Genomic DNA, 66,540 nt, shown 5'->3' with positions numbered 1-66,540 from the left:
GTGAAAGCCCAGAGTCCTAACCACTATGCCACCGGGGAACTCCTTAGACTGCATCTTATTTCATAATTTAAATATTGATGTGTTGATTTGATTATTGATGTGATGAGTTGATTCACTGGAATCGTGATTCCCAACTGGGGGTAATGTTGCCCCACCAAGAGACGGTCAGCAATGTTGGTGACACTTCTGCTTGTCATGACTGGTGGGGGGGTGATTCTGCCCCCAGGGGACACCGGGAGATGTCAGGGGACTTCTGTGGTTGTCACACTGTGGGGGGCTTTCGGCGTCAACTGGATAGGGGCTGCTCAACACCCCACAGTGCCCAGGCCGGCCCCGCACAGAGGATGACCTGCACCAGTGTCCAAGCGCAGAGGGGGTTAACTGGACTAGACTGCCTGGTGTGCAGCTCCGTATGCAGCCCAGAGCCTGGCCCACGGTGGGCGCTCCCCAAGGATGTGCGGAGCGGAGGGGATGAGGGCTCCTTGCTCAGCCTCCCTCCCGGGGCGCAGGTCCTGGGACACGCTGCCCCCATGTGGACGGTCGTGGAACCGCGGCCTTCGCTCCCCTGTGCAGGGGGTGGAGCCAGCGCTGCCAGCCTGGCTTGACCCCGGGGAGAGTCTCGATGGGGCGCTGCCCACCTGCACTTTCCTCCAGGATGGCAGTATTCTAACTCGGTGCTGCCCAACATCCTCGCCCGCCTGTGTCCACTGAGCCCCTGAGAGGTTGCCAGGGCAACTGCGGACATGCGTCTTTCATTTCATCTCATTTCCATCAATTTCAGTGTAGTAATATAACAGCGCAGGGTAAGTGGCTCCCATAGCTCTAGTCCAGGGTACCCTCCTCTGCCCCCCACCGCCGCACTGTGGACATTTGGGCCGAGCTGTGCATTGTGAAATGTGAGCAGCAGTCCTGGCTGGGGCAGGGCCAGAGATTTTGCATTCCTCCAAGCTCCCAGAGGAAGCCGGTCTGGGGACAGATTTGAGATCCATTGCCCTACCCCAGGGTCGCCCCAGCACTGCTGACATGGGGCCGGCTTATCCTCTGGGGGGCCATCGTGGGCTCTGTGGGGTGTGGAGCAGCCTCCCTGGCCCCCACCCACTTGATGCCAGGAGCCCCCCCAGTATGAGAACCACAAATATCCTGACATCTCCCAGTGTCCCCTGGGGGCACGGTCACCCAAGTTGAGACCCCCGGGGTTAGGGATTCCACGGACCCCCAGGAGACTGGGTTCCATGACCACGTGACCTCTGAGGTCCTGGGATGCTGCACACATTTAAATACACAACTGAGAGGGAGGGGAGGTGACTCAGACACTGAGGACCCCCGTGGTTTACACTGCCTGACCATCGGGGATTTATCCCGGCATGTTATGTGAGCAGGGATCAGACTCAAATTTTCCCAAAATAATTAATACGGGGTCTCCCCCCTCTATTACATTTGGGGCCAGATCATTCTCTGGGGGTCCATCTTGGGCTCTGTGGGTGTGGAGCAGCCTCCCTGGCCCCCACCCACTCAATGCCAGGATCCCCCCATTCGTGACAACCACAGATGCCCCCAGACATCACCTGGTATCCCCTGGTGGCAGAATCACCCCTGGCTGAAAACCACTGCTCTAGAACGTTCGAGACCATGCTCTCCATAGAATACCCTGCTGTGGTGAGCGATAATGGGCACCTTCATTGTCCAGTGTGATGGTCACCAGCCCCAGTGACTAATGAGCCCCTGAGATGTGGCCTGTGCAGCCACATCTGTGCAGAACTCACTTTTTAAATTTCCTTTCATTCAGTTAATTTACGTTTAATGCACATAGGCAGGGGAGCTCTGCAGTAACCAGGGTGGATAACGCAACTGGTAGAGAAGGCAGCCACTCATCCACTCATCCCTGGGCAGGAGGGGTCCCAGTGTGTGTGTGTGTGTGTCCGTGGGCATTGTGTGTCTCCACGTTGGTGGATGTATTTGAATTTATGAACTTTTAAAAAAATTATTGTATATCAAGCATTCATTGGCACCAGACCCTGTTCTGAGCACTTCACTGTCATTGACTCAAGCACTTTACAAAGGTAAGTACTGACATTATGCTCATTGTATAGAAGAGGAAACTGAGGTTCAGAGAAGACAGTTGCCCACGTGCTCTTTTTAAATTTTTAAAAAATTTTTAATTAAAAAAAAATTTTTTTAGGGAACTCCCTGGCAGTCTAGTGGTTAGGACTCCACGCTTCCACTGCAGGGGGCATGGCTTCAATCCCTGGTCAGGGAACTAGGATCCCGCATGCTGCATGGTGTGGCAAGGAAGGAAGGAAGGAAGGAGGGGAGGGAGGGAAGGAGAGAGAGAGAGAGGGGGAGAGAGAGAGAGAGAGAAAGAAAGAAAGAAAAAAGAAAGAAAGAAAGAGAGAGAGAGAAAGAAAGAAAGAAAGAGAGAGAGAGAAAGAAAGAAAGAGAAAGAAAGAGAGAGGGAGAAAGAAAGAAAGAAAGAAAGAGAGAGAGAGAAAGAAAAAGAAAGAAAGAAAGAGAGAGAGAGAAAGAAAGAGAGAGAGAAAGAAAGAAAGAAAGAAAGAAAAAGAAAGAAAAAGAAAAAGAATAAATTTTTTTTACCACGTGCTCTAACTTTGTGCTAATGCCCAGCTAAGGGACACTCACATCTCATTTCATTCCATCCTCACAACTTTCTGGAACTGTTAGGACTCCTGTCTGCGATGAGGAGACGGAGGTGCAGACAGAGGACATGCCTTGGTCCCAGTCACTCAGCAAGTAGAAGGCCAGAGTGAGGATTTGAACTCACCTCTGTCTATTAACCAGGAGGCTACACTGCCTCCCAGGACTGGCTTGGGGTGGGGGTGGGGATGGGGAAGTTTAGGGACATACAGGCACAGGCGGGACTCAGAACTAGCCAGACTGGAGTTGGAATCTCATCTCTGTCATTCCCGTCTGTGTGACCTTAGGGGTGTGTCTTGCCCTCTCTGAGCCTCTGGGTCTCCTCAGCTATAGCTACTTCCTCCTGGGATTATTCTGGGGATTAAATCACATAACTCATTGCCTTAGTCTACTTGGGCTGCCATAACATAACACCATAGATTGATTGACTTAAACAACTGAAATTTATTTTCTCACCGTTCTGGAGACTGGAAGTCTAAGACCAAGGCGCCAGCAGAGTCAGTGTCTGGTGAGAGCTCTCTCCTTAGGTGGCAGAGAGCCACCTCTTGCTGTGTCCTCACATAGCAGAGAGAGAGTTCTGGCCTATTCCTCTTCTTATAAGGACACTAATCCCACCATGAGGGCCCCACTCATGACCTCATCTAACCCTAACCTCCTCCCGAAGGCCCCACCTCCAAATACCAGCCCACAGAGGATCAGGGCTTCAGCACAAGTTTGTTGTAGGGAAGACACCGTTTATTCCACAGCACTCACGCAAAACACTAAAAGTGTTGCCCACATTCAGTAGCATGTAGGGAAATATTTGCTGGTGGTCTTAGGATGGCGATTGAGATTTAAATCCTGGCTCTTCCTTTCATAGGCTGTGTGTTCCTGAGTCCATTTCTCAAATTCCCTGGGCCTCAGTTTCCGCAGCTGTAAAATGGGAGTGATCATCGTGCCCACCTCAAGGGCTTGGAGCAGTGCTGGGGATATGAAAGAACTTTGTAGACTCTGGCCTCTTACAACGAAGAGGGTATTTATTTTGTTGGGGTGGGGGGTAGGTGGAGGGATCCAGGCACCAGAGAGCGAGGGCAGCGGTGCAGGTCCTGTGGGGTCTGCACTATGCCCTCCCCTACTACATAGATGGGAAAGCAGAGGCCCAGAGAGGGACAGAGAGTTGTCCAGAGCCACTCAGCCCACCGGCTGCAAAGCTGCAGCTAGCACTTGGCCTTTAGGTATCTCAGAGGAGGCAGTGGGGGCCTCTGAAGGGCAGGCCAGGTGGGCAACCATGCCTCCCTGCTCCCCACAGTCCCCAGATGTCCCCAGAGACACGCCTGCTGGGGGTGGCCTCCTAATCACGCCCCCTAATTACAGCACCTAATTACCACGCAGCCCCAGGGAAAGGCTGGGAACACTTTTTTTAAAAATAAATTTATTTATTTATTTATGGCTGCGTTGGGTCTTCATTGCTGCGGGCTTTCTCTAGTTGCGGCGAGTGGGGGCTACTCGTCTCATTGGGTGGCTTCTCTTGTTGCGGAGCACAGGCTCTAGGCACGCAGGTCAGTAGTTGTGGCTTGTGGGCTCTAGAGCACAGGCTCGGTTTTTGTGGCTCATAGGCTCAGTTGCTCCATGGCATGTGGGATCTTCCCGGACCAGGGCTCGAACCCATCCGTGTCCCCTGCATTGGCAGACGGATTCTTAACCACTGCGCCACCAGGGAAGTCCCCTGGGAACACCTTTTAAAGGCCTTTAAACACCCCAACAGTGGCTCCCGGCCCTGCCAACGCCAGGCTCCCAAGGGTGCAGGCAGAAGCTCCGGGGAGAAGGATAAGCACAAAAACAAAACACACTTATTGTCAAGCTCAGCCCTGGGGGGCAGTGACAAGTCACCTGCCAGACTGGTGACCTCCAGATGGGCCACACTCTCTCTGAGCCTCTCTTGTCCCCATCTGCAAAATGGGTTACTAGTAAATAAATGCGTAAAGAAGACTTAGACTGGTTCCCAGCATGCGGGAAGTCTGTGCCATCCGCAGTATCATTACCATTGTTTGTTGCTGTGGCCAGGTTCAATCCGTGGTTGGGGGAACTAAGATCCCGCGCACGTGCAGGGCCAAAAAAAAAAAAAAAGTTACGGGCAATAATAAGTCCTGGCAAAGATGTAGGGAGATCTGAACCCTCTTCCAGAGCTGTTGGGAATGGAAAATGGGGCAGCCACGGTGGAAATCCGTTTGGTGGTTTCTCTAAAAGTTAAACCTGGAGTTTCCATCTGACGCAGCAATTCCACTCCTTGGTACCTACCTAAGAGAAATGAACATACGTGTCCACATGAAAATCTGTACATAATATTCACAGCAGCACTACTCACGATAGCCCAAAAGTAGAAACACCCCAAACGTCCATCAACAGATGAATAGATGGACAAAAGGTGGTCCCTCCACACACAGGAACATCACTCGGCCATGAAAAGGGATGAAGCCCTGGCACTCACTACAACATTGATGAACCTTGAGAACACGATGCTCAGTGAGAGAAGCCAGATACAGAAGGACACCCAGGGTGTGATTCCATTGATGGGAAACGTCCAGAACAGGCAAGTCCACAGAGACAGAATGGATTCCTGGTTGTCAGGGGCTGGGGGAGGGGGATGGGGTGATTGCTCATGGGGACGGGGCTTCTTTAAGGGATGTTGAATGAAATAAGACAGATACGGAAGGACAAATACTGTCTGATCCCACTCACAGAAGGTCCTAGAGGAGTCAAAACCATAGAGACAGAAAATAGTTGGTGGGGGCCAGGGGCTGGGGGAGGGGATGGGGAGTGTTTCATGGGGACAGAGTTTCAGTTTGTGAAGATGAGAACGTTCTGGAGAGGGATGGTGGCGATGGCTGCATGACAGCGTGAATGTGCGCCTATCGCCACTGAGCTGTGCGCTTGAAAACAGGTAAGATGGTTAATTTTGTTTATCCATTCCTCTGTTGATGGAGATTTGTTTCCACTCTTGGCTATTGTGAATAATGGTGCTATGGACATTGGTGTACAAATATCTATTTGAATACTTGCTTTTTATTTTTATTTTATTTTATTTTTGGCTGCATTGAGTCTTTGCTGCTGCGCGTGGGCTTTCGCTAGTTGCGGCGAGCGGGGGCTACTCTTCGTTGCAGTGCACCAGCTTCTCATTGCGGTGGCTTCTCTTGTTGTGGAGCACGGGCTCTAGGTGCGCGGGCTTCAGTAGTTGTGGCACGCAGGCTCAGTAGTTGCTCCGCGGCATGTGGGATCTTCCCGGACCAGGGCTCGAACGCGTGTCCCCTGCACGGGCAGGCGGATTCTTAACCACTGTGCCACCAGGGAAGTTCCCAAATCCTTGCTTTTTAAATTCTTTTGGGTATATACCTAGGAGTGGGATTGCGGGGTCACTCTCCTGCCATGGTCCCCATTTTTTAGAGAGGGTTTCCACGTTATGGAGAAGGAAAATCAAGGCTTGGAGGTTGCACAGAAGTTGCACAGCAAAGGATCTGAACCCCAGTCTGTATCTTCCCCTCTGGTTCATCCCCCTCCTCCCCCATTCACTTCCCTGGCAGTCCAGTGGTTAGGACTCGGCGCTTCCACTGCAGGGTGTGTGGGTTCAATCCCTGGTCAGGGACCTAAAATCCCTCATTGACCTCATTACTGGCATAGGAAGGGTGGGGGATGAGGAACAGCTGCCACAGGGCTGGGAGGAGGGAGTCAAGTAAAGCTGGTGATGCAAGTGAAGGGCTGGATCCTGTTTTTATTTAAAATTTTGTTCATCATGGAAATTTTTTCATTACTTTTGATTTGTTCAAATATTGCCTTATGCAAATCAAAACCACATTGAGATGCAACTTCACACCCACTAGAATGGGTATTTTTTATATATATATATATATATATATATATATTTTTTTTTTTAAGGACAATTTCAATTATTGGCAAGGATGTGGAGAAATTGGAACCCTTGTGCACTGCGACTGGGAATGTAAAATGGTACAGCTGCTGTGGGATACATTTTGGTGATTCCTCGAAAATTAAACATAGGATTACCCTATGACCCAGCAATTCCATTTCTGGGTCTACACCCAAGGGAAATAAAATAACACATTCACATAAAAACTTATATATGAATGGTCACAGCAGCATTATTCACAATGGTCAAAAAGTGGAAACAACCCAAGTGTCCATCAACAGACGAATGAATGAATACACAAAACGTGGTCCATCCTTACAATGGAACATTAGCCACAAAAAGGAATGAAGCACTGACATACAATACAATGTGCATGGGCCTTGAAAACATGATACTCAGTGAGACAAGTCAGACACGAAAGGTCACATAGTATACGATTCATTTGTATGAAACGTCTAGAACAGGCAAATCCACAGAAACAGAAAGTGTACTAGTCGTTTCCAGAGGCGGGGTGGGGGGATGCTAATGGGGATGGGGCTTCTTATGGGGGTGATGGAATGGTTTCTTTTCCTTATAAATTTTATTTATTTATTTATTGGCTGCACCGCACAGTTTGTGGGATTTTAGTTCCCCAACCAGGGATCGAACCCGGGCCCCCAGCAGTGGAATCTCGGAGTCCTAAACCACTGGACCGCCAGGGAATTCCCGATGGAACGTTTTGGAACTGGATAGACATGATGGTTGCACGCCATTGTGAATGTATTAAATGTCTCTCATAGTAAATTGTATGTGTATTTTACCACAATTCAAAAATCGATTGCACTAAAATAGTATTTATCTTGTTGACTGAGATTTTGGTCTTAAATTTTACACCTGAAGAAAGTGCCTTACTAGAAAGTACACTCATCCTAGTCCCAGCCCTGCCAGAATTAAATAGGAAAGTCACAATACAGCTTCATTGAGAAGGTGACATTTAAGTCAAGACTGGAAGGAGACAAAGGAATTAGCCAAACTGGGTTGTGGGGATGAGCTTTCCAGGCAGAGGGAACAGTCAGTGCAAAGGCCCTGGGGCAGGACCGGGCCTGGTGTATTGGAGGAACAGCCAGGAGGCCCGTGTGTCTGGAGCAGAGTGAGCGAGGGGGAGAGAGGGAGGAGGGGAGGGCAGGGAGGGGACGGGGCAGATCTTGCAGGGCCTTGGGGAGGACTTGGGCTTTTACCCCGAGGGAGGTGGGACCCTGGCAGGCTGTGGGCAGAGGAGGGGCAGGACCTGAGTCAAGTATTTAAAGCCTGTCTGCTCTGCAAGGGGAAGGATTTTTGTCCTCCTTAATCACTGCTATAAACCTCCACCTAGAGGCATGCTTGGCACACAGTAGGTGCAATAAATGTTTACTGAGGGAATGAATGAATAACAGCTCCCTTTGGGGAGGGGGGCACTAGGGTACAGACCAGTAAACTCATACCGCCCTGGGGTCACTTAGCCAGGGGCTCAAACCCAGGCCCGGACAGCTGAGGCCCCAGCTCCACCAGGCCTATCACAGGGAGGTCCCTGTGCGCACGGCAGCCACCTGTTTCCTCCCCCGCCTCTGATTAATGACCCTGCAGCCCCATCAATCATGCGCCAGCCAGCGCCTGGCTCTGCCCTGGAGGCGCGGGGCCCAGTGCTCATTTGTAAGCAGGCTGCGAGGCTGGTCTCAGGCTGTTGGATACATGAGACAGATCTCCGCCCCAACTTGGCCCCAGATGTGGCCCTAAGAACCCCAGGAAGAGGAAAGATCAGGATATGGACCCAAGGAGTAGGTGATGGGTAGGAGCTGTGGGGGGTGGGATGGCAGCTTCCCAGACAGGAAGGTCTTCAAAAGCCCCAGTTTCCCCCAAATTAATTATACGATGAAGACTATTCCCTCCTGGGCTGCAGCCTTCTGCCCTGCCTTTCCCCGACTTGCTGGCATTCTGCTCTTTCTACCCGCAAAAGCTCCTCCACACAGCAGGCCCGGCTCAGCCTGCACCTCTCCTGAGCCTTAGTTTGGGGATCCCCCCTGGTCTCCTGACCTCCCGCCTCATCTGCATCCATTCCCACTACCAGTAAGCATTTTCTACCACTCGCCCTGGTGGTCTCTCTCTGCTGCTCTAAGCCAGGGCTTCTCAGCTCTGGGCAATTCTGTCCTGAGGGACACTTGGGACTGGGGGTACTCCTGGGATCTAGTGAGTGGGGGCCAGGGATGCTTCTCAATACCCCACAGTGCCCAGGACGCCCCCCCTGCCCAACCAGAGAATGATTCGGGCCAGAATGTCGAGAGTACAGACTGACAAACCCTGCTCTAAACTCTTCCATGGCTCCCTAGTGCTCTCCAGGTACAAGTCCAACTCCTCAGTGCAGAATGCAGGGTCCTGCATCATCTGGGGTCCTGGCCCTCTCCAGCCAGTGTTCCCACCATGACTTGCCTTCACGCCCCACCTGGAGGGGCAGGACTGCACAGCGATCAAAGGCCCAAGGACCTGGGTTGACATCATGGTGCTGTCACCCACCAGCTATGTGATTTTGGCCAAGTCTCTTAACCTCTCGGTGCCTTAATTTCCCCATATTTCAAATGGGCATAATGGTAGTACCCAAGGTTAAAACGCTAAAGCAGTGACTGGTTCATGGTAAAAACTCAAACAGGTAGGAGGGTGTAGAGAAAATGGAACCCTCTTACACTGGTGGTGGGAATGTAAACTGGTAGGAACAGTATGAAGGTTCCTTAAAAAACTAAAAATAGAGCTACCATATGCCCCAGCAATACCACTCCTAGGCATATACCCGGAGAAAACCATAATTTGAAAAGATACATGCACCCCAATGTTCACAGCAGCACTATTTACAATAGCCAAGACATGGAAACAACTTAAATGTCCATCGACAGAGGAATGGATAAAGAAGATGTGGTACACATATACAATAGAATACTACTCAGCCATAAAAAAGAACAAAATAATGCCATTTGCAGCAACATGGATGGACCTAGAGATTGTTATACTGAGTGAGGTAAATCAGACAGAAAAAGACAAATATCGTAAGATATCGCTTACATGTAGAATCTAAAAAAAGGGTACAAATGAACTGATTTACAAAACAGAAGTAGAGTCACAGATGTAAAAAACAAACTTATGGTTACCAGGGGGTAAGGGGGGGGAGGGATAAATTGGGAGATTGGATTGACATATACACACTACTATATACAAAATTGATAACTAATAAGGACCTACTATATAGCACAGTGAACTCTATACTCTGTAATGGCCTATATGGGAAAAGAATCTAAAAAAAGAGTGGATATATGTATATGTATAACTGATTCACTTTGCTGTGCACCTAAAAACTTAAACAGGGACTTCCCTGGTGGCACAGTGGTTAAGAATACGCCCGCCAATGCAGGGGACACGGGTTCGAGCCCTGGTCCAGGACGATCGCACATGCCGCAGAGCAACTAAACCCGCGCACCACAACTACTGAAGGGCACGTGCCTATAGACTCGCGCTCCGCAACAAGAGAAGCCACCACAGTGAGAAGCCCGCACGACGCAACGAACAGTAGCCCCTGCTCACCACAACTAGAGAAAGCTGGCGCGCAGCAACGAAGACCCAACGCAACCAAAAATAAATGAATAAATTAATTAAACAGGTGGGTTGCTTTATTCATAGGCTGGGTCACACTTCCTGGCTTCTCTACCGCATGGTGAAAGGCCTGCCCTGACCCCACTGTACTGGAGATGTCTGTGTCCATCTCTGCCCACCCAAGGCTAGGGTCTGCTAAAATGGTCACCAAGACCCCTAATACTTGGAGCTGCCTGCCTAGATGCAGAGGGCCTCCCAGGAGAAACGGTGTCTGGTCTCTGTGTGGGAGTGGGGAGATTCGGGAGCAGGGCTGGTTTGTTGGGCCTGTGACTCGTGCAGTCTTACAGGACCCTGTACTTGAAGGAAGGGCCCTGCTCTTAGTTTAATGCTCTGTTGTCACCATCCTGAAGTTCCTGATCCTTTTTGAACCTGAGGCCCTGCGTTTTCATTTGGCCCTGGGCCCTAAAAATTCTGTAGCCTGTTCCACTTAGGGACCCCAATACGATTTGTGAGGTCTGCATATTCCGGAACCATTCAGAATAGTAAACATTCTATAACTTTTTTTTTTTTTGGCCACACCACACAGCTTGTGGGATCTTAGTTCCCCGACCAGGGATCCAACCTATGTCCCCAGCAGTGGAAGCAATGAGTCCTAACCACTGGACCACCAGGGAATTCCCCAGGAATAGTAAACTTTCTAAAAGTTTGCACTTTTTCTCTTAGGGCATCGGGACTAGGGAGACCCTGCAACCTCCTAACTCGTCTCTGGCCCCACTGGATGCTGTTTTATTTATTTATTTGCTTGTTTGTTTATTTAGGCCATGCCCTGTGGCATGTGGGACCTTAGTTCCCTGACCAGGGATTGAACCCGGCCCCCTACAATGGAAGACTGGCATCTTAACCCCTGGACCGCCAGGGAAGTCCAACATGCTGTCTTATTTAATGTGTTACCTTGCTCGTGATGAATTTCTGGCATTAATTTTTATTTTAAAAAATATCGTGTTCCGGGCTTTCACTACCACGGCCTGGGTTCAATCCCTGGTCAGGGAACTGAGATCCCGCAAGCCGCACTGGGTGGCCACAGGAAAAAAAAAAAAAATACGGTGTTAAAGTACTGTTTTATCTTGAAGGGCTTTTTGGGTGGAAGGGGCTTCAATTTTGCTTACTCATGTCAACCTAGTCCTAACCCTTCCTCTGCCCAGGAAAGGTGACCAGAGTCCTAACTCCAGATGGGAAAACCCAAGGCCCATCCAGGAGGCAAGGCGCGTAGTTGATGGTGATAGTGATAATTAAGAGCTTGTCTATTTAGCACTTGCTAGGGGTTCACGTGTATTATTTCAACAGCTTCTTCGAGGCCTGAGTCAGTCCTGTCCCTCCTCTGCCCACAGCCCTCCAGGGCTCCGATCTCACTGAGTAAAAGCCTAAGTCCTTCCCACAGACCCCGAGGCCCTGCACCATCTGTCCCGTCCCATCACCAGCTACTGAATTTGCAGAGCCCTTGTTCAAAAATTGCAAAACAAGGGTTTCCCTGATGGCGCAGTGGTTGAGAGTCCGCCTGCTGATGCAGGGGACACGGGCTCGTGCCCTGGTCCGGGAAGATCCCACATGCTGCGGAGCAGCTAGGCCCGTGAGCCATGGCCACTGAGCCTGTGTGTCCAGAGCCTGTGCTCCGCAACGGGAGTGGCCACAACAGTGAGAGGCCCGCGTACCGCAAAAATAAATAAATAAATAATTGCAAAGCAAAACCGTAAGGCCCCTTGTTCAAAAATTATTAGGAATTTCCAGACCAAAACGGCAGATCATTAACCCAAGCGCAGGCCCTTCTGGGAGCAGCACCCATGTGTGAATGCAGGAAGCTGCTGCCTCCCTGCCTCCATCTCCTCCCAAGCAACCCACTCCGTGCCAGCCACAGTGCTGCCTCAGGGCCTTTGCACTGGCGTTTCTCACTACCTGAATAAGCCACCACCCCCACAGCCTACTGGCTCGCTCTCTCACCTTCGGGCCCTCCTAGAGGCCAAGCAGGCCCCCTCTGACCTCCCCCTGCGAAAAATCGCACCTTCCCAGCCCTCCCTCCTGCTTTGTTTTCTCCATAGCTGTTACCACCTTCTGACCTGCCAGGGACTTGGTTCATATGTTTGCTGTCTCATGTCATCTCCACCAGGGTCGGGACTTTGTACCCCTTCCCACCCCCACGTCCTGGAGCGGGGCCTGGAACACAGTAGGCGCTCCATAAATGTGTGTTGAAGGCATGGCTCCCAGGAATTCGGTATCACCACCTCCTTTCTACAGAAGAGGAAACCGAGGCTCAGAGAACAGCCCGTGAGCCAAGATTACAGAGCATGTCCTTGGCACGCGTCCGGGTCGCGCCATGACTGCGCCGGCGGTTTCGATGGGGGCAGCCAGGCCCCCCGGCTCTGACACACGGGGAAACCGAGGCCCTGGCGGCTGCCTGGGCCACCCGACCGGGAGGGGCCGCAGAGAGGCGGGGGCGCGCCGGGCCCAAGGTCACTGCGCCGGCCGGCCCGGGGGAGGCGGATGGGTGGGGATCCGCGGGCCTCCCCGGGCGCGCGCCCCCCCCCTCGGCGGCGCGCACGGGGCCCGGGAAGCAGCAGCAGCGGCGGCGGCGGCAGCAGCAGGTGGAGCCGGAGCCTCCGCTTAGCCGAGGCCGCAGCCACTGCCGGCGTCGCCGCCATTAGACAATAGGAGCGGCGGCCGGGCGTGCGGGGAGGCGGGCGGCGGGGAGGGGCGGGGAGGGGCGCCGGGCGCGCAGGAAGCGGGGCCCGGGGCGCGCCGGGGCCGGGCGCGCGGGGAGGGGGCGCAGGAAGCGGGCGAGGCCGGGCGCGGGAGGCGGCGGCGGCGGCCCCGGGAGCTGCCGATCGGCGCCGGGACAAAGGCGCGGCCGCCCGGCGCCCCGAGCAGCCCGAGCCGGGGCGCACAGCCGGGGCGCAGCCCGCGCCCCCCGCCGCGACTGACATGATGTTTCCACAAAGCAGGCATTCGGTAAGCGGGGCCCGCCGGCCCGGCGCCCCCCCCCATCCGGGCCCGGCACCCCTCAGTTCCCGGCCGGGCCATCCCCCCAGCTCTGGGCCCTGCGTCCGCCCAGGTCCTGACCCGGTCCCCCCAGTTCCCAGCCGGACCCTTCCCTCCCCCAGGTTCGGGCCCTGCGTACCCCTCAAGGACCAAGCCCTGCGACCCCCGCTCCAGATCCCAGCCAGACCTCCCCACCCCCAGCTCGGCGTCTCTCCCCCACCTCCTAGGCCCAGTCCCCTACAGCTCTGGGCCCAGCGCTACTCCCCACCCCCAGCTCCGGGGCTCCCTCCCATTCCCGGTAGCTCCCTGTCCCCCTCCCAGCTTCCGGGCCCAGAGCACCCCCCACTAGCTCCCAAGCCAGGTCTCCTCCAGATCCCACCTCAGATCCCCCCAGCCCCGGCCCCAGCTCCTGGGCCCTACGCACCCCCCCCAATCAAGCTAGCCAGGGCCTCGGCGGCCTTTGCCTCGGGCCTGGGGCGCCCCGGGAGCCCCACCAGGCACTTCTAGCGCCGGGGCTGCTTTCGGGGCTTGGGAGTGGGGGGAGACCGGAGGCGCACCCCTCCCGGAAGAGCGCGGCCCGGAGGAAGGGTGCTAGGAATCTGGGGTGGGCCCCCCGGGAAGATTTCGGGTGCTTAGAGAGGCCCCTCCCCCAAGGGGAGTTTGCGAGGAAGCTTCATCCCCCCCCACCGCCAGCTTGGGGAGGGGGACCCTCTAGGACGCGTTCTCCCCCCTCCCAGAGGCAGTTGGGGCGCTCAGATGTGCACCCCCTCTCGGCGCTTTGGAGGCGCGGTAGAGGGCGCACCCTGCCCCCCACCAAGGGCGGGCCTTCAAACGCACCTCCACAGCCTTGGGGGGGGCGGGGGACGAGAGCCTCCGGGCGCGCCCACCCCACTCGGCTTCGGGAGGAGAGGCGGGGGCAGGAAGTGCGGGCGGGGGCCGCTCCGGGGGCTGTAAACACGGGCCCGGGAAGTAGGGCGGGTGGTGGGGGGGGACACTGCAGCTGCGCCGGCCGCTGCCTCGGGGCAGCGGGGGAGAGAGGTGGGTGGCGGCCCCACCGGATCCTGACCCGGGCCGCCCCTCCCCACAGGGCTCGTCGCACCTCCCCCAGCAACTGAAATTCACCACCTCGGACTCCTGCGACCGCATCAAAGATGAGTTTCAGCTGCTGCAGGCTCAGTACCACAGGTGAGCTGGGGCTGGTGGTACCCGCCCCGGGAGAAGCTGGAGCCCCCTGCTCAGATGGCAAGACTGAAGCCTGCAGCGGAGGTTGTGGCCCCTGCTATATATCTAGGCTCCGAAAAAGTAGAGGCGTTGAATGTCTTAGGTGGCAGGCACTGTGTTTAGCACTTTGCCGATATGAAATTCATTTAGTCTTTAAGACAGTCCCATTTTGTAGATGAGAAAACTGAGGCACAAAAATTTCAATAATTTGCCCAAAGCCTCAGCTGTCTGGTGTCAGAGCCCCCTCCCCACCCCCACCTCAATCTGCATTGGATAAAAGACCTCCCAACAGCTGGAGTTGGGGATGGACCCTCCACCTCCCCACCCCCCCACCAAAATCTGTAGCATGTTATCTCTCTCTGCCTAGTTTTGGAGAAAGGGTTCCTGCCAGCCCGCAGAAAGGCGATTCTCTTTCCAGAACTGAATCTAACGTTTCTAAAGGGCTTGCCAATGTGCCAAATCTAAAGAGAAAGGAACTATTATTGTCTTCATTTTACACTTAGAGAAACTTAAGCCCAGAGAGGATAGGAATTTCCTGGGGTTGCACAGCAAAGAAGTGGCAGAACTGAGATTTGTACCCAGTCTCTGGGTTGAAGAATGCAGATTCTCAAGGTTTTGCTTCGGAGGGGGGCTTTGAACTAGGAATCAAAAGGGGGTCCATGGCCAAGAATACCTGTGGGGTCTTAGGCCCTCTCTGGACCTTAGTTTACCCACACAAAAGTATTCTTTGAAGGATCCCGAGTTGTCTCCAAGAAGAAATTGGGAGCAGTGATATATTTGTTCTTTGGAGGTACTTCCCATTCTCCGCATTTGCTCAAGATGGAACATACGTCCTTTTGTTTAATCTTTACTGCTGCCCTATCGTGCTCGTTTCAAAGATGAGGAAACTGAGGCACAGATGGTTGAAGGGCAGGCCTAGGAACTTTGTTCTGGTCCTGTGATGTGGAGGGTTTAGGGGCTTTGCCTGGCAGGCCTGGCCTTTCTGAGCCTCTCTGGGGGGTTCCCCCACCCCCACCCCAGCCTGGCCCATGCCCATGTCACAGTGAGCACGGGGGCTGATCCAATTCCAGAGACTGAGCAATCTGACGATTTCTGCCACAGTGCTATGTGACCTCGGGTAGGCCACACCCCCTCTCTGAGCTTTGGAGTCTCCATCCGTTGAGCCTGGGCTTCCTGCTTTTACACTGAGGGGTCCTACCATGTTGGGGGCTCACACGGGATCCACCAGTCCTTCAGGAAGGGCCAGAAATGCAGAGTTTGGAATGAAATTGCATGATTTTGTTTTTAACGGTGGCAACAAATGCATATTTTTAAAGAAAGTTGGAGAAACCAACTGTGGCTGTCCTCCCAACTGGGGTATACAAGTCGTGGTCAGTCTGGCGAAGTGACACTCCAGTCTCCTGGGGTGACTACAAGAGCAACTAAGTTTTTATTGGGTACTTGCTGAATACCAGCATTAAGAGTGTTTCTGGTCTTAATTCATTTCATCCTCACCACCTCACCCTCGGAGGTTGGAACTCAACAGACTTGGAGACCAAGACCCAGAGAGGTAGAGGGGTTTGCCCAGAGTCACACAGCATCAAAACAGCAGGGTTGAACTTTGGACTCAGTCTATCTGGCTTGAGTTTGTGCTCTCAGCTCTTTACCTGTCATCCTGACACCCTCGTGAGGGGCCTTTGAGAAATACCCAAAGTTTATCCTTGCTGGGGGAGCTTGAGAGAGGCGGGGGCGTCACCATCTCTATTACCCAATGGTGGAAATTTATGCCCCACTGCTAGGGAAATCAGGACCCACAAGAGGGGCTTGGGTGCCTTTGAAGATTCCTTGGTAAATCCAATCCAGAGCCCTACCAGCCAACTCGGCTCTCGCAGCCTCTCCACCATGTCTGTTTGTTCCTCCTTTGCTGGAGAGTTTTCCTCAGTGCTTGAGAGTATGGCCTCTGAAGCCAGCTTCCTGGCTGTGTGACCTTGAGCCCGTTCACTCAACCTCTCTGGGTGTCCATTGCATCATTTGTAAAAACAGAGTGATGTTAACGGCCCTGATCTCTTTGGGTTTCAGGAGAGGTAAAAGTTTCTTTGAATCCCTGTCTCAGCTACAGTCAGGGCATTTGCTCTGACTTTTGTTACTTTTATTATTTTCATTGCTTTCTCTGCCCCCAGATCTGCAAGGTTGGTTTCATAATCCACATTTTCTAGCTAGGGCACCTGAGGCTCCCCCTGCCCCATTTTATGCCTGTCCCCCACCAAAGTTAGGGGCTCCCCTGCACAATGGGGGGGACCTCAGCCCAGCCCCCGCCCCACCCCGTGTTCTTTTTCAGTCTGAAACTCGAATGTGACAAGCTGGCCAGCGAGAAGTCAGAGATGCAGCGTCATTACGTGATGGTAAGCCAGCCCTGGGGTCCAGTGGGCAGGGATGGGGGACCCCCGGATCCCCCTCCAGCACCAGCAGCTGTTGCCCGAACCCTGGCCGCCACCTCTGGGATGTATGAGGAGTCAGGGTCAGCTCTCCATTCAGCCTGCCCCTGGGCCGGGCCGAGTCCGTCTTGCTGGCCTGGCTGCCGGCCCAGGCAGTGGCCGAGGTGCCAAACCACCGGGTTGCAGCCTGGGCCTGCCAGGTCCCCCGGCTGTCCTTGGCAGGAAAGGAGCCAATGGCTGGGAAAGCCAGGATCTGACTGAGGGAGCAGCCAGATCCCTCCCCACCCCCATGGTCCAGGCATCCCAGGCTTAACCCCTCCTTGCCCAAGCCTGGGAGGAGAACTCTCTGACGTGGGTGGGAGGGAAGGGGTGTCACTGCGTTCTTGGGCCTGACATCTGAGACCCTGCCTGAGTGCACGCTGCCAGAATCACTTGTTAGGTTTCCTACCCACCAGGTGGCGATTTCTGCATCAACCCCACCCCACCCCCACGCCCCACTGCGCCACCTCCGTCCAGCCCAGAGCCCACTTCTCCAGGCTGTGGGGGAAGCAGACCCAGACACTGAACCTCTGGCCTCAGAGGGAGGGATGGGGCTGGGGCAGAGAGAGGGACCCGGGACTGGGGGACTCCAGAAGGGGGTGCTCCCGGTTTGAGAAAGACTGCATGGAGGATGGGGCATGGCAGCTAGGGTCTTGAAGAATGAGTAGGAGCTTGCTGGGCAGAGAATGGGAGACCACACAAAGACTTGGGAACAAACTTGGCTTCCCCCCCACCCTCCCTGGGGTGACAGAGGGGCGCCATGGGACTGTTTAGAGCAAGGGAAGGGGCAGGGTCAGATCTGGGGCGTGAGGGGGGGCGCTGCTGGCCCCAGAGCCAGACCCAGCAGGATTTGTTTATGCTCGATTATTTATACCCAGGAAGGCAAACTTCCCTGGAGTCCGGGGCCACCCGCAGACAAGACACATAAAGATAAAAGATTAGGAGCCTTGGAGAGAGAGAGAGAGTGTGTGTGTGTGTGTGTGTGTGTCTATGTGTGTCTGTGTGTCTGTGTTTGTGTGTCTCTGTGTGTGTGTCTGTGTGTGTTAGAGGTTGGGGTGTGATCATTATTCCAGAAACCAGGGCACCCACACCGCTGCTGGGGCCCTGAAGCTTCCCTAGCTTCCGCAGCAGCCCCACCAGGCACCTGGGCCCCAGCGGCTGGTGTGGGTGTCTCCCCACTTCCATCTCCATCTCTTTCGCCTGCCCTCCCCTCCCCATCTCTCCATTTCTCCCCTTCTCCCCCTCTTTGTCTCTCTCTCTGTCACTCCCCCCATCTCTTTGTCTCTGGAGCCCCCCATTCTTCACCCGCCCCCATTTCTCTCTGTCTCCTCTCGGCCCCCATGCAGTACTACGAGATGTCCTACGGCTTGAACATCGAGATGCACAAGCAGGTACGCCCTCTTCCCCGCTCCTCCGTCCCACGATTACTTCAGCACTCCCCCAGGCAGGTAGGAGCTTGCCCACCCCTTGGCTGAGCACCAAGTCTGCCCTGGTATCCTGTTACCTCCCAACCCACCCCGCTTCTTTCTTAGGCCTCCCTGATGGGTGTCTCTCCCTGAGGGGGAGGGGCAGAGACTTTCCGGGGACCTGCCACCCCCCCCACTGTCTCCCCTTTGCAAACAGCAGGGGAGGGGTGATGTGCCAACCCGCCCTGGAACCCCCAGATTGCCCCTTGCCCTGCAGCCTTGCTCTTGCCACCTGTGCCCTGATGAGGCTACCCTCGGGTATGTTGTAGAACACTGATGCCAGCTGCCCCCACCCCTTTTCCCCTCTCTCCCACGGAGCACTCACTACCTATCAGGCACTGGGCATCATCTTCCCAGGGCCACCGGGACCCCAAGCGGCTGGGCGTGGGTTTGTCCTGTGCTCTTAGCCTACAGGGCAGAGAGCCAGCCTCAGATTCCACCTTTGCTGCTGGTTGGGTGCCCGTGGGCCCGATGAGTTGACCTGACCCTGGGCCGAGCTGGCCTCTTCTTAGATTAGACAGAACCCTCAGGCCTCCTGGGGCTGGTCTGCGCCTGCCCTAGCTGCTGCGCAGGGCTGAAGCATCTGTGTGTTTCAGGCTGAAATCGTCAAGAGGCTGAATGGGATCTGTGCCCAGGTCCTGCCCTACCTTTCCCAAGAGGTGAGTGGAGCCCCCAGGCCTCCCAGGGCTGCGGGGAGGAGGCGGTAGATGGACCGTGAACTTTCCCCAGGCCCTCCGTCCTGCAGCCATCTGGGGCAGCAGCATGCTGGGTACCCCAGGGCACACGCCTTCCCTCTCTGGACCTCCCAGCCACCAGCCAGTCTGTGCAGAAGAATCCCCAGGTTGGAGAAACCCCAGGGGTGCAGGGCAATGGAGGGAGGGGCCTCACCCTGCTGTGGAATTCCCAGCCTGAGTGAGTCATTGCACTGTAAAAACGTCAGGCACGCTGAAGACTGCACCAAGAATTCTGTTTCCCTGTTTTGCTTCCGTCTTTCACCCCCTGAGATTCATCTGCGAGGCCCTGCTGGCCGCTGTGTGGACAGGGGGGCTCTCAGCACACATAGGCAGACATACAAACAGCCACAGATATGCACAGATGTGACACTTAAACACACGGCACACAGACACACAGAGGTGCACACGGACAAACGGAGGAACCAGGTACCCAACTCTTCCTCTTTTGTTTCCTGGGGTTCTAAGACTCCTGGTGTGAGGCCCACTCTGTACACACACACAAACACACACACGTCTGGGTCATGTAAGGCCCATCTGCTCTCTGCCAGATTTACTCTTGATAATTAATCATTTTCTCTTTAGCCCCCATCCATATCTTGGGGTCCCTCAGGTGATGCCCAGGAACAATTCCAGGAGGACACCATGAAAGCCCCAAAGAAGGGGGGGACTCTTAGGACCCTGAAGACCTAGCCTTGTGGTTTCCGTTCACAACAGGGGCTCCCTGGTAGCCAAGGCAAAGATGGAGCTTGGCAGATTCTAGCATCTGATGGCCAGAGAGACAGACGTTCAGGGAGGGCTGGGGTACAGGGTGGGGGATTGCCCTGAACCGAGACTCGTGCCCCAGTCCTGCCAGAATTCACTGGGCCTTCCCAGGCTGTGGAGGAAGAGGAGCTTGGGTTAGCAGATCTCGGATCTCTTGGACCAGCAGTCCTGGTCTGAGCTCTTAGAACCAGGACTTCCCTGTACTGTTGACCAGGTTGTGCACTGCACTTCTGCTGCTTTGCACATGGCATTGGTCGTGGTTCAGGCTTTCTCAGACTCACCCAAAAGCGTTTTCCTAAGATTTTGGTACCAAGCCCTTTCGGTCTTCTCTGCATCTCCGTGTATCCCATTTTCCAGATGAGGAGACTGAGGCTGGATGAAAGGAATCAGCTGGAGAGAGGGGGGTTTCGGGAGGCGTGGGAAGCTGTGGAGAGGGAGGGCTCTAATAGCCCAGATGGGAGCGGGGCTGCTTCTGGGCTCTAAGCCACAAGCCCTAACAAGATCGGGGCTAATCAGTTGATGTCTCTCCACCCTTCCCCCATCCAGCACCAGCAGCAAGTCTTGGGAGCCATCGAGCGGGCTAAGCAGGTCACGGCTCCTGAGCTGAACTCCATCATCCGAGTATGTTTGGGGCCTTCGGGGGAAGGAGCGGGTGGGAGAAGGACAGGTGGGCCCAAGGGGACTAACGCTCCCCTTCCTCTGCCCTGCAGCAGCAGCTCCAAGCCCACCAGCTGTCCCAGCTGCAGGCTCTGGCCCTGCCTCTGACCCCACTGCCTGTGGGGCTGCAGCCCCCTTCGCTGCCGGCGGTCAGTGCAGGCACCGGCCTCCTCTCGCTGTCGGCGCTGGGCTCCCAGGCCCACCTCTCCAAGGAAGACAAGAATGGGCATGACGGTGACACCCACCAGGAGGATGATGGCGAGAAATCGGATTAGTGGGCGGCTGGGATGGGGGCGGGGGACAAAGGGGAGACAGACACGGAGAGAGAGGAAGATTCAGCATAAGACACAGTATAGCTCGGGATTGGCTCAACTTTGGTAGTATTTATGGTAGCCGCCTGCTGGGGCCCTCGCCCTGCTTGTGTGCCACCCCCTGACTTGGCTCCTACCCCCGACTCCCAGCCTCCCTCCTCCTCCCCTGCAGCCTGAATGGGTCATTACCCGCTCATACCACAGATGAGGCAAGCTGAGGCCTGGAGGCACAAGTGGGAGGCCAGGTCCGAAGGGAGCAAGACCTCAAGAGGTCCAAAACCCCCTGCACTTCCCCAATTCGCACACCTGTAACTGACAGCCCGCTGCCCCCGCCCCCCCCCCCCGCCCCTCCTCGGGGCACACCCTGGCCTCACACCCTGGCACTGCATGCAAACACAATGCTAGCTGCCCCTCCCCGCCCTGGGCGCCCCGCGTCTCCCCTTCCCACTCACTCACCCTCTGCTAGTTCCCGCCGCCCACACCCACCTAGTCCTGTCCCCTCACCCATGAAAGAAAGAGGGGCCATGGACAGCAAGCTTCGCCCGGGGAACAGGGTGGGGTGGGCGACCCAGAATTCCCTTTCTCCCTTTTCCCAAATAAAGATGAGGGTACTCGAGTTGTCTTGGTTTTTATTTTTTATTTTTCCTTTTTCCAGTATACTAGCTTGTCTTTTAAGAAAAGGGATATTAAAAAAAAGAAAAAGACAGAAAAATGTTAAAAAAAAAAAAGCAACACCCACACCTGTGTCTGTATATAGCCTTTTAGACTGTCAGCCTTTGTTGTGTTCAGTTGTTTGATCTCTACGGAGAGAAGTGAAAATGCTGTATCGAGGGTGGGCTTAGCTGTGCCTTTCAAATAAAGATGTGAGAAGGTTGGTTGCCGTGTTCCTGCCTCTGTGTTGTGAGTTGCCCGCGGTGCCCTCCTTCCCGGAGGAGGAGAGGGCTTCAAGTCTGAGACCCCCTCGTCTGTTACAGGATTGGATATTGAGAGTCCTAGCTGAGTCTGGCTTGTAAATGTAGTCTAGCTCCTGAACTTGGTGCCTAGCCCAGAGAGGGCCAGCTGGAGGCTCTAGGTCACACAGCACAGCCTAGGTGCTTGAGGTCTAGCCAGCCGTTTTGACAGGTAGGCAAAGGGACTCAAAAGCTAAGGGGTCACTAGTTTCTGAGTCCCAGGCCGGAGGGTTCCTAAATGACAGTCTTTATCCTTAGAGACAGCTGCTGAGACTGGACAGTCACACTGCACACACAAAACGCTTTTTTCCAGATCAGAGAACACAGACCCCCAGCTGGACCTCAACTCTCCAAGGACCACTTGGAGCCCACCCTCGCCCCCCTGCATCCAAGCTGGACCAGCCCAGGAGGGGGAGCCAGCAGGAAAGGGGATTCCCAGCACACTTGGCATTTCAGTCAAGAGAACTTCAGGGACTTCCCTGGTGGTCCAGTGGTTAAGACTGCACTCCTGATGCAGGGGGTGTGGGTTCGATCCCTGGTCGAACTAAGATCCCACATACCCTGTGCTGTGGCCAAAAAATTTAATAAAATTTAATAAAAACTAAGAGAAGTTCAGGCTCCCCACCCAGGATATGGGCCTGGTGGCGGGGAGGTGGGTGGAGAGTGGGGACAGTCATCTGGACTTGGTAAGATCTTCACAAGGGCTTCATGCCACAGAAATCCCACCCTCAAGGAGCTGGGAGCACGAGGGATACAAGGAATTCTCACCTGTCTGCCCGATCCAGTGGGTTCGCATGGGGGCCAAGGGCACAGGAAGGGAAGGAGGGAGAGACAGAGGTGATGATGAACAGCCAACCTCAGGGTAAATGTCTCCTGTCCCTAAGGAGAGAAAGGAGGCAGAGAGGGGACAGGGGGACCCTCCTGCTGGGCCCCTCCCCTCCCCCACTGCAGCCAAATCACCTCCAAAAATGCCAGTGAGATGGGATCACTCCCTGCTTAATGTATATCCTTGTGCTGAAAACCAGAACTCATCTCTACCCCTCTCTTGGGGAGTGTAAATTGTTACATCTGCCTCAGAAGGCTGTTTAGCACCCAGTGATACCCCCGGATTTGAATGCTGGATCCACCCAACACACGTGCCACAAGAATGTTTACAGCAGCTGTAATTAGTCCTCATTGCCCCAAACTGGAAACCACCAGCTGTCCATCAAAGGGCAGAAGGGTAAGTTGTGACATTAGCTGCCCGTGGAATACTACACAGCCAGGAAAAAGAACCAGACCTCACCGCACTTGACACCATACATCTCGCACACAGAACACTGAAGAAGCCAGGTATGGAAAAGTCAATGCTGTGTGACTCCACTTATATAAAGAACAAAGACAGGCCCAAGGGACCTATAGCACCAGATGTCATGGAGTTACCAAAGGAGACTTCTAAGGGTGATGGTAATTTGGGAGTTGATTACACAAGTGTATTCACTTTGTGATAATTCATCGGATTGTTTGTTTACAATCAGGGCACTCTTCTGTGTGTTCTATTTCACAGTTTTTTAAAAGGATTTAAAGAATAGATAATCTTTGGCCTCCATGGTCCTTGGAATAAATTCTAGGCCCAGGAGACCGCAAGCGCCTGCTACCCAGCCCTGTAATCATTCCTTCCCAGCAGGCTGCAGCCAGGTTGAAACAACTGGTTGTTCCTTGCCTAGCGGCCTTTGCACATGCTGTTCCTTCTGCTTGGAACAGTGTTCTTTTTTCCCCCTCCCCCCCCATTCTAATCCCCCAGGACTCCCAGAAGTCACTTTTCTGAAGGCCACCCCTGACCCTCCCCCCAAAGCAAGGCTCTGGGACACCCCCACCCCTGGAGGGGAACAGTGGTTGTTATTAATTTGTCACATACTGATTCTGGGCATGGGGTCTCCAGCGTGGGTTTAAATCCTGGCTCTTCCTCTCACAGCAGGGTGATCCAAGCAAGTGGCTTCACCACTCTGGTTTTTGGTTTTCCCTCCCTATCTGTAAAATGGGTATAATCACAGAACCCACGGTTGTCATGCAGACCCTATTACTGACTCCGTGGAAAGTGCTTTAGCAGACCCTCACCCATTCATTCATTCATCTTTTTCGTTCATTCATTTATTGCACCCCTACTCTGAGCCCTGGGGACACAGCAGGAAACGGGACACTTAAGTCCCCGCCCTGTGGCCGGCGGTAGTAAAATACAAAATGTGTCAGCAGGTGTCAGCAAGCAGAGGAGCTATGGTGAGGCGAGTGAAATCACTTGTCTGATCTGTTTCTGGGAAGAGGGTTCCGAGGATTAGCAGAAAGCCTGCAAGGGCTCACCAGCCGTCAGCTGATATTATTATTACTGATGTTGCTGGCAGATGAAGGGCGTTGGGGAGGGGGGCAAACCCGACAGTCCCCCTCAGGGGTCTTCGAAGCAGAAGGGGGTCCTGCCTAGCCACGGACACATCTGTGACCTGGGGTCTCTCTGAGGGCTTCGAAGCCCCTCATCCCGCCCGTGGGGCTGGGGAGGGTATAGGGCGGGCCCAGGAGTCCGCAGTGGGGAGCGAGACCAGAGGGTCCTGGAGGTATGCGATCGCGGCCGGGAAGCCGGGGCTGGCGGAGGTGCGGCCTCCCGCGCTTAACGACCGGGCTGCCGGCGACCTCGGCTAATTGATCCGCTAATGGGCCCCGCGCCGCGGGCACGCCTAATGAGGCGGGAGGAAGGGGAGGGGGAAGGCGGGCGGGAGGAGGAGGGGAAGAGGGAGGATGGAGATAAGGGAGGGGGGAGGGGGAGACGAGGGAGAGAGGGAGGGAGGGAGGGCCGGAGGGAGGAGGGGGGTTAGGGAAAGGAGGGAGGAGGGAGAGAAGCAAAGAGAGGGGGACGGAGGGCGATGGGGAGGAGGGATGAGAGAGAATGAAGGAGCAATGAGGGGGAGGGAGGCGAGGGGGAGGGGCAGAAAGGAGGAGGAGGAGCCAGAGCTACGCTCCCAGCTCCTGGGACTGGGTGAACCCATCCCTTCTGACTCCCCGCCCCCCACCTAGACCCCAGGCCCTTCTGGGAGTCCCCTCTTCCGGCCCCTTCCCCCTTTATAGGGGTCTTTCCAGGGGGGGATCTGTGTACACCGGGGTGTGAGGCTCCCTGACTCTCTCTGAGCCTTGACTTCCCCGTGCACACAATGATGTCCACAGCGCTGGAGAGTCCCACAGGCCCCAGAGTGGCATGAGACTGACCCAGCCCCGTCCCCACACACCCCTCCTGCACCCCAGCACACCCCCCAGAGCCAGGCCCACCTCCTCCTGGTTTGGCCTCCAGGGCTCAGGACGGGTCAAGGACTAACAGATTCCCCAGCCCGGGAAAAGAACATCCTGTGAAGGCCAGCGAAAACTAGGATGTGACGCGTTAAACATTCACAGTCCAGGCGGGCCAGGTACGTCTACTGCCTGAAATATTTACGTGGCCTTCCTCCTTCCAAAGTCTGTGTGTTTGCGCCTTGGACTTGGACTTGGAGGAGAAACAAAAAGAAGCTGCAGTGACATGGAATCAGAGATCTTGGAATGACATGCTCTCCCCATTGTGCAGACAGGAAAACTGAGGCCGGAGGAAGGGTAGGAAGTTGTCAAAGTCGCAAAACAAGGCAGGGCCACAGCCAGTCTCCCGCCCCCTGCTGGCTGGCGGAGCTCTCAGCCACGCTAGGCACAAATAGAAATAATCAGGGGACTTCCCTGGTGGTCCAGTGGTTAAGACTCCGTGCTCCCAATGCAGGGGGCTCAGGTTTCATCCCTGGTCAGGGGACTAGATCACCCATGCATGCCACAACTAAGAGTTCGCATACCACAACTAAGGAGCCCACCTGCTGCAACTAAGACCCGGTGCCACCAAATAAATAAATAAATACATATTTAAAAAATAATCAGGAAAGCAACTCAAATCCTAAGGATAACAGAAATCATAGATGGCTGCAATCTGAACATCTACCATGCTCTGGCTTTGGCTCAGGGCTTCAGCTACAGCTCTCAATCAGTTCTTGAAAATGCCTGGTGGAGGAAGGACCATTTTACAGATAAAGAAACTGAGGCTTGAGATATAAAGTGACTCGCCCCGGGCACACAGCCACGGAACCAGGATTCTGATGTGGGAAGATGCAAGCTGCCAGGTCCAGATCTTAGCCTGGATCCAGTGCGGGTGGGCAGAGCTATGGCCGTTCCCCTTGCTCAGGGCCTTCATTCTAATTGGCCTCTTTTCCGTGTCTGAGGGTGACCAAGCACGGTGCCACCTCTGGGCCTGACCCTCTGCGTGGAACACACTGTCCCCACAGTCAGCGCACTCCCGGCCATCACCACCCCCTCTCTCCTGCTTGCTTTATCTTCACAGCATTGATCGCTGTGAACAACTTAGGTCAACAAATATTCCCTGTCCTCTGCTTTTCCCCACTCTGAGATGAGTTTCAGGACAATAGGAATTGGGTCTGTTTTGGTCACTGCTGAATCCCCAGGGCTTAGACTCCTGCCTGGTACACAATAGGTGTTCATGGAAGATCTAGGGAGAAAGTGAGAAAATGGCAAAGGAGCCAGCGAGATGGGTGGGCCTGGGCCAGCCCTGCAGGAAGATGCCTGCTCCGTGGGAGAGACAGCTGCAGGGAGCACGGAAGGTGTCTGAGCGGAGGAGGGGCACAGCCAGGTGCACGAGGAGCAAGATCTTCTGGGGTCGCAGAGGGGCCCAGCTGGAGGGGAGACAGAGGCAGGGCCGCAAGAGGAAGCCCGCGCAGTATTTAGATGTTTTCTGACTTTAGGAGCTGCAAGAGGGAGCTGCATGCACCCCAAGCCCCCGTCCCACAGCCAAGCATCCTGCTCTGAGGGTCTCTCCGGGGATCTGCCCCTCTCTATCTCTTCACCCCCACTGCTTCCGGGAACCTCTGGGTCTCTGTCTCTCCAGCTTTGTTTCTGTCCTTCAAGGTCCTTCTCTATCTCTCTCTCCTCCCCCTTGATCTCTCCCTCCTACTATGCTCCCTCCCCGCCATCCTCGCCTCTCAGCCGACCTCGCCAGTACTCTCCCCACACCCTCCCCCGCACCTCTCCCACCCACCCAGGCCCCCCGGGCCGGGTTGCTGCGCGCCGGCCAGGCCAGGAAGCCCGCTTCTCCCCGCCCTTGACCCTCCGCTCCCTGGCCTCCTCCTCCCCCTCCCCGCCCCTCAACCCCTTCCTCCTCCGCCCCCTTCGCCCTCTGCCCCTCCCCCCGCCACTCCGCCTCCACGCCCTTTGTCCCCTCCGTTTCCTCCTCCCCCTCCTCGGCCTCCCGGATCCCGGGCGGGGAAGGGGCGGTGCCCGCGCTCCCCGTGCCCCGCTGGGCCTGTCCCGGCCAGTTGGGGTGACGCGCTGGCCCGGCTCACGTGGTTACCGGTGTGTTCCCCAGCCGCGGCGGCGCGGGGAACGAGGGGACGACCACATGGCACGCGGCCCCCTCGGCCTGAACTGCGGGGGGGGTGGCCCCGGGACCCCAGGACGCCAGCCACCGAGCGCCCACCCGGAGCGCGGCTCTCTGTGACCCTGGATAGATCCCTAGGCGTCTCTGGCCCTGGCCGCCTCCCCTCCCCCCACTCCGAAGCCAGACTGACCGGCAACCGGAATTTATTGGGCGCCTGATGTGTGCCAGGCTCTGTGGTGGCTGCCCTGGACCCAGGACAGGGCCCATCTTGCCCCTAGTGGAACCCACAGCGTGTAGGGAAGACAGACAACAAATAAACCAGCGAATAAGATAATTTCCAAGAACAGTCAAGTGCTAGGAAGAAAAATCCACCAGGGGCAGGAGACACAGAATGACAGGGGGCTACTTGAGCCAGGAGATGGGAGGAGGCCTCTCTGAGGAGGTGACATTCGAGCCGAGACCTGGATCACAGAAGGAGCCTGCCTCAGGGAGATGGCTAGGGGCGGGGAGGTGTTCCAGGCAGAGGGAGCCCAGGGCAGAAGCCTGGAGGCAGTTCTGCCTGGTCCTCTGCAGGTTCTCATCCCCTACTTTGCAGTGCAGTTGTGAGCGTCAGACACAAGGTCAACTGAATAAAGCAGCTAGCCCAGAGTAATAACCGCCATGGGTACCATTATCAAGGGCAGCCCCCTTTTCCGGATGAGTAAACTGAGGCCCAGAGAGGATAAAATGTCTCTGCAAACCAGAAGCTGGGGAGTAAGATTCATATGAGGCCACAGGGTTCCACCCACACCTGTGCAGTGCCTGGGGGCTGGGTGAGTCTGCGGTCCAGCAGGGAGCACCCCCCCACCCCACTCCCCGGCCCGAGGGGAGAGATGGAGGCACAGCTCACAGAGATGCCTGACGGAAGGGTCCAGAGGGTGAGGGTCTGGGATGGCTACATTGACTAGGAGACCCCAGGAGTTTAAAAATAGGAGATGCCTCGGACTTCCCTGGCAATCCAGTGGTTAAGACTCCGTGCTTCCACTGCAGGGACGGGGGTTCGATCCCTGGTCTGAGAAGTTCTGCATGCCGTGCCGGGAGTCCTATGACACGGGATGAAGAAATTTCTGTCATTACCCCCATTTGACAGAATCACAGCAACACAACAGCTAAGGTAGGATTTGAACCCAGGCCTTCAGGTTGCAGCGGACCCCCGCAGGTTGGGTTAGCACTGGGCAGGTTGTCAGGGGCTCTGGGGCCCTGCCCCACATGTTGGGTGACCTGGGAGAGGCTCTGACCCTCTCTAAGCTCATCCCTTTATCTTCCCCACAAATACGTGGAGCAGGCATTGTGTCGGGCCTGGACAGACCATAAACACATAAGCAAATAAACTGTAAGTGTTCAGAGAGTGATGAGGCTTCTGAAGGACGTGAAATGATGGAGGCTGACCAGGTAGGGAGGTTGGGGGCTATTGCAGCCAGGCTGGCCAGGCCAGGCCTCCCCAGGTGCTGATGTTTTGAGCCAGCTGTGGTCTAGGCAAAGGAAACAGCTTGTGCAAAGGCCCTGAGGCAGGACCATGTCTGGTGTGTTGGAGGAACATCAAGGAGGCCGGTGTGGCTGGAAGGGAGTGAGTGACGAGGAGAGAGGGAGGGGTGAGAGTAGGAAATTGATGGGGGTCAGATCATGTAGACAGAGGTGGGGAGTTTGGATTTTACTCTGAGGGTGATGGGGAGCTATGGAAGATTCTTGAGCAGAGGGAAGAATGAGATCTGATTCACATTTGGGTGATCAAAAATATGGGAGGAGTGGAGAGTGAGTGCATAGCCCAGCTGTGGGGTGTGAAGTGAGGCTGGGAGAGAAGGGCCCTTTGGAGCATAAAGGGAGTGCAAATGGCTACCCCATTCTGAGCATTTACTATGAATCATTTTAAGTACTTTATAGACATGAACTTATTTGAAGATTCTATTATCAACCTCGTATTCCAGATAAGGTTACCCACTGAGCCCAGGTCCACCCTGGACTTCCAAAAGCCCTTTCTTATTTCCCCCTGAGCTGTCCAGTTCTTGCCCAGGGGAAGGCTGGAGTTTGGAGCCCGCAGCCAATGCTAGTGCCTCAAGCCATTGGCTGCAGTTTCTCATCTCCCACTGGTCAGAGCCTACTGGGAGTTTATGGACCCTTGTGAAAGTAGGCAGAGGGGTATTACACCCATGGGTGTGTCCACTCCCCACTTCACAGCCAGGGAATGTTCAGAGGTCCACTCAGCAAGGCAAGGGGTCAGAGCTCAAGGCTCCTCAATTCCAGGGCAGGGTTTAAAGTTGCCCCATCTTTCCTCTTCCATGTTGGTCTAGGGTTATATAAAGGCACAGCTCAAATGAGGCAACTCCTATGCATTCTGCAGAACCCCAGCTTAAACACCCCCACCTGACATCTAGGAAGCCCTTCCATCTTCCCAAGCAGACACCTCACTCCTGGCTCTGCCCCCACCCCCACCTCCACCCCAGTGCCTCCCTTTTCCCCAGCCCTGACCACTCTCAGGGGTCTGAGAGCTATGTGCTTGTTTTCCCCCTACTTCCCCAAACTCAGGAACCCCTCCTGCATGGCCTAGCCCTGGCTGCTCGCTTGGGGCCAGCAGAAAGCATTGATTTCATGAATAAGTCTTGTGCAACCATCTCACTGTACAGGTGTGAAAACTGTGGCCCAGGGAGAGGCCCTCAAGAGTCTCTAGGTCACATGAGGAGGTCGGGGGCGCTAGCACAGGCAGGAGGGCGTCCCAAGTTCTTGGGTGGAAGGAAACCTGTGTGTAATTTTTCTGAGGGGGGCTCACCGCCAAGGTAACCGAGGCTCAGAGGTCACCTACGAGCCCTGGCCAGCAGGAGGGGACAGGCCTGGCTGGTGGCCCAGCAGCTCGGCTAGGGGGGCGGTAGGCAGAGGTTGGCGAAGTCGGAAGCCAAAGCCTTGGCCTCCCCGAGGGAGCCGCTTTCCCGGCCCGGGTCGGATCAATGGGCTGTAATTATACCGCGCCGGGCCCGGAGCCGACGGGGAGGGAGCGGGCGCTGGCAGGAGAGAGGCGGAGGGCGGGGGAGCGCGGGTCGGAGAGGGACCCACGTTACTTTGATTGACAACCCGGGCGAGCGCCGCGCAGGAGCTTCTGGGGCTCGTAGTCTTTCGTAGAACCCCTGTTCCAGTCTACTGTCCCGCTCGCGCCCGGGGAAACTGAGGCGCGGGGACCAGCAACCCCCTCTCCTCGCCTACCCCTGGGCCCATTCCTCCCCATCCGACCTGAAGACAGAAACTGAACCATGCTGGGAGCCTCCGGGCTCGAGTGAGAGTCTCAGTTCTTCCCCGAGCGTCCGCAGTGACTTAACGTCTCTACCTCAGTTTACCTATCTGCGAAATAGGGCGAAAGACGCTAGTCGGTCCAGCCTGCTGGCCCGGCTTTTGCAAGGTAGTATGTTGGACGAGGGACTCTTGTTTTTAAGGGAAGACCCGCCAGGCTTAGGTGGTGGATCGCTTCTCCCTGTTTTTTGGATGCTAACCGAGCCGGAGATCCCCCCCCCACACACACACACACACCCCGCCCCAAACCCGCCAGGATCAGGCGTCCACGAGGGTCTCAGTTCTCTTAGGGAGGGGGAACCACACTCTCCATACCCCGCTGGGAGTGCCTCGCCGCCTTCCGATTGGCCCAGCCGATCCTTGCGCCTTCTGCCATTGGTTGCCGGTTCCTTGATCCCCATTGGCCAGCGCTCATTGTGACGTCACGGACCCATGTGGGAGCTCCGTGGGCTGATTGGCTGGTGAGCCCAGCCAACCACCGCGGAGAAAGGAATTTCCACAGTAGCTGGGGCGGTGAGACTGATTTAAGGTGGTCTGAGCAATCCCGTGTCCCAGGGCTGCTTCTCAGCTTTTTACTTTAAAAAAAAAAAAAAAAAAAAAGCAAAAACATCCACATAATAAAAACCCAGCCAGGAACCGGGGCTGCGTCTTTCTGTACAGTGGGAGGGGAGAGATCAAAAGCTAAACCCCTTTCCCCAGTTTTGCACTTTCCCCCTGGGTTTTGCAGATAGGGAAACTGAGACCCCAGAGGAGTGCGGCTTGAAGCCCTGTATGGCAAATGAGTTAGCTGCGGAAAGCCTTCCCGGAGAAATGAGAAGGTTGTGCTAGACTGCCCAGGCTGTAACTCATGCCTGGCAGTCCTTTCCCTGCCTCCTGCTCTGGCCGGATGTGGCATTTCAGTAAGTTATCAAGTAAGTGCTGCCTAGGGGTCCCCCTGAAACTGTGCACCTCAGATTGGGACTTGAACCCACGTGGCTGGGACTCAAACCCGGCCAAAACCCACACTCTTCCAACTGAGATCACACACCTGGTTTCAGGACTTAATGAAGCTCAGGTTCTTTTTTTTTTTAAGTTTTATTTTTATTTTATTTATTTATTTATTTTATTTGTTTTTTATTTTTGGCTGCATTGGGTCTTCGTTGCTGCCCGCGGGCTTTCTCCAGTTGCAGCGAGAGGGGGCTACTCTTCATTGTGGTGTGCGGGCTTCTCACTGCAGTGGCTTCTCTGGTTGTGGAACACGGGCTCTAGGCACGCGGGCTTCAGTAGCTGTGGCTCACGGTCTCAGTAGTTGCAGCTCGCGGGCTCTAGAGTGCAGGCTCAGTAGCTGTGGCGCACGGGCTTAGTTGCTCCCGGTATGTGGGATCTTCCCGGACCAGGGCTCGAACCCGTGTCCCCTGCACTGGCAGGCAGATTCCTAACTACTGTGCAACCAGGGAAGCCCTGAAGCTCAGGTTCTTGATGTCTCAACGCAGAAAGAATTCAGTGAGAGACAAGTGATAGGTAAGAAGTGGATTTATTTAGAGAGAAACACACTCCACAGAGTGTGGGCCATCTCAGAAGGTGAGAAATGCACCAGGCTATGGGGTTGTCAGTTTTTATAGGAGTGGGTAATTTCATAGGCTAATGAGGGGGAGGAGTATTCCAGCTATTTCGTGAAGGGGTGGGGATTTCCAGGAATTGGGCCACTGCCCACTTTTTGATCCTTTTGGTTGGTCTTGGAATTGTCACGGGGCCTGTGGGTGTGTCATTCAGCTTGTTGATGTGTTACAGTGAGCATACACTGAGGCTCAGGGTCTCCTGGAAGTTGACTTGTCCGACTTATCTGCCATCTTGGACCCATTTGGTTGTAATCAGTTTATGTCATGTCCTCAGGCTATGTCATTCAAGGTTGTGCCTTGCCCCCTCCCCTCCTGTTTCATCCCCATCTCACAGACTGCTGAGCCTCCCCAAATTCTCAAAGCTGCTCCCCAAACGGGTTGCTGCTGCTTAGAGCAAATCATCTCCTCCTTCCTGGCAGATTACACACACTAAGAGGGGTGTGTGTGTGTGTGTGTGTGTGGTTTTGTGGCTTCTCAGGCAATCCACAAATCTGTATTTACCCTCCCCTGTGGAGTGTGCCTGGCTGAGGGATCTAAAAACTGTTGGGTAAAAGTCCCCTCTTCCAGGAAGCCTTCTCTGAACTCACCAGGCAGAGCTCCTGTTCGTCCTCTGGGTCCTTTAGGTCCTGGGCACTCCGTTTTCCTGGCACTGATTAGGTGGGCCTGCGGTGTGTCCTCAGCTCTGTCCCACCCACCTTGGGAACCTCCCAGGCTAGGCCTGGGGCTGGTCCTCGCCAGGGCCCCATCATCTTCCCCATGAAGAGGTGTTTATAGAATAAATACCCATGTACCTGCCAACTTTAAACAGTCTGTGTGTGGAGCGGGAGATGCCTTTCGGAGAAGCTGCCTGGAGGAGGTGCCTTTTGGGTTGGGCTTTGACAGAATGGATTTTCTCCGGGCAGAAAAGGAGAGGGAGGGAATTCTAGAAAGAGATAACAACATAAACAAAGAGCCAGAGGTGGGGAGGAACACAGATTAGGTAATCTGGCTGATGTGGCCAGAGCAGAGAGTGTTTGAACCAGTGGAGGGAAGTGAAGCTGGGCTGGGCCAGGTGGTGCAGGGCATCTGATGCTTGCTTGCGTAAAGATCTGGAACTTTCTCCCAAGGACCATAGGAAGCCATGGGAGGGTTTTAAGTGAGGGAGGGCCAGACTCAAACAGAAGGTGACAATGGTGAAAGCTGCTCAGAGTGAGAAGGTGGCTTGAGGTCCAGATGGGAGAGGATGAAGGGCTGGTGCAGGTAGGGGGCTGTGTGAATGGGGAGCAGGGTTGCATGGCAGGAGAAGGGGAGAAAAGAGGCTAGGCTGATGCTCTGTCCTGGGGGATCAGGGTGGACTGGGGCCCGACAGGGTGAGGGACAGGTCTGGGCGAAGGTGCTGCATCTAGTGGCCTGGGTAACATCCAAGGGGACATCCATTAGTTGGTGGCTCTACTCACAGGGCTGGGTCTCAGGGTAGGACCAGGAGTGGAGCCAGAGCTTGGAACCATCTCCATGAAGGTGATGCCTGAAGCCTCCAAGAGAACATGGTGGCTCAGAGCCTGGGCAACCAGAGGTGTGGGCAAAGGTGACATTCAGGTGACCGGGCTAGGAGGACCAGCCCTCAGAGAGGAAGGAGGGCCAACAGATCAGGAGGGCATGGGGGCAGGGAGAGGAAAGGCTGCTCTGGGCAGAGCTGCGAGATGAGGGTCAAGAAGGAGCTGTTGAACTTGAAGAGGTGGAAGGCTTTTTTTTTTTTTTGGCTGCATTGGGTCTTTTTTTTTTTTTTTTTTTTTTTTGCGGTACGCGGGCCTCTCACTGTTGTGGCCTCTCCCTTTGCGGAAAACAGGCTCCAGACGCGCAGGCTCAGCAGCCATGGCTCACGGGCCCAGCCGCTCCGCGGCATGTGGGATCTTCCCAAACCAGGGCAAGAACGCGCGTCCCCTGCATTGGCAGGCAGACTCTCAACCACTGCGCCACCAGGGAAGCCCTGCATTGGGTCTTTGTTGCTGCACGCGGGCTTTCTCTAGTTGTGGTGATCAGGGGCTACTCTCGTTACAGTGCATGGGCTTCTCATTGCGGTGGCTTCTCTTTTTGCAGAGCATGGGCTGTAGGCGCGCAGGCTTCAGTAGTTGTGGCATGTGGGCTCAGTAGTTGTGGCGCACGGGCTTGTGGGATGATCCCAGCGTGTGGGATCTTCCCAGACCAGGGCTCGAACCCGTGTCCCCTGCATTGGCAGGAGGATTCTTAACCGCCATGCCACCAGGGAAGCCCCAGGAGGAGGGCTTCTGTCAAGAGAAGGCCCAGGAGAAGACAGAGGCTCTGAAGGAGAAGAGGATGAGGAAGGGGTACCGCTGCTTGGACTAGTGGCTCAGAGAGGGGACCTGTTGTCTTCCCATGGGAGGTAAGGCACCTCCTGGAAAGGTTTTGGAATTAGGACTTCACAGATGCCCCCAAACTTGGAATGATGAACTTTCGGCATCATGGAATTGTGGAACCCCCTGTTTCTTAGAATTCCCCAGCAGGAGTGTGGCCAGTGATTTCTGGTTTTAGCTGAATCTGCTGTTTCTTCTTCTCACGCCAGTGCCTGTGCATTTACTGAGCACTTACTGTATGCCAGTCTCTGCAGGCACCAAGACGGGCTCTGTCCCTACACAACCTAGCGAGGGAACCAAATAATGAGTACAACAACCCAAGAAGAAACACAATCATGTCAAAACAAAACACAAACGAAACAAACTCTGATAGGACCTAGAAAGAGAGAGAATAGGAGGCAGTGTTTGAGAATTACAGGGTGGAGTGGGTGAGCACTGCTTAGATGGGTGGCCGGGAAGGGCCTTTCTGAGGAGATGACATCTGAGCTGAGACCTGAATGATGAGAAGCAAGGGAACAGCATTCCAGGTAAAGGGAGCAGGAAGTGCAAAGGCCCTGGGGCAGGACTGTACCAGGTGAGCAGGAGAAGCCTGTGTAGCTGGAGCAGAGTGAATGAGAGTGAAAGTGAAGGAAGTTGGGATCAGGGAAGGGAGGGTGGCGAGGGGGTTTGTGCAGGGCCTTGTGGGAAGAGGGAGGAGTTTGGATTTTATCTTGATGGCAATAGGGAGCCATCAAATACTCAATCCCTCTAACACACATACACACTCATATCTTTATCCTCAGGATCTCTCTTCCCCTCCCTTCCCATGGCTGCCCATCTTTATCCTCCAGGTCTCATCTCCAACATTACCTCCTCCAAGAGGTCTCTCCCAGACACCCCAGATAAGTAGATTCCCTCCGCTACCTCTATAACTGCCCCCTAAATTCCTCTTTGTATGCGCACAGAATTTCATAATTTCCAAGCTGTGATCTTGCCTTATCCCCTGAACTCAGAGAAAGCAGGAATCTGTTCTCCATCCACCCTGGTGCCTGGAAGGATGCCTGGCATGCCATAGATGCCCAATGAATTTGTTAGGGCTTTTGTATGCTTCTGCTTACTCACTTAATGACACAGGGGCAGCTATTAACAGGAGGCCAGGGATTTTCTCTGTCTGCTTCCCTGCTGAGCTCCAGTGCCTAGAACAGTGTCTGGTCCACAGTAGGCTGTAAACACGTGTTTGTTGATTGACTTTACAAACAACCCTGAAGTTTCTCAGAAGCATGATGGGAATAAGAATGTCCCACCTCCTACCTCACTGGATATCTGTGGTCTGCGATGGGAGATGGAGCCCGTGCCCTCAGCGAGACCTCAGTCTGATGGCAGAGACTCGTTTTCATCCTCCTTGGGACCTCTGCTTTCTAGGAGCCCATCGTCTGAAAGGGGAGACAGCCCGGTCTGCTGCTGGTGGCCACCAGAACCCAACTCCCAGCTCTGGGAGTCTACTCTGTGCCAGGCCAGGCTGAGGGCTGTTCATGTACCGTGTCCTTTAAAAATAGCCCCTGCCGGGCTTCCCTGGTGGCGCAGTGGTTGAGAGTCCGCCTGCCGATGCAGGTGACACGGGTTCGTGCCCCGGTCCGGGAGGATCCCACATGCCGTGGAGTGGCTGGGCCTGTGAGCCATGGCCGCTGAGCCTGCGCGTCTGGAGCCTGTGCTCCGCAACGGGAGAGGCCACAACAGTGAGAGGCCCGCGTACCGCAAAAAAACAAAAACAAACAAACAAACAAAAAAAAATAGCCCCTGCCTCTGCCATTTTACAGATGCGAATACTGAGGCCAGGAAAAGGCGAGGGCCTAGCTCTGCCCCCCAGCCCCATCCCTCACCTGGTCCCTTTCTGTGCAGGCAGGTTTCCCAGCCAGCACTCGGCAGGCTGCTTCCTCCCGACACTTGTCTTAGCCCACTTCCTCAGAGAGGCCATTTCTGGCCCCCAACTGCCCCCCTCCCCACCAAGCTACTCCCACAGTGGGCCACTAGGTATTTATTGCGCTTTTCTCTCATGGGCCCTCAGGGAGGGCGAGGGGGCGACGTTTGCGGGGCTGGACGCGAGCCTCAGTTTCCCCGCTCGTCCCTGGTGCAAGGGAGGGGTTGGTCCCAAGGCCGCGGCCGAGGTCGCGGGGGTGCACGGGGTGGGTGGGCCGGGGGGCGGCGGCGCCACCTTAAGGCGGCTCTGCCCGCGGCTCCCGGCCGAGCCCCGCCGGAGGGAGGCGGCTCTGCGCGGGGCCCGTCGCCCGCGCCTCTGAAACCGGCCGCTGCTCGCCCGACCTTCTGCGCCGGCCTCGCGCCCCCAGCCCGGCAGGGGCTTCGGGGCCCCTCGGTCCCCGCGACCCCGCGCGCTCGCTCGGGGGGCGGGGGACTCCGGGGTCCCCTGCCCCACGCCGCTGCCCCCTTCTTTCTCGGGCAGCCCCCCACCCCAGCCTCTCCCCCATCCCGCCGCCGCCGCCTCTTCGCCCCCGTCCCCATATCGTCAAGCTCAGGCGGCGTGGGAGGGGGGGCCTCGCGAATCGACAGGATGTACCCCCAGGGAAGGCACCCGGTGAGTGGGGGGCCGGGCTGCGAGGGGTAGGGAGGGTCGCGCGTCCGGGAACTCAGACCCCGGCTTCCCACCCCCAGACCCCGCTTCAGTCCGGCCAGCCCTTCAAGTTCTCAATCTTGGAGATCTGCGACCGCATCAAAGAAGAATTCCAGTTTCTTCAGGCTCAGTACCACAGGTGAGGGGGGACGGGGGCGTCCCGCCCCAGGGGCCCCGGGATCTCACCCGGGGGCTCACCTGGGGGCGAAGGGCGGGGCCCGCTGGGGCGAAGGGGCGGGGCCTCCAGCGTGCAGGGAGGAGGGAGGGGCCCCAGGGGCGTGGGGAGGGAGGGCGTCCAGGTAGAATCACAGGTGAGGAGGACGGATGGTCCAGTGCTGGGACATTTTGAGCCTGGGAAGGGATGGGGTGGGCCTGGGGGCGGGAGGTGGGGTGTGTGTGTGAGGAAGTGGGGCGGGGGAGAGCCAATCCCATCGCTTTGGAAACTGGCCCAGAAGGGGTCCGTGGGTGTCCCTGCTGCGGGGGCAGGGAGAGTGGGATCCCGATGCCCCGTCTCCTTCCCAGCCTCAAGCTGGAGTGTGAGAAGTTGGCCAGTGAGAAGACAGAAATGCAGCGACATTATGTCATGGTAAGGCGGGTTGTCAAAACGGGGCGGGCGGGTGGGGGAGAGTGGGGAAGAGAGCTTGGCTGTGAGTGAAAACACGTGGGGTGTGAACCCCGACTCCAGTACCACTCTGGGGCAAGTCCCCGGCCTGCTCTGGGCCTCATTTTCCCTCATCTGTAAAGTGGGCAGCTTGGGATTTCAGTTTGTCTCCCAGGGCCCTCCCAGCTCTTAAGAACAATAAGGCAAGGATGCCCACTTTCCTCATGAGCATCTCTGAGGGGCTAGGGTATCTGGGTACTGCCCCCCTCCCCCACTCCCCTGGGGAGAATGAAGGGGGTTCCTGCTTTCTTCTCTGGGCTCCCCCTCTGGGCCCCCAAGGAGCTGGGAGGCTCTGGGTCCTGCTGTGATCCCCCCCAGTCTGGAGGCTGTTGGAAGACCCAGCGTCACCCAGAGCAGCTGGACATCCATGGGCACGGTGGACATTGCCAGACAGCTTTTTCTTTGCAGTACTATGAAATGTCCTACGGGCTCAACATTGAAATGCATAAGCAGGTAACTGTGTGTTGGGGGTAAGGGTGTCCAGTGGCGGGGGGTGGGGATGGAAGTTGTGAGAGGGACCCATCGCTCCCTCTGCTCCAGGGAACAGAGGTCTTATCCTGAAATCTCTGAGATCAGGGGGCCAGATTTCAGCCTCATGAAAGGAAAATGAACTTCTGGAGATCTCGTCTACGAGAGAGTCGGGCAGTGGACAGGGGCCAGGCGTCCCTGTCAAGGAAGGCTCATAGCAGAAGCCAGCAGCCAGGTCAGCCAGGCTGGGGAGGGACTTCTGTCCCAGGAGGGGGACAGACGGACAGTCTTAGAGGTCCCTTTCAGATCAGCATGTCTGACATTTGGAGATGGATCCTGAGAGTCTGAGATGGACCCCAAGGTTCTGTCGCTGTTTTGAATGTTCTGAGATTCACCCTAATGATCTGAGGTTCTGAGATTGTCCTCGGCTTCTGAGTGTGATCTCAAGGTTCTGAGTTAGACCTGAAGGTTCTGCAGTTGACTTCAGTTGCTCAAGATTAACCCCCAGATCCTGAGACTGAGCTCAAGATTTTCTGATGGTTTCTAAGGGCAGGCGAGGATTCTACCACCCATGCACCCTGATGTTTTCTAAGGGGATGAAAGGGACCCCAAGATTCTGAGGTTGAAGGAATCTTGGATTTTGTCCATCCAAATATTAGAATAAACGGGCAGAACCTAGGGTCTTTCTGGTGGGTGGGAAGAAGTAGGGGTACACTGGGAGTGCCTGGGGGCACCTGCCTTGGCGTGCTTTTCTGGGTCTCTGGGGGCTCTGTTGCGTCTGGTGTAGGTGGCAGGGGGCTTGTATGCCTGGAGCGTGGTGTGGTCCCATGGGTGCATGAGATAGATCCCCTTATAGGATGGAGGGTAAGGGATAGGGTACCGGCCCTAGGAGCCTTCGTTCCGCTCTCCTGGTAGCAGATGGAAGACACAAACCTCACCCAGATACACACAGCACCCAGCACTCCTGTAACTGAGGCAGAGGCAAAGCACAGGCTGACAAAACACCCCCTTACCCACCCACATGCTTCCCCTCTGTTCAGCCTCTATGGGCGTCCCCGGCCCAGCCCCGGTCCCAGGTGAAACCTACAAGTAAAACCACACTCTGTATCCTATCTCTATCCTCTGACACCAAATATTTCGCTTTTGCCACACCAACGAGTTCTCCAGCTCTGACACCAGCTGGGTGTCCTACACTTCAGCTCAATCCTAACACACTACCCAGAGTCAATGTAGACCCCACAGGTTCAGGGATCAGCCCCCCAGGACTGCCCCCACTTCAGATGCCTATCGCAAGTCCAGACCTCCTGGGCTTCTGACCGACCAGCTATACATCAAGGTTCCCGCGACCCACTCCTTGGTCTGATAATTTGCTATAATGGCTCACAGAACTTGGGAAAGCTCTTACTATCACCCTTTCATGATAAAGGATATAACTTAGGAACAGCCAGATGGAAGAGAGACACAAGGCAAGGTATGGAGAAGGGCATGGAGCTTCCGTGCCCGCTCCGGGCGCCCCCTCCCTGCACCTCCATGTGTCCACCCACCAGAAGCTCTGGAAACCACTTCAGTTAGGGGTTTTTAGGGAGGCTTCATTACCTAGGCACGATTGATTTCACCACTGGCCACTGGTGATTGACTCAATCTCCAGCTCCTCTTGACTCCCTGGAGGTCGGAGTTGGGGGTGGGATTGAAAGTTCCATCCCTCTTAATAAACTCACGTGCCGGTGAAACGGGCTTGTTGTGAATAACAGAAGAAGCTCCTCTTGCCTCTAATACTCAGAAATCTCTAGGGGTTTAGGAGCTCTGTGCCAGGAACTGAAGCAAAGACCAAATGTATATTTCTTTCTTTTTTTTTAACTTTTTATTTTATATTGGACTATAGTTGATTAACAATGTTGTGTTCATTTCAGGTGTACAACAAAGTGATTCAGTTATACAATATGCATGTATCTATTCTTTTTTAAATTCTTTTCCCCCAAATGTATATTTCTTATATCACAGCATCACACCCCTGAGTGTGGTGCTCTGGGATCGCCCCTGACTACAGCCCCTGGGCGCAGGCACGACCCAGAGAGGGGCCATGCCCGAGAGAGACCTGGGCCCAGCCAGGGCTCAAACTCAAAGCTTCTCGGGGTCCCAGTCTGCGCTGGGTGGCTGCGCAGCTGCTTTCTGGAAATCTCTGTTGAGTGGGTCTGGCAGGTGGTGGATCTGTCTGTCCTGTCTTCCGGCTCAAGGCTGCCCTGGACATCAGGTGGACAGTGTCCTTGCCAGGCTCTCAGTCTATCCCGGAGCCCGTGCCCCACACTCGCACCTGCGGGTGACAGGCCCCTCACCCCAAGCTTTGCAAAGGCTTGTTATGCCCTGGAGTGGAGGTTCTGGATTGACAGCCTCCCCTCCAAGCCTCCTCCCCATTGCTTCCTGCCAGGCTGAGATTGTGAAGCGCCTCAGTGGTATCTGTGCTCAGATTATCCCCTTCCTGACGCAGGAGGTGAGTGGGCTTGGTGGGGGGATGGGGAGCGGAGCTGGAAGAAGGGTGGGGGAGGGGGTCTGGCTGGATGCCACAGGCACTGGTTCTGCTGGGTGGCCTGGGGGCCTGGGCACTGGCTGGGCTGGGGCCTTAGGGATGGAGAGGGGGTGTTGGCTGAGGGGGAGGAGGGGGGCTCAAGCCTACAGCCAGGCTGCCTCGGTCCAAGTCCTGGCTGTGTGGCCTTGGGCTAGTGGCTTGCCCTCTCTGTGCCTCTGTCATGAAATTTAGAACAGTTGATACATACAAGGTGGTGAAGATGATGCTGGGTGCTTAGTAAACATCCAATAAAAATTAGTCCTTAGCACTTTGTCCCTACATTATGTTGAGTGAAATCAGCCAGTCACAAAAGGACAAATACTGTCTGATTCCACTCATAGGAAATGCCTAGAGTCATCACATCCATAGAGACAGGAAATAGATGGTGGGGGCCAGGGGCTGGGGGAGGGGGGTTGGGAGTCAGTGTTTCCTGGGGACAGAGTTTCCTTTTGGGAAGATGAGAAAGTTCTGGAGGTGATGGTGGGGCTGGTCGCAGGACAGTGTGAAGGTACTTAATGCCACTGAGCTGTGCACTTAAAGATGGTTAAAAGGGTAACTCTTACGTATTTGTAACCACAATAGTACAAAAAGGTGGAACAGGGCAGATAAAACTATAGAGTATGAGCACTTCATTGAAACTTAAAAAAATAAAGTTAGCCCTTGTGCGAATGCCCCAAGTTATTCAGGACCTTTGCATCCCCTGTTCCTGCTTCCATCTGGAGCATCCTGTCTCCAGAGAGACAAGAGGACGGATTCTGACACAGGGTGGATACAGGGGGAACCTCACTGTGCTGGGGACCAAAAAAGGGAAAGGTTCTCCTCTTGGTTTGGACCTCATTGAATCTGAGGTTTCTGGGCTCTTGGGATGGAGTGAGATTCTGTCTGGTCTCAGACTTAGAGATGGTGTCTGAAAGCCCAGGATGGGGACAAGGTGGCCCGGAGTGAGAAAGGCCAAAACCACAGGAAACAGGGTAAAAAGACTTTAGGAAGGAGTGAATTAAGACACATGGGTGCCCCAGCAAATTCCATGCTTCTAGACTAGGAGTCAGCAAAGTACAGCCCGAGGGCCAAGTTACCGGCCCTTCACTTGTTTTGTAAATAAAGTTTTATTGGCACACAGCCATGCCCACTCATGGCCTTATTGTCTATGGCAGCTTTCCCCATAAAATGGCAGAGTTGTGGAGTTTCCATAGAGACCCTCTGGCCTGCAAAACTGAAAATATTGACTCTCTGGCCCTTTACAGTCAAAATGTACTAATCCATGGCCTGGACACACTCTCACAGGCATGACCTGTACAGGAGCGCCTGGTTAGCATCCTGACACCTCCTTAGCGGTGTCACACAGCCCAAATCCCCATCCTGGGTAGTTGCAGGTGCACAAGTGGCCTTAGAGCACACACAGGAGCAACCAGCCATGTGTGGCCATTTACATTTGTATTAATTTATATTTCTTTTAAAATGTATTACATTAAATTTACATGTAAATTTCTATTAAATTAAATTAAAGGAGGCATTCCTTTCCCAGTTGCACCAGCCACATATCAAGTGCCCATGGCCACATGTGGCTTCTGTATCCAACAGTGCAGACTGAGGACATTTTATCACTGCAGGAAGGTGGGGAGAGGAAGGAAGGAGGGTGGGATGAGGGTGGGGTGTACGGAGCCTCTAGAGGCTGCCAGTTTGTATTTTGTGACCTGGGTGGTCGGTACTTGGGTACTGATTTGTACAGTGGTTCTTTACTGGAGGTGACTCTGCCCCCAGGGGACACTGGGTGATGTTGGGGACATTTGTGGTCATCACCCCTGGGGGTGCTCCTGGCATCGAGTGAGTGGGGGGCCAAGGATGCTGCTCCACACCCCACAGTGCCTGGGACGAACGCCCACAGAGGGTGACCCGGCCCCCATGTAAGCAGTGCCCAGGGAGGGACCCTGATGTATAAACCCCGATTTCTAATTATTAGTTTGAACTGCACTTAAATGCTTTGTTTCTTTGTCTGTCTGTTTCATGATTTTGAAAGGAAAGGGAGAGAGGGAGAGAAAGAAACTACAAAGAGCAAGCGAGAAAAGGGACTTCCCTGGCGGTCCAGTGGTTAGGACTCCACGCTCCCATGGCAGGGGGCACGGGTTCGATCCCTGGTCAGGGAACTAAGATCCTGACGCCAAAAAAAAAAAAGTGAGAGAAGAAGAGGGGCCCCGGAGGGCATGGCCTGGGAGGTGGGATTGCCGAGCAGATGGGGGGCTCTCCTGAGCGCCCTCCCCCCACCCACCCCCAGCACCAACAGCAGGTCCTGCAGGCCGTGGAGCGGGCCAAGCAGGTGACCGTGGGGGAGCTGAACAGCCTCATCGGCGTGAGTCTTCCGGCCCCCGCCCCGCCGTGGGTGGTGAAGCTGGGGGTGCCGGGTGGGCAGCTGGCCTGGGTTCTGGCCGCCCTGGAGACCTCAAGGGTGCCCCTTCTGCCTGGACCCTGCCTGTCCCGGCTCTCTCTCCATAGCCTCTTGGTGGGGGTGGTAGGGCACGGCCGGGGCCCCGCCCCCACCCGCCCCTGGCCCACCCCCCTCCTCTCCAGCAGCAGCAGCTCCAGCCACTGTCCCACCACGCCCCCCCTGTGCCCCTCACCCCTCGCCCGGCTGGGCTGGTGGGCGGCAGTGCCACGGGGCTGCTGGCCCTGTCGGGAGCCCTGGCCGCCCAGGCTCAGCTGGCCGCGGTCGCCAAGGAGGACCGGACAGGCGTGGAGGCCGAGGGGTCCAGAGGTGAGTGGACATCACCAGATGCCGCGGGCTGGGGGCACGCAGGGGCCCAAGGAGAGGATAGCAGGACCATCAAACTCACCAAAGGGGCTGCAGGGTCGCGGGTTCAACTCTATTCCCAGTGGGCTGTGTGTCCTTGGGCAAGTTCTATCCCTCTCTGAGCATCTATCTGAATGGTGCAGGGAAGGGATTGTCCACCCCTTGCAAGGGTGTTGGAAGGAGAAGGGGGGTTCTGAGCTGGGAAGGGGGCTTTATACACTGTGGAGGGCTCTGCGCTCTGGCACGGTGGCACAGACACCTCATTCTATTTCCTTCTCTCTCTTAACCACGCCCCCGCCTGTCAGTGGAGAGAGCCCCGAGCAGGGTAAGTTGAGGGGCATGGGGGATTTGCCCTCTTATCTCACATTTGCTTTGTCTTCACATGTGGCTGAAGCTGCTTGTTCTGAGCTGATAGGGGCCTCAGAAGGAGACCACATCCTGCTTTCACACTGTGTAGCCATTTTTTTTTGGTGCGGGGGATGCCCATAAGACTAGAGTTTTATTTATTTTAAACTTTCCATCTCTAGCGAGTTTTTGCAATTGAATAAATGAATGCGTGCTCAGGTAGCACTCCATCCATCCCTCCATCATTAATTTATTCCTCATCCACTCCATTTTATCATATACAAGAGTGCTGACCAATAGAAATATCATGTGAGCCCTGTAGGTAATTTTTTTAAACTTGTTTAATTTTTTTTTTTTTTTTTTTTTTGCAGTACGCGGGCCTCTCACTGCTGTGGCCTCTCCCGTTGCAGAGCACAGGCTCCAAACGCGCAGGCCCAGCGGCCATGGCTCACGGGCCTAGCTGCTCCGCGGCATGTGGGATCTTCCCGGACCGGGTCATGAACCTGTGTCCCCTGCATCGGCAGACTCTCAACCACTGCGCCACTAGGGAAGCCCTAAACTTGTTTAATTTTGAAATCATTACAGATGCCCAGGAGGTTGCAAAGAAATGTACAAGGAGGTCCCATGCACCCCTCACCCAACGATAACATCTTGCAAAACTAAAATACCATATCAAAGCCAGGAAACAGACATGGGTGCAACCCACAGGGCTTATTCCCACTTCACGGTTTTACATGCACTCGTGTGTGTGTGTGTGTGTGTGTGTGTGTGTGTGTGTGTGTGTATGTGTGTTTATGCAGTTTCAGTCACACGTTTAGCTTTGTGTAAACATCACTGTAAATTTTCTAGTAGGCACATTAAAAAAGTTTGGGCTTCCCTGGTGGCGCAGTGGTTGAGAGTCCGCCTGCTGATGCAGGGGACATGGGTTCGTGCCCCAGTCCGCGATGATCCCCCACATGCCGCGGAGCGGCTGGGCCCGTGGGCCATGGCCGCTGAGCCTGCGCGTCCGGAGCCTGTGCTCCGCAACGGGAGAGGCCACAACAGTGAGAGGCCCGCGTATTGCGCAAAAAAAAAAAGTTAATCAGGTGAAATGAATTTCAATAGTAAATTTTATTTAACACAATGCATCTAAAATATTTCAACCTGTAATCAACATAAAACAGTGTGTTTTTTTGTTTTCGGGGTTTTTTTTTTGGAGCAGAGAAAGGTTTATTGCAGGGTCATGCAAGGAGACCTGCAAGGTTGGCTCATGCCCCCCACAAAACCCAAACTCCCAACATAAAACAGTTTTAATGGGATCTTTTCTGTTCTTTTTATTGTACTACGCCTCCAAGATCCGAATGCATTTTGCACTTAGAGCTCATCTCAGTTCACACTAGTGCCCCCCCCAGGGGACCCTGGGTGATGCCTGGGGACATTTGTGGTTGTCATGACCCCACTGAGTCTGCCCTCGGAAGGTCCCTTTTCCCAGATGGGAAGCTTGAGGCACAGATCCTAATAACAGTGATGGGGATCCTTGGTTTTGGCTGGACCAGGACGCAGTCTGGGGCCCTGTGTCTCTGCAGAGTGCATCCCCCTCACCCCCAGAGAGTGTGGCAGAAGAGGAGCGACCCAGCGGCCCGGGTGGCAATGGGAAGCAGAGAGCGGAGGAGAAGGATCTGTCGGGACCTTATGTGAGTGGGAGGCACACATGGACTGGGGTGGGCAGACAGTGTGGGAGGCGGACCAGCCTGAGAGATTGATTGCCCCTGTGGGTTGAGAGCTGGGAAGGAGGTAAGGATGCCTCCTGGTCTCTGGCTCTTCCCCCACTGCACAGAGGAGTAAAGTAAGGCCACACAGCACCTCCTGGGCACTCAGCTCCATCGCCTCCATTGAAGGATCCCCCCCTCCCCCCGGCCTCCCTTGTACTTGAGCAAATGAACCAAACCACAGAATCCCAGTCAAACCCTCCTGAAGAGATGTGAGGGGGCGTGGAGGCAGGAGCATGGCCAGGGTGAGCTCTCTCCCCCCTGTCCCTCCAGGAGAGTGATGAGGACAAGAGCGATTACAACCTGGTGGTGGACGAGGTGAGTCGGGGTCCAACCTCCTCCCACTCTGACCTCGGGACTAGGAGGTCTGGGCACAGAGCAGGCAGTGGGCTATCTGGGGAGTTGGGGGGCCCAGAGGGAGTGGGTGTCCTGGTGTTCCCCTCTCTATGGGATGGCTGGGATGGGGATGGCATGGGGCCAGGGGAAGTAGGAGAAACTGGGGCACCCCAGGCTGACCTCCTCTCCATAGCACAGGTGGGGAAACTGAGACCCAGAGAACCCTGGACGTGGGCAACGGAAGCGGCTTCAAGCCCTGGCTCACCGTGTCACTTTGGGAGAGTGACACCCCCTTCCCCGGCCTCACTTTTCCCCATCTGTTCAATGGGGGAAAACAAAACCAAGCCCATATATAGTCCTTGCTATGTGTGCTTATGTCATTTAACCCATTTTACGGATGAGTCCACTGAGGCTCAGGGAGGTTTCATAATCCTCCCAAGGTGAGTCCTAGGTGCCCAGTCTAGAGGTTGGGGTAGAACACGAGCAGGGTATAGAGAGGGCCTCTCTATACCTGCCACTTTACCCCGTCCCCCCCCCCCACTCATCATCACCTCCTCCAACCCAGGACCAACCCTCCGAGCCCCCCAGCCCAGCAACCACCCCATGTGGAAAGGCACCCATCTGCATCCCTGCCCGTCGGGACCTGGTGGACAGTCCAGCCTCCTTGGCCTCCAGCCTTGGCTCACCGCTCCCCAGAACCAAGGAGCTCGTCTTGGTAAGGAGTAGGGGAAGCCTTGAAACTCATTTTATTCATCCTGGGGACCTGGAAAGAGATTCTACCACATTAGATGTGGAGTGATGAGAAATGAAACAGGCTGTTGTGGTCCAGGATTCCCTTAGTGATTATTTTGCTGCCTTCCTAAAAAACACCTCTACATTAGTCCGGTAATTTTTCCTAAGTGGACTTACTCTGTGGAACCTCAGTAAATCTGAAAAGGCAGCTTTGTAAATAATATTAAAAGGCAGCTCACCATCTTATGTGGAAACCAAGTATCTCTTGCAATAAATAGAAAATCTAGTGAAAATAAACACAGTGAAACTATAGAATTGCTGGCTTGGCCAGGCTGATTCCAGCCCTGGGAGTGTTAAGGCCTTGGGGACACACCAGCCCCAACCTGAGATGTGGTCCCTGCAAGAAAAGATGATCCATATCAGAACAACTCTCTCCTTGGGCCTCCTGATGTTTAATGCCAGCTGTATGGACCGCCTAAAAGCACTCCCCCAGGCATTCTCAATTCAGCTCCTTTTGTCCCTGCCCCCAAATCTTCCCCAGACCCCTGCCCTGTCCTTACCAGGGAGACTGTGTCGGTTTCTAGGCCTCCCCTCCCAGCAGGTTGCTATGGCAACCGCCAAGGTTGGGGCTCCCATCGCATCTCTTGTGCCCTCCTCCCACTCCAAGGAGACAAAGAGGGGGAGGGGCAGCGCTGTTCTAATGGAGAAGGCCCCCCCGCCCCGGTCCCCACGTTGGCACCATCCACTCCCTGTCGTGGGTGTGTGAGTGTGACTGTCACAAAATGTGTGACCTTGTAAAGGAAGGATAGGTTGCAGCCCACACAAGACGAGGATGAGAAGTTTCTTGAAAGGCAAAGGAAGCGACGGCAGGAAGCCGAGACAGAGCTTGTTCCTCCGTGAAGGAGGTCCGGCTTCCCCTCTCCTCCAGGGTCCCCATGGGGACGGACAGCAGTGGGCGAGCTCCTCGTGGGGAGCAAGGGGGTGCCCAGCAGTACCGGGTGAGGGTCTTGCATCTGGGAGCATACTGTGGTCTCCTACTTCGAGAGCCCATCCTAGAGTTTGTTCCTTGGCCCTGAAGGATGCGCCAGCCTCTAACTTTGTGCATCGCCTTCTCTCGTGATCCCTGTGCGCCCACCATGACGCAGATGTAGGAATGTTCACCGCATCCCTTACCCTGTGGTCGCCCTGTGTACCTTATCACCCGCATGCGCAGTTCTCCCAAGATTGCCTGGGTTCCCGTGGGCACGCACGTGTGTGCACCCCGTGGGGTGGACGCTCAGGCGCCCGCCTGGTGTTCCAATGCGTGCAGGGACACACACCAGGGGAGCGGGCCCCATGCTCAGGAGGTCGGCTGTGGGGCCCGCTCCCCTGGTGTGTGTGTCCCTGCATGAGCCCTGGCCTGCTCCAGGTGTACTCCCTCCTCCAACTCACCTTCTGCCCAGATCCTTGGGCTGCGAGGCACCAGGTGCCTGGGGGTGTTCAGTGCTGCCCTCTCTCCCCCAGAACGATCTTCCTGCCGGCACCCCTGCCTCCAAGTCCTCAGAGTCCTCCCCGCCCCAGGACGCGTCCACCCCTGGGCCCAGCTCCGCCAGTCACCTCCGCCAGCTCGCGGCCAAGCCAGCACCTTCCACGGACAGTATTGGTGAGCACCTGCTGGTGCCTGCCAGGACAGGCCTCCTTTCCGGGGAGTTCTAAACAATGGTGGGGGGTGGGGGAGGCAGGACGTGTGGATTCCAGCTGGGGCATTGCCTTGCCCTTTCCATGACTCAGAATAGACACTGCCTCACTCTGGGCCTCCGTTTCTTCATTGTCTTGGCCCAGACAAGGGAAACTGAGGCCCAGAGACGGGAAGTGACTTCCTCTGGGGCTTCAGCCCAGTGCTGGAGAGACAAGCTTTGGAGTTAGACAGGCTTGGGTTTCAGGCCAGCTTTGGACACTCACCAGCTGTGTGACCTCGGGCAAGTGATCAACCTCTCTGAGCCTCACTTTCCCCATCATTAATATGGGGATGACAGTGCTCCTCTTTTCTGTCTTCTGGCCGGGCTTTGGCTGGTTCTGGAGTCCCAGAAAGAAACTAGCCCTGGAACTTGCCTTCAGGGAGCTCCCAGGTGGTGGGGGAGGAGACCCAGACCCCAAAATTCCCAGCTATGTGTGATCAGGGCTGGGGTGGAGGAAGGGACCCAAGATGGGCCAGGTTGGAGGCAAGGGGTGGAGTGGGGAGGCTCAAGGATGTTCCTGAGATGTTGCTGGACATTGAGTCTGGGTTTTGAAGGATGAGTAAGGATTCAATAACTGAAAAAGGAAAAGGAAAGGCTTGTTGGCCAGAGGGAACAGCAGCTGTAAATGTCTGGAGATAGGACAGGGTATGGTGGATGCTGGGCCAGAGCATGAGAGCCCTGGAGCTCCCCCAAGGCAGTGGAAGGCAGGATCTGGATCCAACGTGTCTGAAGATCTGTCTTTGTCTCTTCTCTCTCAGCCCTGAGGAGTCCCCTGACCCTGTCCAGTCCCTTCACCACATCCTTCAGCCTGGGCTCCCACAGCGCCCTTAATGGGGACCTCTCTGTGCCCAGCTCCTACGTCAGCCTCCACCTGTCCCCCCAGGTCAGCGGCTCTGTGATGTATGGACGCTCCCCCATGGTGAGTCGTCAGGGTGGGAGATGCCAGGAGGTGTGAGCAGGGCCCAGGGGCTGGGAGGAGAAACCAGGTACACACCCAAAGACCAGGGAATTGGGAAAGGGAGGAAAGTCCTGGCCTGGCAAGTGCATGTGGGAAGATGATCTGAGGGTCTCAGTAGCCCCACAAGCTTAATACGAATAAGCACCTGTGACTGTGGAAGAAACAACTGTGATTATGTTGCGTTAAGAGAACCAGAGAACCTCAGCCATGGGATGTGAGGGTGTGCTTCAGCCTGGTGTGCAGTTGTTTGCCCTGATTTTTAAGGGACGTTGGGGATTCTGGTAGATTGTAGAGGAAGCACTACCCCAGGGAGAGGACTGGAAGTGATGTACCATGGGAAGGAGTTGAAGGAGAGGCATGAGACTCCTGAGCTGGTGCGTGGGCCCCAGAGGGCAGTACTGGGACAGATGCTTGCTAGAGTGAGCCATCCTGCAGTGGGTGTAGATGCCTCCAGAGGGAATAAAATGCCTGTCATTGGAGTTATTCAAGGCCTGAGGCTGGGTGGGCACTTGCAAGGGGTGTTGTAGAACAGAGGTCAGCAGTGTTTTCTGTAAAGGGCCAGATGGTGAGTATTTTTGGCCTTGCAGACCAGTTGATCCCTATCACAACTACTCAACTCTGCCTTCATAGCTCAAAAGCCACCACAGACAACATATACAGGAATGGCTGTGTGCCAATAAAACTTTATTTATGAAAACAAGCAGGGGGCTGGAGTTTGCTGACCCCTGTTCTGCGCATTGGACAGAAGATTCATCAGGATCCTTCCACCTCTGGGGCCGTAGGATTCCCCAGCCAGAGACCTTGGGGTTCCCTCATGTGAAAGCCTCCACTTTCCCATCTGTAGGATGGGTAAAGGAAAGGGCATCTCCCCTTTCTTGGGGAGGGACTGATAAACAAATTGGGGGGTGTGTTCTCTGATAGAGAGGAATATGGCAAGTGAGCATGGGAGAGGGCAGTTGTGGGTTTGAGTCATCCGCCCATGACACCCCCGTTGGCATTTTGGCAGATGGCATTCGAGTCTCATCCACATCTCCGAGGGTCGTCCATCTCTTCCTCCCTGCCCACCATCCCTGGGGGAAAGCCGTGAGTACCAGGGTGGGGCTCCCTGCCTCCTCTCAGGTGCTTACATTGTGGGGTGGGTGTTGGGCTTCCCTGCTGCCTTTCCAGAAAGTCTCTTCTGTAAGATCATCGGGGCTCCCAGAGTTGCTCTCTGTAGAGAGGGTTATGTAACAAGCAAAGCCTACACTAGTGGTTCTCAGCAGGGGGTAGATTTTGTGCTTCCTTACTGCACCCCCCCAACCCCAGGACATTTAGTGATGTGATATTTTTGGTTGTCACACCCAAGTGCTTCTAGCCTCTAGTGGGTGGGGGGCCAGGGATAATACTCAACACACTACAATGCACAGGACTGCCCCACCCCAGAGAATGACCCGGCCCCAAGATCAGTAAAACTTTCTGCCGTGACGGGAATGTTCTACACTTACAGCCGTCCAATCTGATTGCCATCAGCTGTCTGTGGCTTTTGAGCACTTGAAATGTGGTCCCTGCGACTGAGGAACCGAAATTTTAAATTTCTTTCAATTTAACTGGCCCTGTGGCTGGTGGCTGCTATTGGACTGCGTTCTCTGGAGCTCACAGGGCATCTTCCTGGATCCTCTGTTCCACGGAGATTCACTAGGTGCTTGCTTACCATGCACCAGGCCACGGCCGGACCCCTTCCTCTTCAGGATCACGCTGACCTTTGATCCTGGGGCCCCGTCCCTAAACGCATGGGGGCACAGGCAGGGGGGTGAGGGTGGGGAGGGTCCCGGCTCCCCGTGCGTCATGCCCCACCTCCCGTCCAGGGCGTACTCCTTCCATGTGTCTGCGGACGGGCAGATGCAGCCGGTGCCCTTCCCTTCTGACGCGCTGGTGGGCGCCGGCATCCCGCGGCACGCGCGGCAGCTGCACACGCTGGCGCACGGCGAGGTGGTCTGCGCGGTCACCATCAGCGGCACCACGCAGCATGTGTACACGGGCGGCAAGGGCTGTGTGAAGGTGTGGGACGTGGGCCAGCCGGGCGCCAAGACGCCAGTGGCTCAGCTGGACTGCCTGGTGAGGGCGGGGCGGAGCTTGCAGGCCAGCGGGGCGGGGCTTATAGGCCGACCCGGGTGGACCTTACAGGCCACCTAGGGGTGGGGCTATGGGCCAATGGGTGGAGTTTATAGGCCAACCAGGGTGGGGCTTGTTGGCCAATTTGGGGCAGAGCTCTTAGGGCACCCACAGGTGGAGATTATAGCCCAACAGGGTTGGGGCTTATGGGCCAGTGGGGTGGAGCTTATGGGCCAACCAGGGGCAGGATTTATAGGCCAATGAGGGTGGAACTTACAGTCCAACAGGATTGGAGATTAAGGCCAGTAGGGTGGCGCTTATAGGCCAACCAGGGGGCAGAGTTTACAGACCTACTGGGGTGGTTTTTTCAGCTGGGCTCTGGCAGGCATGGCTGAGGGTGCTACCCCACGCCCTTGCTTCTCTCCCCTCCCAGAACCGGGACAACTACATTCGTTCCTGCAAGCTGCTGCCGGACGGCCGGAGTCTGATAGTGGGTGGTGAGGCCAGCACCTTGTCCATCTGGGACCTGGCGGCCCCTACCCCTCGCATCAAGGCGGAGCTGACCTCCTCGGCGCCCGCCTGCTACGCCCTGGCCGTCAGCCCCGACGCCAAGGTCTGCTTTTCCTGCTGCAGCGACGGCAACATCGTGGTCTGGGACCTGCAGAACCAGACCATGGTCAGGTGGGTGGCCGGTGCCCTGTGACCTCGGGCAAGCCCCTGCCGTCTCCCCTTTGTGCTGTGGGAGCGGCCTGGGAGGATGCTGGAACAGCACCTCCTCCAGGATGGACACCTGGGCCCTCCTTCCTCCAGGCAATTCCAGGGCCACACGGATGGGGCCAGCTGCATCGACATTTCTGATTACGGCACTCGGCTCTGGACAGGGGGCCTGGACAACACCGTGCGCTGCTGGGACCTGCGGGAGGGCCGCCAGCTGCAGCAGCATGACTTCAGCTCCCAGGTGCCGCACGGGATCTGGCAGAAGGGGGACACAAGCTCCAGGAATCCGGCCTCCCTTCCTCTCCCCCTGAGGCACCCACTTCCAGATGCCGGGCAGGACCAACTACCTGCTCTCTGTGCCCATCTTTCTTGTCCTTGAGACAAATTCACAGACCTTCCTCTTTAATTCTTCAAAGACAGCACAGGGAAGCACAAAGGAGCTGATTTGTATCAAGCTGTGGGGCTACTAAGACCCTCAGATCATCTTCCCAGATGCTCTTGCCAAGCCATTCCTCTGTTCCTTTGTCTCTTGCGTAGCTGGTTTCTCCTGCCAGCCTTCAACCCCTTGACCCTACTGAGAGCTCTTGACCACCTCCCCCTACCAGGACTCATCGTGGGGGAGCTGCTGACCCCAGGGGACAGATAGGAGCCGGACACAGAGAGGTCTCTATTGGGGGTGCTGTGGAAGGCCAGATTGAAGGATGTGGTGAAGGGGTTGGACAGAATCATGGGGCTCCCCAGGGCTGAGCAAAGAGTCAAGGACAGGTCTCCAGATACCCTGGACCCAGATCCTGTCTCCCATTGCCTTAGGGGCAGGTTGTGAGCTCCTTGGCCTGTTCTTTAAGACCTCTGTGCTCTAGTCTCACACACACCATGCCATGTGATACCTCTGGACCTCCCCACTTACAGTTCTCTCTGGCTGACATGCCTTTCCTTTCCTTTCTCCCATTGGTAAACTCCTACACATCCTTCAAAACCCATCTCCAGTTTGCCCCCTCCTTGAAATCTGGTGGGCACTAGCCCCCAAACTGTTTCTTTTTTTACCTTTTCTTTAGCTTGAAGCTTCCTTTGATAGGGAAATCAGGGGTGCAGGTGGGTATAGTTGTCCATCCCGTGTCCCCAAAATTTAGATGGGTGGCATATGTATCTGGTGATCCCATGGTGAATATCTCCCATCCCACCGGGCCCTTCTTTATACAGGAACACTTCTATATGTCCAGGAACACGTGAAACCTTCCAGGCTTTGCTGTGAATTTATGGTTCTTTCCACACATGTCTCATTTGTCAGTAAGACTTTGAGAGGCTTAGGATGGGTCAGGGTCTTATGCCTCTCTGTGCAGCGCTGGGCATGGGGCACAGACTTATGTAGCCACCACGTACTTTCAAATCAAAGTAAAAATTGGTGTTGGCAAGTGGGGAAAGTTCCAAGTTGGGAGTCAGAAGGCCTGGTCTTTGATGGACTTGCTATATGACCTTGAGCTGGATGTGGCCTCAGCTTCCCTTCCACCATCTGCTAAAGGGGAGCTACCGTCCTTGCTGGCTTCGCCTGCTGCCTCCCTCCCTCCCTCCCAGAGCTGTTGTGCGTTCAGAGCAGATAATGGATATGAGGCCCCAGGGTTCCGTGTAATTCTGATTAATATTAATGATTCAACACGCAGTTGCCTGCTGTGCTCCAGGCCCAGGGCCAGCTGCTTCTCCACGTGGGAGCTGCAGCGGGAGAGTGTTGGACATCTCCCCTCCCCGCCCTGGCCCCCCAGCTCTGGGCATCCCCCCCACATCCCAAGGGGTTTTTCATCTCCTGTCTTCCCTCTTCACCCCCAGATTTTCTCCCTGGGCCACTGCCCCAACCAGGACTGGCTGGCGGTTGGCATGGAGAGCAGCAACGTGGAGATCCTGCACGTCCGAAAGCCCGAGAAATACCAGCTGCATCTTCACGAGAGCTGTGTGCTCTCCCTCAAATTTGCCTCCTGTGGTGTGTGTCTGCCGGTCTGGGGTGGGGACTCCGGGGTGCTGGGGCAGGGTTGCCAAAACACAACCACAACAAAAAAAAACCCACGACAGAAAAAGAGGATCCCTGGTTTAATTTGAATCTTAGGTAAACAGCAGTCATTCCTTACTTGTCCCATTCTAAGTATTGCATAGGACATACTCTAAAGGACAAAGAATTAGTTAGCATAAGTAAGTAGATCCCAAGTATTTTGTGGGACATACTTAGCTAAACAACACATAATTTATTAGCATAAGTATGTCCCTCAAATACGTGGGACATACTTATACTAAAAAGCAACTAATGTGTTAGTGCAGATATATCTCAAATATTGCATGGGATATACTTACACTAAAATTTTTATTTTTATTTTTTTTTAGTATAGATATGTCCCAAGTATTTCATGGAACTTACATATACTTAAAAAAAAACCCGAACAAACAGACAATGTACTATATGGGACCCACCGGTACTAAAAATGATGTGTGGTTGATCTCGGATTCAGATGTAACTGGGCACCCTGTTTTTATCTGGCAACGTTCTCCTGGGGCTCCCCCTTCTTGAAGGCCAGTTGGAGTCCTTTGAGGCCTTGGCTTCAGTATCTGGAATGTGGCGGGGAAGCTCGAGCATCAGCTAAGGGGCCTCCTGTCCCCCAGAGACGGGCAGAGGTGTGAGAAAGGGAGCGAGAAGAGAGGCCAGACCAGGCTGCCCCGACTCTGCCCGCAGCCCCCAGCCCTGGCTTCCTCCAGTCTGCCCCCCTCCTGAACTCCCTGCCCTCCTTCCCCTAGGACGGTGGTTCGTGAGCACCGGCAAAGACAACCTGCTCAATGCCTGGAGGACGCCGTATGGAGCCAGCATCTTCCAGGTACTTCGCGTCTGAGGTCCCCAGCCCCGCAGGACACCAGGCGCCTGGGGACCCAGTGGGGATTGAACAGGGAAGTGTCCCCACCAGCCACGAGCTACTAAAGCAGAGCGGTCAGCCCGAGGGCCACATCTGTGCACAGCCTGTTTTTGTTTTTAATTGTGATAAAATGTATATAAAAGTTGCCATTTTAACCATTTGTAAGCGCACAGCTCAGCGGCCCTAAGCACATTCACACTGTCGCGCAGCCATCCCCACCATCCATCCCCAGAACTTTCTCATCTTCCCAGACTGAAACTCTGTCCCCATCAAATACTGACTCTCCATCCCCTCCCCCAGCCCCTGGCCCCCACCGTCTACTTCCTGTCTCTATGGATTTGATGACTCATATGAGTGGGATCACACAAGATTTATCCTTTTGTGTCTGGCTTCTCTCACTGAGCGTCATGTTCCCAAGGTCCATGAACGTTGTAGCAGGTGTCAGAATCTCCTTCCCTTTTAAGGCTAATATTCCACTGTATGGATGGACCACATTGTGTTTATCCATCACCTGTCGATGGACACTAGGGTTGTTTCCACTTTTTGGCTGCTGTGAACATTCATGTACAAGTTCTCGTGTGCATGCATGTTTTCATTTCTCCTGGGCAGATATCTTGGAGTGGAATTGCTGATAATTGTTTAATCTTTGGAGAAACTGCCAGACCGTTTTCCAAATTTTCTGTTCCCACTAGCAGAGTGTGAGAGTTCCGATTTCTCCCCATCCTCAACAACACTTGTTCTGTTGTCTTTCTTATAGCCATCCTGCTGGATGTGGAGTGGTTTTTACATTTTTTAAAGGGTTGTAAAAGAAAAAGGAGATGATGTAACACAGACTGATTTGGTCTCTGGACCTATGGCCAGAGCGCATTTGGACTTAAATGAGCTTTCAGGTCAAAGCCTAAAAATTTACTATTGGCCCCTTTACAGAAAAAGTTTGCAGAGCGCTGGTGTAGGTCATCCTGCTGTGAGCTCAGCCCTCTGCTGTGCTGTGTGGCCTCATGCTTGGTGCACACCCTCTCTGAGCTTCCCAGGAAAGGGCAGTTCTCCTGTTCCAGAGAACCGAGGTCTCACTCTTCCCAGGAGCATTGTCACCTGTCCAGAGGCTCAGCTCCAAAGGACCTTTCTCTGGAAAATGTGTCACCCTCCTTCCCTCCCCGCTGCTAGGCTCCCCACACTGATAGGACTCCCCTGAGTCCTGTCTTGGGCCCAGCCTGGACCACAGATTCACCCTTGTGGGCAGTCTCCTTGCCTCTTTGCTCTGAACTTGCAGGTGGTCGGGAGCACGAACCAGACCGTGCTGGCCTTGGCCGTGCTGGCCTTGGCCGTGCCTCACTCTCCCTTCTCTCTCCCCCTTCCCCTTCCTGTCAACAGTCCAAGGAGTCATCCTCCGTGCTGAGCTGTGACATCTCCGGGAATAACAAGTACATCGTGACAGGCTCTGGGGACAAGAAGGCCACCGTGTATGAGGTGGTCTACTGAGACACCACTCTTCCTGCACCCCTGGCCTAACTCCTGAGGGAGAGGCATCCAGGACCGCCTCTCCAGTCCTACTCTGAGCACTAAATCTCATCTGCTCTCTGGCTGACCCCCTTACGTCCTCCCCTGCTGGATGTGGGACCAGATGTGCAGGGGGACTTTGGGGAAATAAATGTATTTATCACAACCACCTTTCTGTCTTGGGCTGAGGAGCCAGGAACCTTTGCTCTTTCTGGGCACTGTTCCGGAGGGAAGGCCACTTGCTGGCTGTGTCAGCCTCTTTTTCCTCACCTGGACACTGAAGGAATTCATTCTGCATGAAATGCTGAGGGGTCGACCACAGGAAATGGGTGTTGTCTTGGGCAGTGTGGCTTCCATTGTGCCATGTAACAAACAGCCCCCAGATCTCAGTTGGTTGAAACAATAGATGTTTATTTCTCACCCATGCCCCTGTGGCAGGTGGGGCTCGACTCCAAGCAGACACTCAGGGCTCCAGGTGGAGGTTTTACCACCTCAGTGTGTAGCTTTTGAGGCCAACGTAGCAGGGGGGATGCTTTTACATCCTTGGCCCCAAAGCTTCACCTTTCTGCTCTACTGCCAGCCTGTGGGACAGACTCACCCCAAGACCCTGCCCACGTACAGAGCGTTAGGGAATATGGTAGAGCACGAAGGTATTTGGGGTGCAGTCATGTTTCCTTTGAGACTCAGTGATAATTCCTAAGAGCCTGGCACACGGTGCCCAGCCCACGGTCAGGTGCTGAGCGGAGGTCACAGTCCCAGAGGAGGTGACAGCAAAGAGAAGAGCTAAAGGAGGAGAAACAGCCATTTGGAAGAGTGATGGAAGGACGTGCTGGGAACAGAAGGAACAGCATGTGCGAAGGCTCAGAGGTAAAGAGCTTGGCCGTTGTGGAAGTCAGGAGAGCAGGGACGTGGGGTTTCCTCCTCAGCTTCAGATCAGGCTTAAGCAGAGAAAGTCCGTGCAAATGTGAGCTAGATTTTGGGAGAGGCCGGTGGGGGTGGTGAAGCCATCAGAGCTGGGTTCTGGAAGTTCACAGGGGCTGCCACGAGGACCATGGGTTAGAGGGGTCTGGGGGGCAAAGTAGGGCTGCTGCTGGGAAACTTGTGGAGGGAGGTGGCAGGGTCGCTGCCGGAAACAGTCATGCCCAGGGGGTTTCTGAAGGCATGGGATGGAGATAGGATAATTCTCCAGTTAGGGAGACCAGACCCGTTGATGCCACCTGGGACGCTGCTCATCCCAGAGGGGCGGGGTGAGCAAATGGTGATTTCAGAGCCCTAATGAGAAGGTGGAAAAGTGCTGGCCAGCAAGAGCCACCCCTGTAAACTAGTCTTCCCCTCGGCACAGCTGACACTGGCTGCATAAAATTCTTGGTTGTGGGGCCGTCCCAGGCATTGTGGGGTGTTAAGCATCCCTGGCCCCCAAACGCTCAAGGCCAGGAGCCCTCCCAGTCGTGACAAACCACGTTTGTCCCCAGACGTGGCCCAGTGTCCCCTGGGGGTCAGACTCACCCCCAGGTGAGAAGCACTGATCTAACGGGACACAGGTAACTTGGAAAGGACTGAGGACCCCATCCCTGGGACTGTGCAGGCAGGGCTGGGAAACATCTCTCCATGACATCAGATGAGCTCAGTGGAGCAGAAAGAAGGGCTCCAGGCAATTCCCTGGTGGTCCAGTGGTTAGGACTTCATGCTTTCACTGCCGTGGCCCAGGTTCCATCCCAGGTTGGGGAACTAAGATCCCACATGCTGCGTGGCGTGGCCAAAAACAAAAAAGAAAAAAAAAAAAACAAGGGCTCTACGTCCAGTTCCCCCGACGGCAAGGGTCAGTGGCTCTGATCCGATTCTCAGGGAATGTGGACTCAAAAGGCTCAGAGACCCAGGCTGGAAAAGTCCTTCCAAATCTCCACAAGACGACCAGGGGACAGGATGCAGCACTGCATCCGTGCTTTTTCCAAATGCTTTATTACACGTGACAAAGATCATAGGTCCAGTTGTGCTCACCCCACCCGCCCTGGCGAGCCCTCAGTACGTGATCTGGTACACTGAGGCGTGGTCCCTGGACCCCGTGGCGATCAGGTGGTTGCTGGGAGACACATCGCAGCACATGACGGAGGACGTCTCAGGTACCTGGAAGAGTTGGGGAGCAGAGCGACGGGGTTCACCCATCCTTGCCCTTAACATCTGCCCATAGATTCAAACGTGGTCCCTGGGTGGGGGCGGGGGGTCTCTGCATTTGGACCCCCGGGCTCAGCCCAATGAATGCCGCCCACCTGCCCCACCCCCGTACCTGGACCACTGTGGTCCCCATGGGCATGCTGAAGATGCTGACCAGGTTGTCCGTCCCCACGCTCACCCACCACTGGCCTGGGAGAAGGCAGAGGGGGGCCCGGTCATAGGGAAAGCTGGCAGCTGAGGGCTGGACCCCTGGGGATCTGGGAAACAGGGAGCCCCCCACCTCCCTCACATCCCTGCGGAGAGCATCACTCAGGGCGGTTCCTGCTGTTGAAGGCCTTGGGGGGGTCAGGAAGGGTCAGAAAGGGCTGGGTGGAGTCAGTCTTAGTGAGGCAGGGCCCCGTGGGAGGCTGGGGACCACGGCAGACTCCCCGCCGCGATCCTGGCCACTCACCCAGCGGGGAGAACTTGAGACCGAGGATGGTGCCGTCCTTACATCCCACCATGTGCTTCTGGCCCCCAAGGCTGGGCTGCAGCCACTGCTGGCCATTGGCTGTGCCCACCAGCACCCAGTCCTCCCAGGGGCTGGGGGACAGGCTCATTATCTGGGGAGAAGGCAGCAGGAAAACATTGTCCAGGTCCCAGCGGGGCCCGAGAGGTGGCAGGAGCACAGGGACCCATCCCCGGGGCTGACTGCCTGCCCGCTTCCTGATTGTGAGACCCCCAGAAAGCAACTTCACATATCCGGCCTTGGCTGGCTCATCTGCAAGATGGGTGTGGTCCTCTCTACTTTGTGGGATTATCACAGAGACTCAATGAGAATAGGAACCCCTGATACAGAGTACGAAAGCATCCAATGTCATCTGGGCAACTGGGGAAGATGTAGCTAAGGACCCCTCTCTTCAGAGCATCACTGAGACCTGAGGTACCACTCACCCCTGCCCTTCCTGCCAGCTTCCACCTCCTTCAGTCCACAGCCCAGCTGCTACGTGGCCAAGCAGGCCCCATCCCAGCTGCACACCTGAGACTCAAACTGGTATTCCTGGGGCTCCCCAGTGGTCCTCAGGTCCCAGCACCGCAGGCAGGCGTCCAGACCCCCTGTCCAGATGTGCCGGTCTTTGACAGCGATGCTCTTGGCACCGTTCAGGTGACCCAGCAGGTCCCTGGCCAGGAGAGGCATTGGAAGGGAGGTCAGGGCTGAAACTCTAAGCTTTGGGCCCCTGAGGACACCCCCCTCCAATCACACCCGGGTGACAGATGGGGAAACTGAGGCAGGCAAGAAGTACCACAACTGGGCTTCAAGGACCCAGCCACAGTTTGAACCTGGGTCTTCAACTCTCAAATGCAAGAGTTCTTTAGGGAAAGGGGCTTTGGCCTTGAGACTGCTGGGTCCCTACTCAGGGATCCAGGTGGGAAGCGGCCCTCAGGGTGGCCCCGCCCACCCCTGGGCCACACCTGACCACGCTCTGGTTCCGCAGGTCCCAGATCCTGACACTGCCATCGGTGAAACCGGCAAAGGCCAGGTTGTCCTCAGGGCTGGCGGCCAGGGCCTGGCAGGTGAGGCCCGCACAGGGCAGCTCCGCTCTCACGTACAGGGAAGGTGCTGTCAGGTCCCACAGGCTCACGCTGGTCAGGTTGTGGCCACCCGTCAGCAGGGCCGTGCTGTTTGAGAACAGCAAGCAAGTGCGCAGGTAGGCCCCCTGGGTCTGGGGTGGGCAGAGCCTGGGGTGAGCTTCCTCCCCTGCAGGGTGGGGGGCTCTCCCTGCTCCCACAAGCTCCGCCCCAGAGCCAGCCCTACCCTCACCTGTACACGCAGGTAGCTCTCTGGAAACTTGGCCTCCACCACCTGGCTGACCAGGCTCCACACCTTGACGCCACCCCTGCCACAGGTGAAGGCGTGCCGCGTGAAGCTGCTGACGGCCGTGGCCAGCACGGGCTCCCCATGTTCTAGCCTCCGTACCTTCTCCACTCTGTGTGGCACGGCCAGCTTCTTGGACTGCCAGGGCAAGGCATCAGGCCTATTCCACGTGTTTTCAAAGTCCTCAGGGTCCCAGCATCTTGGGAGAGGAGCCCGCCTGTGAGCCTCTCTGCCCGGAGCAGGGCACCTATCAAGCCCCAGAGGGGCTTCGTTCTTTGTATTTGGAGTTCTCTCAGGCCTCATTTCTCCACGGCACTCTATATCCTCCCAGGTTCTACCCACACCCCTCCAAGTATTCTCCTTCTCCCACGACCAAACACTGCTCCCTTCTGCCTGACATGTTTTGCCCTATCCCAGCAAACTCCTACTCATCCTTCAAGGTCCTAACCATTATGTCCCTTCCTCCAGGAACCCTTCTCACCCCCACATCTGGGCTCCCAACCACAAGGTTGGGACATACTTACATGGGCTTCAGAAATTGATAGGTTTTTACAGGAAGCTCCTGCGGGTGGATGAGGTCACAGCTGAGTCACATTCTCCTCCCGCCCCAGCCCCCCACAGCCTTTGTGTAGGGTGCGGGGGTCTCACCTGGGCCATGTGGGAGAACACCCCCTCTCCTACAGTGCCCCGTCCTGTGCTTCCCTTTCGGGAGCCCTCAGAGGAGTTGGGGGAGGGCGTAGCTGGGCTGAGAACTGGGCAGAGAAAAGAGTGGATCAGTGGCAGGTGTGGCTCCCCTCCCCCAGGGCGGGCTGCCCTCCTCCCACCAGGATTACCCAAAGTGTCCTTGGGGAGCAGTTTCACTCCCAAGTATCGTGGTGCTGGCTCCTGGCTTTCCTGCCCGCGGGAATTGGGGAGATCAGTTCAGACCAAAGGACCTGACCAGGGTTGGTCTGAGAACTGGAACACGGCAGGCGGGCCCAGGCAGTGTGGACAGGATGCTCCAACTGCCTGAAGTCCCATCCTCCCGTCCAGGCGGAGCTGCAGACAGGCTCAGGTCCTCTGAGGGTATCCAAGGGCTGAGGGTGGGGGAGCCATGCCAATCCCACAGGCATCTAGAGGTCAAAGCCAGGGGGCCCAGCCGGGGCAAAGCCCACCCTTCCAGGTACCGAGGATTCCAGTTACTTACCTGGCCTGGCGCCTGCTCTGTCGCTATGACAACAGAAGGGGATGAGGGGGAGAAGCCAGTTCAACCGGTGCTGTCCCTCCACGCGGCCTGATTCCCCACTTCCCCTCACCCTCAGGGAGACTCACTCCTGCGTCTTGGGCGCTCCTGGGTCCCAGTAAAAATCTGCCAGAGCTGCTGTGTCAGAACATCCTGCCAAAACCGGGGCTCCGAGTCCCAGGATGGCCGCATGTCTAGCTGGTGGACTGTGTCCACTCCGGGGGTCTGCTGGAGCCAGTCGGATGACCTCGTGGCCATGATGTCTTCGAAGTCTGGTCCCTGGAGACTGGAGGGCTGTGGGGTCTTGGCCTCTGGGTGCTGGGGGTCCCGGTTGGGCTGCTCACTGGGGAACTCCTGGTTTCCCTGGTGCTGTAAGCACAGGGTCGTGAGGGACACGAGGATGTACCCTTTGCCCCAAGCCTATCCCCACCCTACTCAAGGACCCAGGAACCTACCTCCCCCAGCTGGAAGCCCAGGGATTGGTTGCAGGTCTCCACTATCTGTAGGAAGTTTTCTGCCTGGAAGGGGAACGTCATCCCAGCTAAAGCTTCATTAAAGGACAGCCCTGGGTGCGAATTCCTTCCTACAAGTCAGTTTCCCTGTTCACAAAGTGAGGCTACACCCTTGAACGTTTTTGGGTGGATTCATGATCACCTAGCAAAAAGCAAGCTCTCGGTACCCAGAGGCCACCCTTGGCTGCGGGTGACAAAATTGAGCCCTAATGACCAGTTACCAGTATAATACGGTCGCAAGTCAAGTCAGATCTGGGTTCGCATCCCAGCTGCTTTTCTTGGGATGTTTGGAAACAAAAGCCTGAATGCCACCCCCTTGTTTAAAATGGTTTCAAGAAGCAAAGCCGCCTGTACACATGTCCCCCTTATGGGGATGACATTTGAAGCTGCTGAAACACTGCAAAGATCCTAAGAAACCAACGGTTACCTCTTGGGGAGCAGGGCTGGCGACGGGGAAGTTAGGGGCCCTGGTGGGAGGGTCACTTATTTTATATTTAAAATCAAGCCACGTGGCTGCTACCGATTCCAGATTTAAGTGAACAGTTTCTGTGGTCATGGAAGGCACCCTAAATTTTCTTTTTCTCCCTCCCAGCAGGCTGCCCATCTGTTCCTTTAGGACAGGCTCCCTCCTATGGCGCGTCCTACTGCTTTTCTCAAGAGCATTTATCTGGCCCAGGTACCAGATTTGTGTTTAACCTCTCCTTCCTCAAGACTGTACCTCCCTGCACAGCGGCTACTGGCTGCAGGTCACTATTTAAATATAAAGTTAAGTTTAATTAAAAATGCGATCCCTCCTGTCCCACGGGCCACATTTCAAGGACTCAGCAGCCACGTGGGGCTGGGGGCTGCCAGAGTGGACGGCGAGGCACGAACCTAGAATGTGCCTGGCAGCCAGCTGAGGACACAGACCACGCAAGACACGACCTGCCAGTACTGCCAGGAATTCGCTGTGAGGAGACCCACCTTCTCGGCCCGATAAGGGGCTCTACGGGAATGTGCAGCTATATTTAGTCCAGATGGACTAAATACAGTGATATGAGGAATGTTCTAGACCCGCCAGCTAAGGTTGAATACTTGAAACGTGGACGGTGCCACTTGATTGCCAATTGAAGTGTAAATAGCCACGTGTGTCCCGTGGCTACTGCAGAGGGTGACACGGATTTAGTCTTGGGCCTCTGGCTTTGGAGGCAGTGCCGTGGGCCTTCCGAATGCACGTGCACCTCCATGGTGGATGCCAAGAAGCTGTCTGGCCCAGAGCGAATTCCAAAATCCTGGGGAAATATTGTGATTCACAGAAAGAAACAATTGCTAAGGAACGTGGCATAAGGCCTGTGGCTGTCAGTTCTGTGGAACGGGCACCACTGGCGTTCCCATTCTGCAGATGAGAAAACTGAGGCTCAGGGCATCAAAGTCAATTTCCTAAAGTCAGGACACCTGGGGCCCAGCAGCGTTTCCCTGCCTCCACTGGCAGCCTGGTCCCACCCCCTGCCCCTCGCTGGTTGGGGTAGGGGGTGGGGCGAGCAGGATGGTGGAGGGAGAGGCTGGAATGGAGGACCCCCTCCCTGAGCTCTGGGCGCTCCAGGTGGCTGCCTCCTAGGGTGGCGGGGGATGGATTCCCCAGCTGGGCCTCCCAGCAGCACGAGGCCCAGGGGAGCCTTCCCCAATCCTCCCTGGCTCCTTAATGCACAATTTACTGGCACTTTAATGCACTCAGCATGAAAAGTGCTGCTGCCCCCTGCCTGCCTGCGGGTCCTCCCTGGGGAGAGCTGTGTGAAGGCGGGCCGCGGAGCCGGGGGCGTTGCCACTGCTGCTGCTCAGGATTTCAAATACACAGCAAGGAGGCTGGGAGACAAGGAACAGGAAACAGGGGAGGGGGAGGTGGTCCCTGTGAAACCACAAGTCAGCTAGGGATCACCACCTGGGGCCTTCTGTTGGGGGAGGAGGGTGCTTAGGGACGACCCTCCTGGGTCCTCCTTATCCCCTTACATCTTATTCATTTTTTTTGGCAGCACCCCATGGCATGCAGGACTCCCCCAACCAGGGATCATCGATCCTGTGTCCCCTGCAGTGGAAGTACGGAGTCCTAACCACTGCACCACCAAGGAATTCCTCCCCTTATGTCTTGATACTCAGCACATGCTGTCAGTTTCCTGACACATCCACACTCTGACTGCTTCTCACCACCGAACTGGCTCGGTGACCAGCCTCCCGCACCTGGATGGTCCAACTGGACCCCAACTCCTATCCTGGCCCCCAAATATCCATCCTCCTCAAAGCAGCCACCAGAGGGCGCAAGTGAGCATCTGAGTCAGGCCCAGCCCCTCCTCTGCCCACAGCCCTCCAGGGTCCCACCTCCCTGGGGGTAAAAGCCAGAGTCCTCCCTGTGGCCCACAAGGCCCTGCACGACCTGCCGCGACCCCTCCCTGCCCTCCCCTCCTCCCTCTCTCCCCCCTCGCTCACTCTGCTCGGGACACACGGGCCTCCTTGCTGTTCCTCCAATGACCCAGGCCTGGTCCTGCCCCAGGGCCTTTGCACAGGCTGTGCCCTCTGCCCGGTCTACTCCTTCCAGACATCTACACTCCCTCTCTGATCTCCTTCAAGAGTCTGCCCAAATGTCACCTTCTCAGCGAGCCTTCCCTGACCACCCTGAATCGTAACCCATTCCCACCTTGGTTCCCCCCACGTCGCCTTGGGCTGCTCAATTCCACCCCCGCCTTGCCCAGCCCTCACCATCTGACACTTCTGTTTACCAGGCTCCTCTCACCCCAAGGGCAGCGGTTTGTCTGTGTTCTCCTTTGCTATTTCCCTGGCGCCTACAACTGCACTTGGCAAGGAGGTGATGGATACATATCTGTTGAATGAATAACCGTGTTCTGGTTGCTTCCTGCCCCACCCCGCCCCCGCCTCTGGATCTGTCTTTCCCTGTTCCCTGAGCTACCCACCCCAGGCCCCACTAAGTCGCAGACACAGCCCTGGCCCTCTGCCAGTCACATCTGGCACAGGCAGAAAGTCCTGCCAGCACCCAGGAGAAAGGGGCCAGGTGGCGGGAGGACAGGCGGGGTGGAAGCCATGCTCAGCCTGGGCAAGGCTCCCCGTGCTGGGAGCAGGGCCCCCAGTGCAGGCCTGTCCCTCCCCCCACCCCCGAGTGTGAGCCAGGCCCTTGGGAACCTCAGACACATGGAGACCGCATCCGGCCATGCCTGGCACATAAAAGCCCCTTCCTAGCACAGGCAACTAACCTGCGATGTGCTGACAGGCCCCTGGCCTCCTCCAGGCACGCGGGGACCCGCGAGCAGGACAGGAGGGAAGAGGCTTAGGACCAGAGATGCACTCCTGAGATGTGGGGGATCCACTGATACCCTGGGGATTCCACTTTGGGCCCCGCCCCCTCTGCCCCCAGCCCTCCAGGGCTCCCACCTCCCTCAGGGGGAAAAGCTCAAGTACACCTCCGCGGCCCACAAGGCCCATTCACCTGCTTGTGATGTTCCTGGAGCCCCTGCCGGATCTCCTGGAACTGCAAAGGAACAACAGCGGTCACACTGGGAGCTGGTCAATGGAAGTGGGCAAGAGTGCAGAACTGAAATGCTGTGCATGTTTCTCCCCAGCTGTATGACCCTGGGCAAGTCATGCTACCTCTCTGGTCCCTGCTCTCGTCAAATGGGATACTACCTACCATACTCAGAGTAGGAAGTAATTAGGGAGACCCCTGGTTTTCATTCTAGGTATGAAGTGGAGGTCAAAGAGGGGCACAACCTGCCCTTGCTCCCTCCCTGCCCTCCCCTCCTCCCTCTCTCCCCCTCGCTCACTCTGCTCCAGACACACAGGCCTCCTGGCTGTTCCTCCAACACACCAGGCCCGATCCTGCCCCAGGACCTTTGCACAGGCTGTGCCCTCTGCCTGAAACAGCCTTCCCTGTTCTCTCTAGGGTGGCAGGAACTCCTTATCTACCATGTCTCACTGTGAACGTGAGACACAGTGAGACATGGTTTCACTGTGTCTCACGTTCAAGAAGCCCTTCCTGACTACCTTAGCTCAAAATCTTGGCTCACTTTCACCGCTTCACCTTCTATTTTCTTTTAAGCACTTACATTTTGTGAATCTTGTTTCTCTATTTACTTATTTGTCTCTCTCCTTCCCTTAGAGCTGCCGGGTCCTATGGGGTAGCCACTAGTCAAACGTGGCTCTTTAACTTTCAGTCAATTAAAATTCAGCTCCTTACAGGAGCTCAGTAGCCACATGTGGCTGGTGGGTGC

At 55.6% G+C, this 66,540-nt stretch overlaps 3 protein-coding genes across 6 annotated transcripts; 2 read left to right on the top strand and 1 right to left on the bottom strand.

The window, feature by feature from the left end:
• Positions 1–12,974: 12,974 nt before the first annotated feature.
• On the top strand, positions 12,975–21,652 carry TLE5 (TLE family member 5, transcriptional modulator). Of its 2 annotated transcripts, none has more exons than XM_065873493.1 (7): positions 12,975–13,144; positions 14,262–14,359; positions 16,713–16,776; positions 18,195–18,239; positions 18,911–18,973; positions 20,357–20,431; positions 20,521–21,652. In XM_065873493.1, the coding sequence occupies exons 1-7, from the start codon at positions 13,118–13,120 to the stop codon at positions 20,740–20,742; spliced, it is 594 nt and encodes a 197-aa protein (XP_065729565.1). In that variant the 5' UTR covers positions 12,975–13,117; the 3' UTR covers positions 20,743–21,652. The 2 variants fall into 2 exon arrangements, with proteins under 2 accessions (XP_065729565.1, XP_065729566.1); XM_065873494.1 differs by having other exon boundaries at positions 13,118–13,144; positions 20,524–20,742.
• Positions 21,653–36,698: 15,046 nt separating this feature from the next.
• Positions 36,699–56,692, top strand: TLE2 (TLE family member 2, transcriptional corepressor). 3 transcript variants are annotated; one of them, XM_065873491.1, is made up of 20 exons: positions 36,699–36,983; positions 37,061–37,158; positions 37,542–37,605; positions 38,089–38,133; positions 40,574–40,636; positions 42,984–43,058; positions 43,280–43,460; positions 43,802–43,821; positions 45,407–45,514; positions 45,863–45,907; positions 46,491–46,640; positions 48,161–48,299; positions 49,134–49,294; positions 50,340–50,416; positions 51,178–51,427; positions 51,858–52,105; positions 52,235–52,382; positions 53,963–54,113; positions 54,917–54,993; positions 56,401–56,692. In XM_065873491.1, the coding sequence occupies exons 1-20, from the start codon at positions 36,960–36,962 to the stop codon at positions 56,506–56,508; spliced, it is 2,232 nt and encodes a 743-aa protein (XP_065729563.1). In that variant the 5' UTR covers positions 36,699–36,959; the 3' UTR covers positions 56,509–56,692. The 3 variants fall into 3 exon arrangements, with proteins under 3 accessions (XP_065729563.1, XP_065729562.1, XP_065729564.1); XM_065873490.1 differs by having other exon boundaries at positions 36,960–36,983; positions 43,277–43,460; positions 56,401–56,508; XM_065873492.1 differs by lacking the exons at positions 36,699–36,983; positions 54,917–54,993 and having other exon boundaries at positions 37,040–37,158; positions 43,277–43,460; positions 56,401–56,432.
• A 1,853-nt stretch (positions 56,693–58,545) lies between these two features.
• TLE6 (TLE family member 6, subcortical maternal complex member) lies at positions 58,546–62,039 on the bottom strand. The gene is made up of 11 exons (XM_065873861.1): positions 61,865–62,039; positions 61,740–61,762; positions 61,387–61,447; positions 61,202–61,305; positions 61,078–61,115; positions 60,500–60,752; positions 60,151–60,401; positions 59,717–59,858; positions 59,150–59,300; positions 58,811–58,887; positions 58,546–58,650 (listed from the first exon to the last, which is right to left on the bottom strand). The coding sequence occupies exons 1-11, from the start codon at positions 62,031–62,033 to the stop codon at positions 58,546–58,548; spliced, it is 1,374 nt and encodes a 457-aa protein (XP_065729933.1). The 5' UTR covers positions 62,034–62,039.
• Positions 62,040–66,540: the final 4,501 nt, after the last annotated feature.

The sequence above is a fragment of the Phocoena phocoena genome, chromosome 3 (genome assembly GCF_963924675.1).
Source record: "Phocoena phocoena chromosome 3, mPhoPho1.1, whole genome shotgun sequence".
NCBI lineage: Eukaryota > Metazoa > Chordata > Mammalia > Artiodactyla > Phocoenidae > Phocoena > Phocoena phocoena.
Note: the sequence above shows the minus strand (reverse complement) of the source record. Positions and strands in the feature narration are given on the sequence as shown.

Excerpts from the sequence above, each read along its gene's own strand:
- TLE5 (XM_065873493.1), top strand. The coding sequence starts at position 13,118 with ATGATGTTTCCACAAAGCAGGCATTCG. Across the intron at positions 18,974-20,356 it reads TGCCCTACCTTTCCCAAGAG|CACCAGCAGCAAGTCTTGGG; the intron begins GTGAGTGGAGCC and ends TCCCCCATCCAG. Across the intron at positions 20,432-20,520 it reads AGCTGAACTCCATCATCCGA|CAGCAGCTCCAAGCCCACCA; the intron begins GTATGTTTGGGG and ends TCTGCCCTGCAG.
- TLE2 (XM_065873490.1), top strand. The coding sequence starts at position 36,960 with ATGTACCCCCAGGGAAGGCACCCG. Across the intron at positions 52,106-52,234 it reads CAGAACCAGACCATGGTCAG|GCAATTCCAGGGCCACACGG; the intron begins GTGGGTGGCCGG and ends TCCTTCCTCCAG. Across the intron at positions 54,114-54,916 it reads CCTCAAATTTGCCTCCTGTG|GACGGTGGTTCGTGAGCACC; the intron begins GTGTGTGTCTGC and ends TCCTTCCCCTAG.
- TLE6 (XM_065873861.1), bottom strand. The coding sequence starts at position 62,033 with ATGGCCACGAGGTCATCCGACTGGCTCCAGCAGACCCCCGGAGTGGAC. Across the intron at positions 61,116-61,201 it reads TGTTCTCCCACATGGCCCAG|GAGCTTCCTGTAAAAACCTA; the intron begins GTGAGACCCCCG and ends ATCCACCCGCAG. Across the intron at positions 59,859-60,150 it reads CGGAACCAGAGCGTGGTCAG|GGACCTGCTGGGTCACCTGA; the intron begins GTGTGGCCCAGG and ends TCTCCTGGCCAG.